Source organism: Salvelinus sp. IW2-2015, linkage group LG6.1 (genome assembly GCF_002910315.2).
Source record: "Salvelinus sp. IW2-2015 linkage group LG6.1, ASM291031v2, whole genome shotgun sequence".
NCBI lineage: Eukaryota > Metazoa > Chordata > Actinopteri > Salmoniformes > Salmonidae > Salvelinus > Salvelinus sp. IW2-2015.
The window spans coordinates 13,426,204-13,487,287 of NC_036845.1; the positions used below are offsets into that span (position 1 = coordinate 13,426,204).

Genomic DNA, 61,084 nt, shown 5'->3' on the forward strand with positions numbered 1-61,084 from the left:
TTCTAAATACAAATGTTTTGCCTCCAATGCTACATTAGTCATTTGTAATTGACAAACTGATTCACTGAAATTAGAAGTATCGAAACAGCCTGAGGTACAGAAATAAAAATGTGATAGTGTAGTCCCGTCGTTAACTTCAATATAGATACTTAACATCAACAGCCCTATAACATTTTACAGGATCATACATGCTTATAAAATAGTTGTAAATCATTATACCCATGTTACTAATGCAGAATGAGTTGGATGCTGCATTTGTAGTATTCTGTAAAATGGCATTGTCACTAAGTGTTCAACTTCTCGCCTACCTTGAGAATTTCAAACAAGAATGGAAGCAACGATGTAAACATAAGAAAATGCCATGAGGATGACTAAGCTTAAAGAGCACAGAAGCAATATTTCAAAATCTACATAAATTACCAGTAGTTTCAACCAGCATACAACTACATACAAAATAAAAGCCCTAAAAAAAAGGTACACATTTGTAGGCGTTAGTCTTATTAATCTTAACAAAGGCAAGTGATGGATGAGTGATACAGTACCTGCAGTTGATCCTTTGATAAATGATGAGCGTCTGAGGAATGGCTGCTCTGTCATCGGAACTGACAATGTAGAAAGGTAGTACTGCAGTAATGCAGACAGATGCTATTGGAAGAATATTCCAGTGGGAATGTACTGCATAAATTCCATTCGATGAGCAAATAGAAATTCTAAATGGATGAAKTACAGTCTGTCCCTCCTAACAGACAGGTGGGGAGACCGTGTCCTTGTGAACGAGCTATAAATCCAAATCTCGTTCTACCACATGGGACCCTATTCAATATTAAATAAGGGTCTCCAATTTCTCTAATACATAGAACAGCTTCAGACAGTGTCGGCTGCCTCATCTGGGTGAAAGTTTACGTCTGTAACAAGTTGTTTCTAATATGTAAAAACAGCTTTTGCTGGTTAAGTCTCTCTTGCTTGGTTGATTTGAGTGTTTCAACACAGTTGATAATTGGACAATATAATCCAATAGTTTTGAACATTTATATCCACTGGCTGGCATCAGATGTAGATGAATCGATGTACACATTGATTCTAACAATGTAAATCGCAGTTAACCCAGAACTAAAATCTGGTGTCATTTGGTCGATAAATGTACTGGACTCCAGTACCATTTATGTTTAAGTAGTCTGGCCACGAGAGATTTGAAATCAATACTGTCACAATTACATCATCCTTAGATCAAGATAATACCAATTCTCACCTTTCATCCAACATTGTACATCCAATGAGTACATTGAAAAACAGACAATCCCTTTTCAATACATCTCTGTAATACCTACCATACATTTGTAACCCCCCAAAAACAGTCAGAAACGGAGTAAAACATTTGGATTGCCACCATGTTGTTGAAATACAAATGAGAATTTATTCAAACAGTGCAAAAAAAATAAAAATAAGATGTTCTTTCCATCCAGATTGCACTGTCACAGCCTCTCCTCTCCAAACGTGAAAGGAGAGAGAAAAATAAGGAAAAAAACAGGTCAAAAACCCAGGACAGCCCAAATCAGCTCAAAATAATTCACAAATTTGGTTAAATGGATAGTCATTTACATGCAACAGTTCCAGTCCCATGCAACTACAGTATCCCATGTTCATGTTGCTGATGACAATTTTGTCCCATAGAAATGAGAGAAAATGTACAATATAAAAATAATGGGTCAGTTACTTTGTAAAACAAATTCAAAGCCATCTTATTCCTAGAGGGATTGCAGCAAGAGCATAGGTTGAAAACACCAACAATCAAGTATTGAATCATTACCGTAATGTGTTAGCATTGCATGGATTGGTGGTGAAAAATAATGCACACGTAAAATTCAAAATAAAAACAAACAAATAAAAGCCAGTCTGCTTGACACATAACATACTAAAAGTTCCTCAACTAAACATTCCAAAAGAAAACTTCTGGAGAAAAAAAAAAATCTTACTATAAATATTCTCAAATCATATCGTCAGGTCAGCAATGAGGAAACTAGTTTGCTAATGAGAAACCTTTGAGTTTAGGAGGCTCTTTTGTGATCAACCTTGACAGCCAAACTGTCCATTCTGGTGAATACTGACTCCTCCATAAACCCAGGCTATTACAAGCTTATATTCCACTCATTTTAGCATCCGTCAATATAGATTATCTTTAAAAACATTGTAAAACTTTGGGTTTACAAAAATAACTTCCAACATATACAACCTCGCTGGCATTTGTTTTTTTATACAAAAATGTTTGCAGTCTATAAGTCAAATGTTCAAGATGTTGTCTGTAAGCCATCCAATTCTTTAAAAAAAAATTGAGTTGATGTAAGCTAATATTATTACATTGAGAGGAGAAAGCACACACACACACACACACACATTTCTTAGTTATCCATCATCTTTCCATTAAAGATGACCTCTTGTTTGTGCCTTATGAGCTGCAATTTTTTTGTTGCAAAAAGGTTTCATACAGCGTAAGCACACACACACACACACACACACACACAGAGAGAGAAATATTGTTTTGGATATAGCATAATGGTATTGTGGGGAATGGTTGGTTCCAATTCAAGATGCACATGCCACCTCGAAGTCATGGAGCATCCCTTGAAGGGTGACTATTTTGAGCCGCATGTTTGAACTACATCTCAAAAGACAAACATTACTTAAAGTCCCTCATACCCTTGGCAAATTGTATTTTTGGAAATAAACTCAAATCTTAGTACCCTTGAAAATTGTTCTCTTTTGTATTTTTGGTTAAGTAGGGCATGGAAACTTCCAGGAACATTGAACACAAATACAAGAGCGCCATCCATTGGGCAAGGCAGTGAATTGCATACAGATATTCTCACACCATTGTGCTTCAAGTGAAAAGACTGAACGGCTCTTTATCAAGTCAGGAAGATTGGTCTTCCTCATGAGTCTACATGGCTCATTGGTAATAACACGGCTTGGATGAGAAAGTGTTAATACATTGGTGATGAGAAAAACAATCAATTCCTAATCTGCAAATCATTGAGAGTAACATGAGACCAAGACGGTATCTAAAAAATGTGATATGTTCCAATCTCCAGAATTATTATTTATATATGTTTTTACATTTGATCTCTAAATCGCTTTGTTCTGAACTTCGAACAATGACTACACGTCTGGATGCAAAATTAAAATAATTAAAACAGGGGCTTTACACTGAGTAGGGTACAAACATACCAGAAGAGAAACTGCAGCAAAAACGAGTAGTGTACACCTGATGCACATTTTGTAAAACATACAAACAAGACTGTAATGCCACAAGGACAAGAGACTGAAAAAGGCAACTAGGAAATAGAGTTAAACCACAACACTGGCACCAAAAAGCTGTACCCATGGTAACTGAATCCTTAGAGAAGGGGTTCTAGCCCATGCATCTGCCCTCCCGCAAGTAGAGGTGGCAGTGTCTACAGTTCTGACATGACCTAAGGACAACATAACAGTCAGATACCTTCAAAACGGTAACAAAATGTCTACGGACATTAGGAAAGTGCTTGAATTTGTGCAGAAAGAGGTTAAGCGACAGGGGTCAGTCACTTGTTTGGAATCAACACAATGCCCTCAATAGGACTTGAAGGGGAGTTGGGTTAAACAATCCAACTTGTTTTGAATCGTATCAATGGAGTGTCCATGTCAGGAATTTGAGGTTTGCCATAAGCAGGAATTCACGAAAAGTTACATGAATATTTAGACCAAAGTAACACAGCCCTAAGACGAGATTCCAGGAAATACCTGTTACCTTTCTCAGCCACAAGAGAAGCAGAGACTAATTGACAGTTACAATGTAAGTGGACAATGTTACAATGGATAGTGTCTTTTTCAAGCAAAATGTGAACGTTTATCAGTTTAGCATATACTGATTACCTTGAGGTCGAGCTGAAATTGCGAGGGGAGTTTGTGTTTTGAATGCCGGTTTAGTAGTGTTGGATGACCCGAAATGTACCAGCATATTATTGAAATGCCTCATTTTCATGGTGGAYATAAAATGACAAAAACAAGTCAGGAACAGTAAGATTCTAGCAACCTTATTAAATAATGTATATTAGTCATTCGGAATATCTACCACAGTACTCTGCTATGTTTGTTCTATAATTGATACTGGGAGATATCTAAAAATGGTAGAAATGTTAAAATGTACTTGACTGACATCTGGACACAATATGGTTGGGACAAAATGGTGAATTTAGATTGGATGGTTACTTTGCCATAAAAAGCATCTTAAGGGTGGATAGGGCTATCTGTTTGCCTGTTTATATTTGAGATTAACTTGTATAGAGGGGGTCTGTTGCATTCTGGAACGTTAGCAGCGCCATTGCAGCCCACAGAACAGCAACTACTGTAACATAATACTGTGGTTTCAATTTGCATTACAAGAGCAAGGACCAAAGCAAAAGAAACCCAACTACTCATCAGGAAAGAGCTCCAATCATTCCCAAGTCATACATGAGCACCCGGTAACAGTAATGCCCTAGGCTAGTCCATCTGCATACATCTCTAACCCTCTGGTTGAATAGACTAACAAGACATCGAAGGGCTGATTCATATGTTAAAATACCACCAATTTACAGGGCCAAATATAGGTTGTCTCCACATATAGAGGAGTGATAATCAAGAAGTTTCAGGTTGTGCTTGTGCAGTGTTAGTTTGTGTGTGTAATGTGGATGTAAGAGTGCGTGTATCGCCTGCCGTATACATTCTCTCCACCAGGAGGAGACAGTTGCGAGGTGACAAGGGGACAAAGCGGAGGAGAGCCTGAAGTTCTCACTCTCTCTCACACACACACACACACACACAACACACAGCCTGCATAAGAGCCACAGCAAATGTAAGAGAAGTGCACAGTCCTATTGTCTGACGCCCGCCGCAGCAGCCGCCAGCCACCTTCTCTCCAGTCACTGTACCGATCCTGTCCAGGACGCTCTCCACACACAGTGTTGCCTTTAGAGAAGGAAGTGATGCGATGAGAGGGCCAGGCTCTGTATCGTCCTATAGCAGGAAACCTCATCCATCAGTTTCCTTGTGGTTGGTGGCCACACAGCCAGTTCTGGTCAGCCCGTCCGTTCGTTCAGAACCTGTGGATGGCCGGCTCCGTTTCCCTCCTCTTCAGCTCCTCTCGGTAGCAGCAGGAGCAGTAGTTGCCCGTCTCGGGGTGTCCGTAGTAGTTGCAGCTGGGCGTCCGGCAGCGGCTGGACTGGAGGCTGGACAGGCCTCCGGCGCTGCCCAGGGAGTAGTGCCTGACCGGGAGAGGCCCGCTGCGAGGAACATCCAGGCCGGAGCGCACGTCCCGGAATCCGTTAGTGTAGCCCCCGCCTACAGGCTCTGAGGTGGGGTAGTCTGGAGGGTCGTGCTCGGGGAGGTATGAGGGTGCGAAAGAGGGGATGAGGCGAAAGGGGCTGAGGGGTACCGGTGCCTGCGGGGGGTGGTACTGGGGGTGAGGGGGGCCCTGCGCCATGGGGCAGTGGCGGGGGAGGGTGGCGTAGGAAGGCAGACCGGGATAAGACGAGGCTGGGGAGCCGCCTGCAAGCTGGCGCCGCGTCTCCATGTAGCCGTGCATGTGTGGGTGCTGAGTAAGCGGGACGGGGGCCGGGGAGGGCGGCTGATCCATGAAGGTTGGCCGGGGGATGGGCACCACGCCAGAGTAGAGCGAGGGGCTGAACGAAGACGACTTGAGGTGGTTGAATGTGGGCGGTGAGTTCTCAGCCGGCTCTTCTTTCGCTTCATAAGTGCGGTAGCCCACCTCTGTGCCCATCGTTGCCTCCTTCTTTGGCTGCTGGATGCCGTTGGTGCTTCCTTTCCGCTCTGCCTCTCTCCGCTGCTGCTCCTGCTCTACCCGGAAGCGCTCCTCAGCGTCAGACAGGTAGCGCTGGATCATCTCCTCCTGGAAGGGCTGGCGGTTGCTGGTGGTGAGCAGGCCAGCAAAGATGAACTTTCTCTCTCCCTGCATGGCCGCCCGCAGGATGCCCAGGCTCGCCTTCACGTCGGCACTGTACTTATATGGGTCACACTCTCTGCTTCCGCCGCCCGTGCCATTCTGACGCTCGCTACCCGACGACGGCGAGCCCTTCCCAGAGTCCTCGGAGGCGTGGGCCGAAGGCGAGCTGTCCTTGCTGCCCTTCCGCCCCCTCAGCGAACTTTTCTTCTTCTCTGTGCCCTCCTGCTTGGCCCCGCCTCCTGCATTCTTCCCCGTCATCAGCCCGCCCACGTTCTTTTTCAGCTTGCTGCCCAGGCTCTTGCCGAAGCTGCCCAGCTTGTTTGCCACAGAGTCAGCCCTCTTCTTGTCTTTGTCTTTCTCCTTCTTGGGCTTTTCCTTTCCCCCCATACCCGTCGTCAATGTTGCCGAGCTGTTACTGGACGAGCTGGAGGAAGAGGAGCTGTTCTTAGTCGACACACCTCCACCTGCGCTGGCCGCCCCTGCTGTCGTTATTGCATCACCGTTGGAGCTGCTGCTGACCGACTCCTTGTCGGATTCTCCTGAGTCGGGAGGGGTGCGGGCGTCCTCTCCTGCAGAGGCGGTGGGGGACTCGGGCTGRGCCAAAGGTGCCTGCTGAAAGAACAGACACACCGATGATGAATTATAGAGAAATAAAAAAGAAACAGGGAGCGGGTGTGAGTGTGAGTGATGCAGAGAGCAACAGAGAGATTAAGAGCAGGAGTGAGAGGTGCAGATGACTCGGTTCAGGAAGCTTCTTTGCCATTTCTATAGATTCTATTGGAAAATATACATGCTATAATTGGAGAGGGTGGAACCTACAATGAAGATAATGATGACACTCTAGTTCACACAATGGACAGTTRTAAAAACGGTCCTCTCTGCCAAGCCAGCCCCATAACCGTGACAACCGAAGATCTAAAGGTAACACCAACGTCCTCGTTTTTATTGGAAAGTCAGAGAATACCTCAGCTCTTCAACAGCGATCCTATTGCTACTTCTCACTAGAGGTTAACGGTGAAATTGCCATGAGGTTGATATCCTTTCTAGCTCACAGCATTAGATTGGAATGCACGAAAAGGCCATTCAAACTATTTAGTGTGACGTCATTTTATGTGTGGTTTGTTTTCAACATGGGGTTTGTGAAGCAGAGGGAATGACTACCGACTAGAACAAAACAGAAAATTACAACCCAAATAATACCAGAAACCCACACAGTTATGTAACACAGTAAATAGCTTATCTACATATCTCTCATATAATCTTTTCATTTCAATTTAACCATCCATTACAACATTCTAAAACGTAACCAGGTAGGTAACATATGATCCAAGCTTCACATTCACGATCAATTTAGAGGGGGTGTTCAGGTATGCTATTGTTACAAAATGATCTGCAACCAGGGCTGAATCCAAACCGACAACTCAAATGGTCACTTAGTCTCCCATTGACATCAATGCATGACTGAGGGAAATGTGTTAAGAGTTAGGATTCTCCCTTAGTGAATGAAAACAAAATATACCTCACAGGGCAGGGGCAGCCAGGTGACAGTCATGTAGCTGTGTAGCAGCTGGAGTTTTGCCTCCAGGGACAGGGTCACACTGAGGGAGGAAGACAGACAGGTCAAAGTTCAAACGGAGGGTGAAATCGCCTCGTCATGACCCTAACAGTAACACCATGTTGGGTGAAACATTTAGAGAAAAGGTCTGCTTCCCAGAATATTACATGCATCATTTAGAGAAAGGAAAATAAGAACTAGGCTACATAAGTGATGTCTGGTAACATGCAGGTTATTCAAACTATGCTAATGGCGTGGCATCTGTTCAAGTCTTGAGCCCCAAACGGCTCAGCTGAAACTATGTAACCTTTCTTAATGCATAATTAATATACCGTGTCAGAAATGTAGCCAACATGAATGCATAATTGTGCAGAGCTGAAATACTAACGCCCCCATACAAATGTTTCTATAATCCATTTTCAGACAAACTTCAGAAAGTATTCATACCCTTTGACTTATTCCACATTTTGTTGTGTTTCAGCCTGAATTCAAAATTGATTAAATCTCACCCATTTACACACAATACCTCATAATGGTATACCACACATTTTTTGAAATGTTTTCTAATTTATTGAAAATGAAATACAGAAATAAGTGTTCACACCCGGGTCAATACATGTTAGAATTACCCTTGGCAGCGATTACATCCATGAGTCTTTCTGGGTAGGTCTCTAAGAGCCTTGCACACCTGGATTGTACAATACTAGATTATTGTATTCTTCTAACTCTGTCAAATTGGCTGTTGATCATTGATAGACAGCCCTTTTCAAGTCTTGCCATATATATTCAAGCCTATTTAAGTCAAAACTGTAACCAGGCCACTCAGGAACATTCAATGTCATCTTGGTAAGTAACTCCAGTGTATATTTGGCCTTGTGTTTTAGGTTATTGTCCTGCTAAAAGGTGAATTTGTCTCCCAATGTCTGTTGGAAAGCAAACTGAAGCAGGTTTCACTCTAGGATTTTGCCTGTGCTTAGCTCGATTCCATTTATTTATATCCAAAAAACTCAATAGTCCTTGCCGATGACAAGCACACCCATAACAGGATGCAGCCACCACCATGCTTGAAAATATGAAGTGGTACTCAGTGATGTGTTGTGTTGGATTCGCCCCAAACATAGCGCTTCGAATTCAGGACAAAGTTAATTTCGTCGCAGTTTTACTTTAGTGCCTTACTGCAAACAGGATGCATGTTTTGGAATATTTTATTCTATATATGTATTCTGTACAGGCATCCTTCTTTTCACTCCGCCATTTAGTATAGGGGAGTAGTGCTGAGAAATGTTATGAAATGTAATTATTATTATTTATTTTTTTAAATAACTAATTGACCAATGTTGGTTCAATTATTTGAAATCCATTTTTTATCCCCCTGTGAGCTCAACGCACACATTGCAGTTTCTCTAGAGATAAATCGGATCCAGCATGAACTGAGCAATGTAGTAGTGAGCTGTAGTTTCCAGCTGACAAATATTTTGGTGCTTAAAATGTGGTAATTAACACACCTGTGTGTCCTTTGACACTATATAAACGAGTCACCCCGCAGTGTTTTGTCATTATACCCTGATGAAGACAGCTTGTCTGTCGAAATGTTGGATTTTAGGTTATTCAATTATTGCATTCCTAGAGTGTGGGGCTCTCCTTTCATTTTTCAAGTGTTCTATTCCGCTAGCCAGTACCTCGCCTAAATAGGTGTGAGTTTCTTTCGCCTCTAAATTGATTACAATGACCATAAACCATTGCACATCTACTTGTCGGTCTGTGTTTCTTTTACGCCTGCTACAGAAGAGACAAGAATGCTTGATCGTGAGGGGACATAGAAAGCAGCAGTTGCTTTGCTAGTCATCTATACCTGAAAATACAGTAAACAGCAGTCATAAAAGCATGCCTTATTTACTTTGAAGAACTACAAATATATATTAAAAAAAATAGGATTTTTGTCTGACAGTTTAGGCAGCAGCTCTACAGAGATGAAGACTTGGAATGAAATAAAGCCATAAAACAAATGTAATATACACAACTGAAATATTCTAAAGTAATGTGAATAAATTATGGTTAATAAATTATAAGCAGTAATGGACAGTCACTACCATCATGAGACTTTTTCTCATTGTTTTATTCTGTGTTACAGCATTCAACCCAAATAATCTAAACTGAAAAACGTGATTATTTTTTACTAATCAAACCAAAACGACCTCAAAAACACCAATCGCTCAGCACTATTGTGGAATTCTATCACTATTGTCCGAAGTTCTATCACAGCCATTAAACTTTAACTGTTTTAAAGTCACCATTGAAATCCCTGAGTGGTTTCCTTCTTCTCCGGCAACGGAGTTAGGAAGGCCGCGTGTATCTTAGTCACTGGGTGTATTGATACACCATCCGAAGTGTAATTAATAACGTCACCATGCTCAAAGGGGTATTCAATGTCTGCTTATTTTTTATTTTATTTTATTTTAAATGTTTCTACCATTTGGTGCTTTTCTTTGCGAGGCATTGGAAAACCTCCCTGATCTTTGTGGTTGAGTCTGTGTTTGAAATTTACTGCTCGACTTAGAGACCTTTCAGATAATTGTATGTGTGGGGTACTGAGATGAGGTAGTCATTCAAAAATCATGTTAAACACTATTATTGCAACTTATGTGACTTTTGCACATTTTTACTCCTGGATTTATTTAGGCTTGCCATAACAAAGGGATTGAATACTTACTGGCTCAAGACATTTCAGCTTTTCATTTTTTATTAATTAGTAAAAATGTCTAAAAAAATAATTCCACTTTGACATTATGGGGTATTGTGTGTAGGCCAGAGACAAAACCTCAACTTAATCCATTTTAAATTCAGGCTGTAACTACAAAATGTGTGGGGGGGGGGGAAATCAAGGAGAGTGAATACTTTCTGAAGACACTGTATTAATTCCATTTAAGTTATTCTTGTACACCATTCCAGTTGAAACAGCAAATCTTAATCCAATGGAATAAATATCCAGCTATTTTTATTTCAGGCTATTTCTGTATTCCCCTTGTTCCAATCATAGAAGGCATTTAGTCCTAATCTCACTCTCACTGACAAGCATTTCTCTAATCTGGTGCAGGGGTCAATCCCTACCCACGGATACTAGGTCATATGAGGACATAGTGACTGTGTGTGTTTTTGGAGGGGGTAATACAGACCCAATTTGAAGTGTAATGATTCGGGTCATACCTTGCCAACATGACATTATCTGTGTCATCCTTGCCCCATTCCCAGTCCTTCCCAGGGTCCACTGCAAAGTGTACAGGCAGCATTTTGTGTTCCGAGTCAGTGAGAGGGATCACAACTGTGGGGGAGAGGGAGCAAAAATGATCAAAGTAAAATTAAAGGCATTCTTTCATTCAGCAATTGTCATTCAACTGATGCAAAGTAGTAATTAAAGAGGGCTGTAATGCCCAATTTCACCTCGGTTTTCCTATGCCTCATTAAGAAAATGGAACTGAAAAGACAAGATTCGTGTCTTGGAGGCGTACTTTGATGTTGGTCATGGGGTGAGTTCATAAACACTGGCAATCTACTCCAATTAGTACTCTGGTTTGAGAGTCCCAGAATGAAGAATAATTAATGAATTTACAAATGACATACACCCAGTTGACATGTTTCTGTAAAAACTGGCTAAAAATGTTTTTATTGTTGCCAGTATGACAGTTAGTCACTAACCCTTCTAGATAAGAGAACAGTCTAACCAGCTCTTCTAGGGTGAGTAAAATGGTCAGAGGAAGGTGTTCTCTCATTTGTGTCTGGAAATAGCTAGCAAGCTAGCCAACTTTAGCGTCAGTGTTTGACTGATGTGAGGTCAGAATGCTACTCTTCAGTCGGAACGTCAAGTCAGTGTTATTTTACGAACAAACACTGTGTCAGTCAAGGGAATTACTTGAATTCAAAACCGAACCTTCAAATATTACAAAGGAATCAGAGATGTCACAGGTAGCCCTAATCTCAGACTTTTTCATTTTAGAAAAACATTGACGTCCAAAAATAATATATTTTTTACACGTTAGTCAATTTTGGGACTATTATTGATGTGCAGTTCCTCTAATTTCCACTTTGGTGAGGTGTAGTCTATTCAAGTGGCCCACTTCACTATGAGACATGTTGGCGTGTTGTAGTAGGCTGATGATGGATGCGTAACATTACCTTGCTCTTTGGCGCGCCCTTCTGCTCCATGGAGACGAGGGCAGAGAAGTGGGCCTGGTCGTACGCCAGACTAAGGGCGAGCGATGGCACTTGGCAGCTGGCACCTCCAGGGGCAGATAGATCCCTCCGAATGGATGGGGGCAAAAGCTGGTAAGGGAAGGAGAATAAATTTAGCATAAAACATCACAATCCATTACAACACTAAAGTTCATAAAGCACAGTTTAGGATGTAAGGCAGCCAATTGGTAATATCAAAATGTGTCTTCCTACCCTCTCCTCCAGAGTCCCTGAGCATGGTGTCTGCCACCACTACTATGGGCCTCCTCAGGACATGGGCAGGACGAACACGTGGAACTCCTCCAGACTCTCGTACACAGGCTCCTCTGATGACTCCGTCCTGCACATAGGAAACAAGGGTCAGATCAGAAACACACAGGAAGTGACATAGGTAGCCACTATCTAACATTTTCCTCTTACTATCTTAGTCTTTGTTCCAAACAGAAGCATGAAGGGCCTGTAACTCATGTGGTGCCTCACTCTTAATATAATAGTATACACACTTAACATAAATAATGCGTGTGAGGTGTCCGAGCAGGTCTTACCCATTGCTGCCATTGGTGCTGTAGTGTATCCTAGTTCACTGGAGGCCAGTTTTAGCAGCTCATTCCACTCTTCTGCACTCCTCCTCTGTGTACACCAGACCAGACTGTGGACACATGAACAATCACACATCGAATGCTAGTACTGGTTAATTGTTAACAAACTGAATGGATTGGACTGTAAACAATCCTTGGACTAAGTTTCACATGGATCCATCCTAGGATTCCCCACCTCTTTATTCTGCATGGTCTGCTGCCACCTCCACCTGCGTCTCAGCGACTCCCTCTCCTGGCCGTGGTCCATCAGCGCATATAGAGACTTCCGCAGCATCAGGTCGCGGTCATGAAAGCCCACACTACCTGCAAGGCCGTAACAGGCACATAGTATACACAACCATCCCAAAGAAAGGAAAAGCAGTGGTTACATCCAAACCTTACTCAAGGCAAAAGGCAAGTTGCTTGATGTGGGAGTTCTGTTCTTAATTAGCCTAAGCTGCCATTATGGGCCTTAGCTTCAGGAATATCACAAATAACGGCCCATTCTAAGGATGGATTACAAGGCATTTTGCATACAATGTTTAACTCAATTGGGTCCTAATTAATTGCTCTGGGCTAAGCCTCTCCAGYAGGACACTGCCGCTTAGCTATAATGTGTACCACAATTATTCAAGTACTTACTTTCAGCTAACAATGAAGCTCTCATCATTGATTGACATAGCAGAGTATGACCTAACACGTTAGATTTGGATCTTGTTTGAAAGGCTATGACACTCACCCAATGACGCTGCATGCAACAGGCAGTTTCCGTCCCCACTCGTTGCCAATGGCAATAGACTCTGACAGTTAGGTCCCACCCGTGTCCACCAATTGAGTCGGCCTTAACGTAAACAGAACAGTCACTCGCGGTTTCACTCACACTAAAAACAATTCAGAAAGCACGTGTAGTACTGAGAAACTACGGTGTAGACGGTCATCTACACGACACAATKAACAAGATTGCCTCAGAAGTGAATAAAGTCATTTATTTGTAATTGGTGGCAGCAGTGGGACCCGTGCAGTTAAACTCACCGGCGTGCTCTAGGGCCACCATCATAGATTGCTCAATGAGGTCCCTCTCGATGAAGCCGCGGAAGTCGTCCCGGTACACAGTAAGGTCGGGCAGCTGGAATGTGCACAACGGAGTGTCCAGAAGGGGCTCACTACTACAGTTGCCAGTACTGGAGACGTGTGACCGTGCCAGGGACACGATGGTAGAGCTGGCATGGGAGATGCCTCTCGATAGACGCTTCTCTGTGGCTGCGGAGGGAGGTATCACAAAAAAAGAGAGGAGTTTAGGTTAATTATGGGAAGGGGTGGGAAAGAGAAATTGGACACGGGGAAAGTATACAACGAAAAAGAAAAAGTGAATTAACGAAACAAAAAAAGGAGAGGGTTCTAGTTTATCACAATGAGGAGAACAAGAGGACAACAACAGATAAGTGGTTGTGAGTAAGTGACATTATGCCCAAAATATTATTTTACACTTACCATTGGTCTCACCTTGCAGCACCTCCTCTTGACGGTGCAGAAGGGGCCGTCCCACCCTGGCCATCTCCTTCTCCGGGGCTGGGTACGTCCTCTCCTCAGCAAAAGAGTATGACAGGTTCCCAGCATGCACCTGTCGCAGCTGTTCAAAGTCACTGAGGGCGGCGGTGAGATCCCAATTCTTCCCTGCAAATGAAAAGGACAAGTCAAACCTGACCGAAAAAGCCAAAGCATTCTATGAAAGTCAGATCCACTCAACAGTCATTAGTTTAAATATTTACCATATGTCAACAGAACCATAGCGACTGTTATCTTATGTAAAGGCCACTGACACATTCCGTTGCTTGAGTAAATATTTGAATTTTGAGCACGTCTTGTCTCTCACTGCTGTATAGCTACTGCAGTGCATTACATTTTTAACCCATATTCTTATCTGCAACTTGTGCTGCTGCTAGGCAACAAGAGTTGAGTCTCTTCTGGATTTAACTTCCTCCTTTTACATGATAGCTTACCTAACCAACAGCTCTAACTGGGAGGTGCACTGCTCAATTTATACCTCTCACTAGCCGTTGGCAATAAAACCATCTATTTTACCCCAGAATGCCTTGCAACTCACCCTCTAGCAGGTCTCTGGCTAGTCCTGGTTCGGCTCCAGTGGAACGGACAAAGTCGGACAGGACTGCGTCCATATCCAAGGTCATGTGATCATGAATTTACAGGGTGGCGGGGGGCATCAGGGCAGAAAAAAAAACTGGGGACCCGCCCTCCCCAACAAGACCACTGGACCAAGGGGAAGGGGGAGAGGGGCTCTTCAACTTGCCTTACACGTCCAGCCAAACCTGAATAGAATCAAAAATAAGCAAAACGGATGAAAATGTAAACCTGATTTGGCATCAAACTATGATCCATTTGTACAGCATGCAGGTAATGTGGAATATAACGTTATAGGTCCAGGAAAAAGGATTCAAGTGTGTTAAATGTAATCTTATTAACAGCTAACACACACAAAAAAAGATAGAACATAATCCCACTGACCCTTTCATAGTACCCATGTGTAAGCCTGTTTTGGTAAAGGGCAACATCTCTGTGGAAAATAAGTTTCCTGTTGACCCCTATGCCTGGCCACATCTCACTCACCCATGACCACTGTTGTGGTAGGCTGCTCACAGAGCCGTTGAACAAATTAAAAAAGGTTTTCACATTTGCATTGAATCATAGCAACAAGATAACATGTTGGGAGGATGCAAATGGGTCTCTAGGTTGTTTTCTACCTACACAGCACACTCCTAACTACAGTGCACAAAGAAGTCTCATTTAGAGAGTCAGCACACAAAGGGTCTGGTGTACTCAAACAATGACTGGGGTTTAGAAAAAGTCCAAAACTACAGCAATCCATAGGCAATAGAAAGCACATGACTAAAAAGAGGCATAGCTGGATCAGGCAAAATGTCATGTTACTATGGTAACAATGACAGGTTTTCAGAGAAGCAAATAGCAATGTTGACCCCCATCGAGACTGGGGAACAATAGCTTTTCTACAGATGGGCTATTGAAAGGAGAGATGCAGAGGGCAATCGATACAAGTGCAAGGACGACTAGATATGTCCCTGACAGAAATAAGATAGGCTTCTAGTGTCAACATCTCAGTCCATAAGGCAGCCTAGTGTTTGGCTGTAACACTGTGCCAATATGTGACCTATAATACATCAAAATATAAAACAACATGTAAACGTTTGGTCCCATGTTTCATGAGCTGAAATAAAAATCCCAGAAATGTTCCATACAAAAACCKYATTTCTCAGATTTTGTGCACAAATTTGTTTACTTCCCTGTTTGTGAGCATTTCTCCTTAGCCAAGATAATCCATCCAGCTGACAGGTGTGGCATATGAAGATCATAATGCCAGATGTCTCAAGCTGAGGGAGTGTGCAATTGGCATGCTGACTGCAGGAATGTCCACAAGAGCTGTTGCCAGAGAATTTAAATGTTAATTTATCTACCATAAACTGCATCCAATGTCGTTGTAGAAAATTTGGCAGTACATCAAACCAGCCTAACGACCGCATGACCTCCACATTCGGCTTCTTCGCCTGCAGGATCGTCTGATCTGAGGGGGAGTGGAGGATGCTGAGGAGTATTTCTGTCTATAATAATTCCAAAATCATTTATTATTTTAATCGACTGATTTCCTTATATGAACTGTAACTGAGTAAAACCTTTGAAATTGTTGCATGTTGTGTTTATATTTTTGTTCAGTATAAATATCTGAATTGGGATTATGCTCTCTGAGCATACACTGCCTAAAGCAGTACTTCAACATCCATTGGTACCCTAGGATAAGGTTGGGCGATATGGCCAAAATAATATATCATGGTATTTTTTTTTTTTTTTTTAATTGACGGGATTTTATGCTTTAAAAAAAAATTAAGTTCTAAATTTGCTTTATGAGTAGTGCGTGACCCTAGGGTGGCAACACATACATTCTAAGTGATTTCAATGGGTCTTTTTTTCCCACCGKTATTTAACCAGGAAGGCCAGTTGAGAACAAGTTACACATACACAAACGTAGTCTCCATTCTGATTGTTTTGAACTGTTCAATTCAACTTCAACCCAAAAAGAAAATCCTAATTTTCATCAATTTCAGCGTTTGAGATCATTTCTACACTGTCATGTAGGGCTGTACGATATGGCAACCAATCTGGGCCAAATKTTTTAACCAAATGCTGCAATTTAGAGCAAAACACTTGGGTTAACTGTTGGAATCATGGAAATAGAATGTATATTCTAATTATATCGTTAGATTATAATAGTGGGCACTTTTAATACAGCGTTGTTTGACATAAAAACWAATGAAAATGCCAGGGAGGAGATATTGTGACAGGGTAAGCACTAAAACGCTGATAGGTGTTTCCTAGGGGTCCCTATAATCTTTGGCTACATTGAATGTTCTCTTAGCTACTTCATGTAGCTAACATATTCTTGCTTTGCGTTCACCTCTTCAATTTAGAAGATACTGTTGCACAAACAACATGCTGATATAGGTCTACACCATCACTGGTATTATCAGGCTGTATAGCTAATTAGTTACGCTTGCTCTTACTCAGTAAATKTATTAGCTAGCTAGCGATTAGCATTAGCGGCTAACAAGATTTAAGAACAACTTGCTAAGACAAACTAGCTGTCTGCAGATGTAAGAAACACAAGCTAATAGTGTAATTATAGAATGCTAGTACACTTATATTAATAAGCAAAGTGACAACTGCATCATTGTCATCAACATTGTTGCATATGCAGCATTGCCCATGCAGACTGGACGCAAGTGTCTCGTGGTCGAGGAAAAACAAATGCGCTCCTTGAGTGGTTAGATCTGTGTGGAAAGCGGCATAGAGTGGAGAGAGATGACTCAAGTAGCGAAGTAAACTATAAAAATGGACGTTAGACACTACGTATCCCATTTAACAAACCAAACATTCAAATACCKTTATARAAGGTAAAGTAAAAACCCAAACCGGTATGTGCATCAATACCGGTATATCGCAAAAAACGGTATACCGCCTTACCCTAGCGTACATCTTAGTCGGAGTCTAAATCCCCATTTCCCTTCTATCCTCCTATATGGTCAAATGTTCCACGTCTCATGTTACGGTTTTGAGGTACTGAAGTTCAAGCTGTGACTGGACTACCATCCTTGTTACCTGCAGTCATCTAGCCCCACCCATGCCTCAGCTCATCCACCCTCTGTTCTTGCCTCAGCTCTGACTCAGTGAACTCTTCACCACCGCACCTGATGAATCATGTTTTTAAAATTTTATTAACACCCATCCCTCTCTCTCGCTCTCCCTCTCTTCTTACAACAAAGGCACACCGGCAGGTAAGTGAAGAAAGTCAACAGGACAATAGGTCTTTCTAAACCAGAGTATTTCCAGTGCCCTCGTTCCAAAGTCGGCCACAAAAAAAAGCCTTCTTTGCAGGGTCTCCAACACACTTGCTGTGTAGAAATGCACTCTTGTTCACATATACACATCACATCAAGGCTATGTTCACATCTCTTCTACTAGTCTTTTCCCAAAGCCGCTGTAACACACAGCTAGGAGCTGTGGATAGGAGCCAGCCTACCCTTCTACAAAACTATACAGTGCCTTCTGAAAATACTTCCACATTTTGTTAYGTTACAGCCTTATTCTAAAATTGATTAAACACTTTTTGTTTTTACTCAATCTACACACAATACCCAGTAAGGACACACCAAAAACWGGTTTTTAGAAATGTTTGCTAATTTACAAAGAAAATACAAAACTGAAATATCAAATCTACATAAGTACTYAGAACCTTTACTAAGCACTTTTGACAGTGATTACAGCATCGAGTCTTCTTGCTACAACGCTACAAGCCTGGCACCCATGTATTTGGGGAGTTTCTCCCGTTCTTCTCTGCAGATCCTTTCAAGATATGTCAGATTCGATGGGGAGCGTTGCTGCACAGCTATTTTCAGCTCTCTCCAGAGATGTTAGATGGGATTCAAGTCCAGGCTCTGGCTGGGCTACTCAAGCCACTTCTGCGTTGTCTTGGCTGTGTGYTTAGGATTGTTGTCCTGTTGGAAGGTGAACCTTTGCCCCAGTCAGAGGTCCTGTGCGCTCTGGAGCAGGTGTTCATCAAGGATCTCTGTATGTTGCTCGGTTMATCTTTCCCTCTATCCTGACTAGTCTCCCAGTCTGGGCCACTGAAATACATCCCCACAGCATGATGCTGCCACCACCATGATCCACCTTAGGGATAGTGCCAGGTTTCCTCCAGACGTGATGCTTGGTATTCAGGCCAATCTTGGTTTCATCAAACCAGGGAATCTTATTTCTCATTGTCTTTAGGTGCCTATTGGCAAACTCGAAGCGGGTTGTCATGTGCCTTCTACTGCGGAGTGGCTTCCGTCTGGCCACGCTACCATAAAGGCCTGATTTGTGGAGTGCTGCAGAGATAGTTGTTCTTTTGGAAGGTCCTCCCATCTCCACAGAGGAACYCTGGAGCTCTGTCAGATTGACCAACAGGTTATTGGTCACCTCCCTGGCCAAGGCCCTTCTCCCCTGATTGCTCAGTTTGGCCGGGCGAGCAGCTCTAGGAAGAGTCTTGGTGGGTCTAAACTTCTTCCATTTAAGAATGATGGAGGCCACTGTGTCCTTGGGGACCGTCAATGCTGCAAACATTTTTTGGTACCCTTCCCCAGATATGTGCCTCGACACAATCCTGGCTCGGAGCTCTATGTACAATTCCTTCGACATCATGGCTTGGTTTTTGCTCTGACATGCACTGTCAACTTTGGGACCTTATATAGACAAGTGTGTGCCTTTCCAAATCATGTCCAATCAATAGAATTTACCACAGGTGGACTCCAATCAAGTTGTAGAAACATCTCATGGATGATCAATGGAAACAGGATGCACCGGAGCTCAATTTAGAGTCTCATAGCAAAGGGTCTGAATACTTATGTAAATAAGGTATTTCTAAAAACCTGTTTTCACTGTGTCATTATGGGGTATTGTGTGTAGATTGCTGAGGATTTTTTATTTGATTTAATCAATTTTAGAATAAGGCTGTAACGTAACCAAAACGTGGAAAAAGTCTAGGGTCTGAATACTTTCCGAAGGCACTGTACATCTGTTGGCAAGAGGCTGTGTGAGTATACTCAGCATTCAAAAGAGACAGGTGTTGAGTTGAGTGGACAAGTACCTCTGGCCCTGGAGGTAGGTCAGTGTTTACACTAGTGAGAGAAGCAGAAGCCAGCAACACAATATCTCCCTAGGCCCTGGCCTCCATACAAAGCCTCTTGTTGTGTTGACCTTACTGCATCTGATAAAGATAACTTTGACATGATTAGTTTGAGAAACACTATTACACCTACTGCTGGGAGTTGAGCGAACTAAGTCCAACAAATAATGATGTATCAACAGACAAGCTAGTGCCAATGCCTGCTGGTAATGTGTCGCTCTGTGAACAGAATGGACCCAACAGACCAGTGAAAGGACTTTGTTATTACCAGCCTCGAACATCAGCCATTCCTGTGGACGCACTCAGCTTCTGACGCATCAACCAGCAGGAGATCTTGACAATGAGGTGAGGGCCACAAAACTAGGGAAGGGTCCCACTAAATTATTAGTTGATGGCTGCTAGGGGTGATGAATCGACAAAGACAACAAATTAATGTCAATATTGTGTCTGCAAATATTGACAGCAATGTAAGAGAACCGGGGTTGAAACTAAGTCAGAATTTCCCGAAAATAGTTTTAATCCTGTTTAGGTTTTGTGAGAGAGACACCTAAGCAATCGCCTGACTAGCATAATGGCCCTGCTGCCAGCACAGAGCAGCCAGTGATGTGTGCAGGCCGGCCAGGCTTTTGTCTGAGAGGTTACATAATGGAAGCTGCTGCTAGCACGTGGGTGCTGAGCCTGGGAGAGGCCTGGATCACTGAAGCAGACATGGAGAGGTCACCACGGCCTGCTGCAGCCATTGTGTGGGCCCGTGGAAGATTCATGGAGGTAAACAAGGGATGGAGAGACAACCTCCATTACAGTATAGACTTCCAGCAGTGAAACAACTGCAGGCTAACCAAAGCAGAGACTTCCACRAGACTGAGAGAAGTCTAATTTAAGCATGTGAAGAACAGGCCTACTGCAAGTGAGTTGGGAGAAATTAGAGTTGAGTGTAAGCACAGTCAATGCGTGCTAATCTGACTTGACTAACAGGTTAGTAGAAAGCTAATGTCAGAAACCCAGAACCTCTGGCCAGCTACTCCATTTTAGGTTCTGGGTGGAGGACGGGGAGATCGTTGGACTAGTGTGAGAAGTGGATCCTGTTTGGTAGCTTCCCACTCCAACCTCTTTCGCTCTGCAAGCCTTGGGAAGTCAACGGGCCAAATACACCCTCCCATTCTGAAATTCAAAATAATGCATGGTCAGGTGTAGGTGAACCCCCTCAAAAATCATGATTCTTCCAAACAAACAGTGACACAAAACAAGCACAACAGAAGATTTGTTCCACACTATCCGTCACATCCCAGTCTCCTGACAGGCATTTTAAATGTTTTTTGTTGTTGTCACAAGACTAGTACAAACCTAAAAATCAAACACTGAATCAAATKAAAATAGAAATTAAGGATAGTGGTGCCGGACACATTTTGAATGATAAATTGGACCCAAAAGTGKCATGGCCTGAAATCATGACTCTAAATTATTAGTCACTGAAACAGCGGAGGCCTCCTTGGCAAGTAGTTTGGGGCCATGTTGGTTTAACACACAGCTACATAACCTGGGGTGTGAGCCAGCTAAAACAAGAGCTGCCACCCCAGCAGCTGAGAGCCACAGAAGAATACTAGTGATATCATTCCAAACAGGAATAGGTCTATAGAACCATTGCTTTAAAATTAAATCAGATATTATAGGAAGTGATCTAGCCTAAGATAAATGTTTAGCACAACAAGACCGAGAAAGACTAGGTTATCGCCTAGTTATTAAGGGCAGGACTACTCCAAATGCTTTGTCATGTCACATTGTGCAATCATGTAAGGTCACTCAATATGACCTACATTACTTAAGTAGGCTTACACCAAGACCTAGATGTGTTTTTTGCACTTGCTCCACTATAGGCCTAGCACTTAGAAAACCTTGCCTATCTAGGCCTACAAGACATCTTGCTCCACCAACTTCCATCAAGCCTGGACAAGAAATTAGGTTCAGCGGTACAGGCACTCTTTCATGATAAATCTGCATTGCCTGTGGTAGCGCACAGGGGGAGCGTCAAACAAACTGGTAGGCCCACTGCTAAGAAAGATGCACAGGTCTGGAATAACTGATATTTCAGAATTTTGGTGACCTCTGCCAACCCTTCACACAGTCGTATGCATAACTTGAAACAGTCTAACCAGGTCTTGTGTCTTGTAGTTGCCTAGGCTAGTTAGTGCTAGCCAACTTCTTTCACCAATTAGCAGGCTGGTGTGCAACTGTGGCAAATTTGGTTTGACATTGGATAGCCTATTTCTGGGGCTAGTAAAGCACCGTCAATAGATTGCGCAATGTAAATGGGACAATATTTTCATGTTGCACATCTTCATTAAAATGACTCTATCTGTATGTGCATTTTTACAATCTATGGTACGTTTGAGGTTAAGTCATTGAAATTGGGAGCTACTGACATTAAAATATTGTCCCAAGTAGGCCTACGTTGTGTAATTTACTGATATCCCTATGGGGCTAGTTGGGGACTATCGAATGTGAAACCAATTTGACCATGGACAATACGATGGGGTCGCGTACAGCTACGCATACCGAATTGAGGATCACTTGGGTGCTGCCAGCTGTGGACAGGATTGAAATAAACTTAACCCAAGGAAAACTGTTACAGTACCCTTTATTCCATTTTTTCCTTTAAAACTCACAAATCTCAGTTTTGGACAAGACTGACTATATGACCAAATGAGAATTAGCTTTTTAAGGGCAGTCATTCGTTAAAGTCAGCCCTCTATGCATCCTTACAAAATGAGAGTGATCTGCACTTCCAGTGAAGGGGGAGCAGGGTTGTTGGATGTCACTAGTGCCCAGCAGAAGGACTTGCCGTTTCCTGTTTGGCCCACTAAGTCATTCATCATGTGAAACATGAACCTCACTTTACAGTCGAGAGGGAGAGCAGCTAGAGCCTGAGGCCCAATAGGAAAACGGTAAGGCTAGCCACTGTACCTGAAGATACTCAGGCTTTACAATTATATTGTTCCATTGTTATCAACATATAGCCTTAAGTCAGCCTTTTCCAAAGATGGACAATTGGGTTGTTCTATTGCCATTTCATCCTCAGTCAGGACAAGATGATGGATGACCACATCTCTAAATRTGTCAGTTCTATTTTAGTTTAATCAACGTTTCCCTGTGATCTCAGTGAGTATGTAACACCTTCTCACCACCACAAAAATCACGAGTGATGATGTAGAAGGGCTGATAAGACAACCGAGGCTGTGYGAGTTGCGTCAGCGATRATAAATGTTGCCCAGTGGTAGGCCCATACCCCTGGGCTGGAGGATAGGTGGAGAGGGGTTAGGAAGTGGCACAGTAGTCCGAGGCACAGCAGCTCAGAGATGGCCAAAAACGCTGGAACAACAGCTTAAGCTATTTGGTTAGACTGATTTATGAACTTTATGAAGTGGCATACTAAACTGTCAACTATAGCCGGATAAGCTACTACTGTACTTGGAAAACCTGTATCGCATATAAGGCTAGCCTAATCACAGCTTTAAAAGAAAGAGCTAAATCTTATGAGCATGTAATAGCCCCAAGCCTTCCTTGTTATGTACTAATAGTCAGAAATAGGATCAAGAGATCATAAAGTGACTAAACAGAGTACAGACACTAATAGTCAGAAATAGGATCAAGAGATCATAAAGTGACTAAACAGAGTACAGACACTTCACAACTAGAGGAAGTCAAACAATGGTGTGATTACTGACTGAAGCTGAGCACACTAGCTCATTACAGAACTGCACCGCTACGTCTGAGGAGGCCGAGCTTGTCTGGCGCAGGAATTAAGTAAAATCAAGCCCATTTACCCAGTTCCTCCTGAGCTTCAGAATACTGYAACTACAGCTAAGCATACCGCACAGCAGCAACGGTCTTTGCTGTACAAGTCAGCATAACGCAGCTCAACTGAAGTAGCCTACTTCTTGCTTTGCATAGCTGCAGAAACATAAAAGGCAGGAGCCCTGGACAAAGAAGCACAGTCCAAGACTATAGGCTACACACTGCAAGGCAACGAATCGCAGGACATCATAAGAGACAGAGCTGTCCAACATTAGCCCAATGTCATGCTACGCTAAGCAACGTAACACCATGGGAGTCAACACAATGCAAATCATTGAGTGCCCATTAAACATGGCGAGGGAACAAAGCAATATCTGTGACCAGTCAGGAGCCGAGAAGACACTACAAGCCCATACTGTCGTTTCTGTTCCACATCTGGCCTTTACAAGAATCAATTTTATTTTTATTTTTTTTAATACTCCTGTTCTGCTAGCAAATTGGTGTATTACTAATGGTACCGTCAATGTTTTGTCCGTTTGGTTGAGTGAATGTGCTTAGTTCAGGTGGCGAGACTAATGTCTCCAATTTTCAATGCCTTCCAGCTCTTAGCCAAATCAATATTTAATTGGAGTTGGACCATTTTCTCTGGTCAAAGAACATTGTTTAAGCTGGTCATTGGAGAAAAWTCTATGAAATGCACAATTTGAGCTGGAGCATTTTCTGAGATGTCAGCCAATTGAACCATGAAAACTACTGATTTGAGTTTATTAGCGAAAAATTGGTTTTCCATAGCAAAACAAGCTTTAGTTTGGTGTCGTTGGCACATAGAATGACGGTTTGTATTGTGTTACCAAACTTTGCATCTGCTCTGTTCTCCCTTCTGCAAATCGAGATAGCAGACTAAGCAATATTAGCATACTTAAATTAATCTATTTGTAAGAACATAGCTAGAAGTTCACATCAACAACATCCCATCTGAAGGAGGCTATCAAACAAAGTTGCATCAAAGAATGAATGGCCTAAGGGGATCCCACGTGTTGTCTAAGCCTGCTGTAAGCATTCAGTAACGCTGGTTCCCAGTCTTCCCTCACTCCTTAAATACTCAAGCTTCTCATTCCATGTGATAGCTAACTGTCGACMATGTATGTTCTACTGTGAAAAAAAGGGAGACTTTACGTTTGTATGGTTTATTACCACAGCTAGAAACGCATACAGAAAGCCAGCCCCTTATCTGCAAGGTGCCAAAATTACAACAGACTTTTCACAGCCTAAAAATACCCCTCCATAATCATGAACCAAATGTATCACCTCCCCACTGTGCAAAGTTTTTAAACAGCAGACAACTGAAAGAAAACAGAGGCAGGGAAACAGACAAAAAGTTCCGGCGAGCAAACAAGACAGCTAAGCTATGTCTGCAAGTGTCATGGCTCGGAAGCTTGTCTACAAGAAACACAAAACATCCCTGACAGGCTCCTGCTTGCTCTCTCCGGTGTCTCTGCTGAACTTCAATGGGTAAATGGGTTATGCCACCAGTAAGGTGTGCAGTGTTCTCTGACAGTGTAGGACTAGCTACTGCAGGCTTTCAGTAGCAACTCGCATTGTAGGCTAACTCCAGTAGGGTACAGAAGGGTTAGGGGGCCTGGTAGTCTAATTTTTTGGGTTAGACAGAGGCCCGATTCCCTCGTTGACATGCACGGCGGCGTGGCAGTAACTGCCAAGTTCAAGCAGTTCAAATGGGCAGAGTAATAGCTTTCCAGAGAAACTGTTTATCAAAGTGTCTGAGAGCTGATGTCATGGCTAAGCCAAGCATTTTGTGGCCGAGGTCTCAACAAAGTTTCACTTACCCACAAACGGTCTTTCTCAAGTGAGGAAAAGCATGTCTCAACTCCTCCCCCCAGCTCACGATTGGTGGTGGGGGTCATGTGCATATGGCATGGAGTATTTCAGAACAGCCTGTTCTCTTCTCTCCTGCCACCATGCTCCATTGGGCACTTTATTACAGCTGCCCAGTGCCTGGCTTCAGAGGTAACCCTGCCCTGTGCCGAGGGCCTGTCGCTGTAGTCAGACCTAGTCATCAACAGTCAAGCAGTGCTAATTAACAGCCACTCATAGCAGATGGCTTCAGATGGGGATGTGGGATGCCGAGGCAGCAGCCAACAGTACTGACGCCCCCGACATATCCTCCGACCAGTGCTGTGTGCCATGCAGTGTAGTGCCATGCCACACTGTGCCATGCTGTGCTGACCCATGCCATATTGTGCCTTGCTGTGCCATGTAGCAACCTGCGAGGACACACGGGTAGTTCACAGAGAATGGTCGCAGAAAGGGAGTACCAGGACAATTTACGAGGGCATGTTTGATTCGTGTGTGTTGTAATGAGACTAGGCCTACACTTTGTGCCCATCTGCTTACATGTCAATGCTCTTCAATGCTGTGGATAAACAAAATAATAGAGCTTGATTCTGTCAACTGCAGAGTGCGAGCAGAGCGCTGCTATGCCAATGAAGGACTGCAGCACAGAGATATGCAGCAGAATTGTTTTAGTTGGACTCAGGGAACAATCTGCCCTGGTTTCAGTATTCCCGGAGAACTGCCAACCTAAACTCAGCACACCGTGGGCGGTAACTCCTCATACGGCACTAGCTGCTTTTTATTGATGTCTTGTCTTTGTGCAGAAATGCCAGCTTCTGCATCGTCCGAACACAGCTAGCCTATTTGGATGAAATTGTGCAATTAAGCAATAAGGCACGAGGGGGTGTGGTATATGGCCAATATACACAGCTACGGGCTGTTCTTATGCACGACACATCGCAGAGTGCCTGAACACAGCCCTTAGCCGTGGTTTATTAGCCATATACCACAAACCCCCGAGGTGCCTTACTGCTATAATAAACTGGTTACCAATGTATTGGGAGCAGTAAATATTTTATGKTTTGTCATACCCTTGGTATACGGTCTGATATACCACAGCTGTCAGCCAATCCACATTCAGGGCTCTAACCACCCAGTTTATAAAAGCAATTAAACCCTATGGGGTAGGGAAGTAAGAGGCATGAGACTGAATTCAAAAATGTTGACCAATATTTGCTTTCCCCAGTAGCTTAACATGCAAAGGCCATCAATGTCTTGTAGATGCCAATGAGACTTCACAAAAACAWGGTTTGTTGTGGGTATAGAACAATGAGCTAGGGCTTACATAACTCACATTTAAAAGGAGGGTGGGAGTTAGCTTTTGCATTACTCCTTCACGCATATCAGATATTTATTAGAAGCAAACCTGCATCTTTGGCTGCACTGCTCTGTGGAAACAACCACAGGACTAAGCAAGAACAGTACACATCCTGACCATATTACAAAACCTGTAAATTAAGTCAAAGAAAATCCTATAATAGATTTGTTATGCATATATCTTTTTAAGGAGGCAGCAACAGCCTTCTTGTACAAAAAAACACTGAATACAAAGGTCTTGATATTTGCAATTGTTCAAAGACCTACTACCATTATGATCCGAATGGGCAATATCGAAGTTGATATCTTGAATTTTAAGTCTCCCATTGACATTAGCCTAAATTAATTATGACTAATGCCGAGTTGCACCTGTGGATCTCAAGTCAGAATACTGTCAGTCCAAAATGAATGGTAAATTATCTGTTTTACTGTGATAGAATTAGCCATGCTCTACGAAAACACACATTAAATAACTTATTTTCAACATCGGGTAGGCCCATCCTATGTATGTGCAAGGTCCTACCGAACCTGTAAGCAGTCCGTGGCTAGGCTAACAGCAGTGGTTAAACAAGCATTAGCAGTGACAGGCCTGGGCACTAATGCTCATGTGAATCCCCACGTGGTGCTGGCTTAGCAGTCAAGGCAGTGCGGTGGCTTTACGTCACCCTGGGCGAGAGGCTCCTCTCCTGCGGGGATAGGATTACTGCTGTTCTGTCTTGGATCTAGAGTGGAGATAGTGGGAAGGACTGCTGTTGTGTTGTAGAGGCAGGGTGAGGAGCCAGCGGCCCTGTGACCTTACCATGGCTTCCTTCCGGGTAGAGGGCCCAGTCATGGGGGATTGTGAATCTTTTTTATGTGAGAGGGCAAAAGTATAGCCTCTGTACCCATTCACCCCTCTATTTGGCTAAACCCATCAACCTTTTGACCCGTTCGGCCCATCTGTAGAGTGATGCTGAGATAATATTGGGGATGCTTCAGAAAAGCTAAACTGGGAGCATGTGTCCCGTTGTTTTATATCAGAACTCAATGTTTTCAACATCCTTCAATCATACCACAGTGATGCCTCTGTGAAAAGAGTTGGCATAGCAAAGTTGAGTACAAAACCCCCACATAAAATGGTAAAATAACCAGTCAGAGTATCCCAAAGCATTGGGCACACGCACCCAGTCTCTGGTTGAACACAAAGGAGGTAGGTACTAGGTAGGGACGTGGGGAGAGGCCGGGGTGTGATTGCTGATGCATGGTTTTGAAGGCCTCGCCACCCTGACACAAACAGCCCTGGCTGCTGTGTCAAAAGGCTGGCAGGCATCCAGGCAGGCAGCGGAGGGTGGGGCTGAATAGGGTTTTATGAGTCGCAGTCTGGGTGCACAGGATCTCAGAGACAAGCTTCCTATTGATCGCCCCTCTGCTGAGGAATCATGGGGATGTTTTTTCTTCCAAAGCACATCTGGTACAGTCTTGTCTGGGCCATGCTGTGTGCTGGCAAACAAGGATGCAGGGGTGCATGGTGGTGGAATTCTAGATGTCTCACATGTCATGGTTATAAAGTCTTATGAAAATGTATGGAGTAGACTATATGTGCTGTGTAAAGCAGTAATTGTGACCACCAGAGCGAATCTGAAGAATAAATTGTCACCTAGTTAGAGAATTTCTTCACAAAGGCTAGCAGGATGTGTCCATTCATGTTAACGTTAACATTACATTTGAGTAATTTAGCAGACACTCTTATCCAGAGCGAATTAAAGTTAGTGCATTCATCTTAAGGTAGCTAGGTGAGATAACCACAAACAATATCGCAGTCATAGTAAGCAACCATGAGATAATAATCTCGGTTAACCCAGAACTAATGTCATGGCGGAATTGGTCAGCTGCTCAATTAAGTTCTCCCAAAATGAAGAAGTGCCCACATGTAGGCCACCTCTACCCTGTTATTTTCAGGAGTCCAGGTTAACTTTGGTAACCCAAGGTCTGACCTCCCTGATGACAGCAATGAAATGCCTATGTTGGCTGGAACATTAAACTGGCAACAACCAGGGTTGAAGGGGTGACTCCTGCATGCATGGGCCTACTAAAAGCCTAGATCTGCATTGCATTCCCTGTAGCATTTGGTCGTGGTAGGACAAATTACAATCCATGAACACAGAGGCAATAAGAGATGCAGAGTCGTGCAGTTGTCCCACTAACCTGGAGAAGCACTCAACTATTTACTTATTAATCTGACCTTGTTTGTGGGGGTAGAGGGATCCTATGGGGATAGTTTTAATCTACATGGGCCTGGCACTGAAGCTGACACTGGATCCTTGAAATACACTCTTACTGAACAGCTGTTTGGGGGAGCCCAGCAAAAGACCACTTTAAAATTGTATCTCCAGACTAGGCGTTGCTGCGGCAGCAGGGTTCCACACTGAAATATAATATTCAGTCTCTCCTAACACACAGAGACAGTCATGATGGCTAAAGCCAACCAACACAATGGTAGGCTAAATGCCTGTGTGAGAGAGAGATGAAGAGGGGGTTTAGCCTTAACTCATAACTTCACATAGGTAACACTTCAGAGCATTTATAAACTGTACAGTGACAAACCATTTAGACTAGAGCTTTGAGAGAGTGCTAGCTAAGGAGAGTGGAAAGGGGGAAAGGATCCTAAAGGACAAATGGATGGACTCTGGGTTTTTCTCTCCACAGAACTGTTCGAATAAGACATGAGTGCTCACAAGGGAACTGCACACAAATCTTTCATGTGTGGATGACTTCACTCTGTGTCACACATAGGCTAAAGGACACCAATAAACTAAACAAGCACACACTGAAAACTTCCTCGCTCAACTGGTGATAAAACATAGAAGTGAATTATGACGTCACCAGGTCAATATGATAATCCCTTGCCTTGATGGATTATGGTGATAATGCTCTCTGTCATCAGTGTCATGTTTCTCCCACCTGTGATTCAGCCAGCCATCCAGTTTGACAAAGTGTAGTGTTTATAAATCTCAGGGCAATTTAGAGGCAAAAAAACAAACCATTTGAATGTTGGTGGAGAAGCATGAAAAATTGCAAATTAAGCCATGAACCACAGATTTTCCATGTTTCATTGTCAAGCGTCAAAGGGCTCTATGCAAAACAATTAGTGATCACTGTCAAACAAATGCCTTCAGAACACAATTTTGTTTTATGTGATGCTGTTGTTTTTAATAGTTTTTTTTTGGTGTAACATATTTGACATTTACTGCTGGATTAAAACGGTCATTCACAGTGTCTTAGTTGTACTAGAGAATCTCAATATCACAGAGGGACACTATACAGTCTCCCCAAAAGATGGTCTCAGGTGTTCTGTGTGACACTGTATGATCAATGCGTTCCTTGAAAATGGAAGACTTGCGTAACGAAGCCTGACGATGCAAACTTGCACTCACACCCTAGCAGTCTGCTCACTGGGGAACACTCCTCTTGCCAGTTAGCCCTTCCATTTTGCCTTTCAAGCATCCCTCTGCATTGCCATTGAAATGAGTAGAGGTGGGAGGGCGAGATGCATTTCTTCCTCCCACTGCAATAATAGATCCCTCAGAATTTCACTGTGCTTGTGAGCTCCCTCTGAATTCTACTTGTACTACTATAAAAAGGCATTTTCTGCATTTGTCCCTTTTGTTTCCTTTCTCTCCCCAAGCGGTAGGCTCGATCGAAATGGTCACAACTTGAATGACAACCACAATCACATGGTCTTGAGTGAGAATGTTCTTGCCAAATCACAGATATCATAACAACTCCCAAAATGATGCTTCATCTGGCAATGATCATGGTATAATGCATAGCGTACTTGTAGTGGGTGCAAGATACGCGTGGGTGCAAGACACGCGTGGGTTCAGGTCCAAGTGCATACAAACAGCAGTCAGAAAACTGCAGGGAATGTAGAGTTGATAAGGTTTAGACTACCCTCATTTCTTCTAACAATGTGCCTTCTTTACATAATGAAACAGAGAGGCCCTGTAGGCCTAAGAAGGGAAGAGCATGTCTCTGTCCTACTTTTATGTTGCAGGATGGCTGCCTTTACCAGACTACAAGAAAACTAAATAAATTGTAAATAAAGAGCTGAATAATTCAAGTCAAAGTGTAATGCTACCCTTTCATTGTAGTGGTGTTGGCAATGGCGCAATGCATAGTTTACATAATGAGGAGAGGTCTTTACATAAACACATACACTGTGGAGCTGTCAAAGCCTATGTCACTGGTTTCAATCATCAGGGAAGAATATTAGTGACATAAGAGTGGCATTGAAATGTATTGTCAATGTTTTACAATTAACTAAGCAATAGCCTAAATACAGGCCATTATTAAACTCTCTGGGGCAAATAACTATAAAGCAGGAGTCCCTTGCATTGATATAACATTTAATATTCTCTGCATGTCTATGGGTTTACTTTAAAACGTTAATTATAGCAAGCAACAGGGCAACGATTTGCTGAATATTTGACCAACAATTGACTGACAGAGGCCGCCCGTTTGAAGTTGCTCATTCCTTAATTGGATTCATAGACCTAACATTAGATGGGGAGAGAATGATACAAGGCGAGTTGTATGAGGGTACAAGGAGAGGGTGTAATGGCTAACTAATCAGCTAACGTTAACTTACCGTTAGTTAGCCCAAGAATGTAACGTTACTAAAGGAGCCGACTGGTATGTGTAAGTCGTCTATGAATGGGCTAAGCGTTAGCTAGCTAAATTTGTTAACGAAACTAACGTTAGTTAACTAAGTATAGTACATCTTCGTCCTATCCTTCTCTGACTAACTAGGCAGATGGGCAAGAAAGAAAACTAGCCAGCTAGCTAACGTTAATGTTAGCAAAGTTATCCCTAACGTAGTTAACTAACGTTAGCTAGCAAGGCACAGTAACCGAAGCGACATTGTTAACGCGACTTGAATTTAATTGGAAGCTAACGTTATAGCTAGCTAGCCCGTTACTAACGCAAGTTACGTTAACAGGTCTAGCTAGCTAGTAGCTAAAAGAGTTATAAGGCTGGGCTGACTAGCTAACGTTAGCTAGGTAACTTAGTTAGCTAACGTTAGTTGGTAAATCGAACCCGCTCCGTTTMATGTTTTAGCCGTCTTGGAGTCTCCCACTTAAAACTTCCCATTTAATGAGTTAGCGAGCTAGTTCCTTCCAACTCATTAAAAAGGTTCATACAAAGCCAGCTACGGGTCGTCTTGTCCAAAATGTTGCCAGCTAGCTATAATGTTACAAGCTAAAGTCGTTAGCAAGCCAGCTAGCTAGCAGTTGAGTGTCCCTTGTCTGCTTACCTTGAGCGGCTTCGCAGATATTTCTTTCATCGTCCCATAATGGTCCTCCCTCTCGACAAATATTGTGAAAACCAAGTTTATTAGACCAGTTGTTCCTGACTTTGAGCTAATCCGGAGGTTGCAGTCTACAGTAAATCCAAAACAAGACTCAACGACAAAGTAGTTTCTTACTTACAACAACAACAATGTCAACCAAGGCGCTTCTGAGTCAGGCCAGCTGAGGTAGCCAAATTATGTCGCCTGCCAATAGCAAAACAGACTGATGTTGACTGACAATCCAAAACATCCAATGACCACACGATACTTTTTGACTGAAACGTCCCAGTGTAGCTAACGTCAAATGGAAAAGGGAGAGAGGGGGAACCTTCATACGCCGATTGGCTGCAGAGAAATGAGAGGCAGGCAGTCGATTCAAGGCTAGGGATGGGACGGGAACTGTTCCTTCGATGAGGTCATCTGGGTGATGTAGCTAATGTGCAAACTTGTGCCTTCAGAAAGTATTCATACCCCTTGACCTATTCCACATTTTGTTGTGTTACAGCATGCATTCAGTTGACTCTGGGCCAAGAGTGTGGTGGAGATTGAGGTTCACCAGAATAAGCATAATTAAGGGAACGTTTCTGTCAGCAAAGAGCCACAAAGCCAAAGTCTCACCCCCCTAAATTGCCTCCCATCGCTCAGCAATAAGATAACTGTATTCTACATACTAAACAGGACATATTTGGGAAAGGTATTTTGTAGCAGAAGGAAAAGTAATGTACATGATCAAAACTCTTCAAAACAGGGTTTTGGCTCAGATTTTCAATAGCCTAGTAAAGTTGTTTAAAATGTTAACATTTCATTTATCTTCAATATTTATAGAGTAATGTTGAAAACTAAAGATATGTGTGATTATAATACTTTATGACTATATATTTGTAAAAAAATATCTCCCTTTTTATGAACTCTAAATATACAAAAAAAGTATTCATTTTATGAATTGAACATACTAAAACCTACATTTAGATATATAAAATCAGTATTTTTTACAAAAAAACGAATTCAAAACGGATTAAATGTTTGTTTTTCTCACCTCACAATACCCCATAAATGACAAAGTGAAAACCTGTTTTTAGAAATGATTGAGATGTATTGAAAATGAAATACATTAATATCCCATTTAAATAAGTATTCACACCCCTTTTCTATGACACTCCAAATTGAGCTCAGGTGCATCCAATTTCCTTTGATCATCCTTGAGATATCACTTCAACTTGATTGGAGTCTACCTGTGGCCAATTAAATTGTTTGGACATGATTTAGAAAGAAACACCCCTGTCTATATAAGGTCTCACAGTTGACAGTGCATGTCAGAAGATTTTGAGACAAGACAAGTGTTTCCACCGGGTGCTGAGTCGAAATGGCCTGTAAGATGGTGGACAGGGAAAAAAGGAGGAAAGTTGAACATATTTTGAGTAAATATGGAGTGGGGGATTTCACGAGCCTTCTGGAAGATCTGATGAAGGAGAAGATGGTGGGCAGAGAAGGAAGAAAAAGAGAAAGGTGTAAAATGTTTTGAGTGAATATGGAATAGAGGATCACACAGAACTTTTGTAAGAGCTACAGAAGGAAATTGAGAGTGACGAGAGTGAGGATTAATTAAATGCGGTGGCCGGTGCAGTGGTGACCGCCGAAAAGGAACTGAGTGTAGAGGGAAGCGATGTTGTGAGGAAGGTTGCCATCAAGTGGAAAAAGAGGGATATGTGCTCCGGTAACTCAGAGATGGAACCTGACAAGAGTGAGGGTGAAGCACCTGTGGTGAGGACCGCCAAGTTCGTGCCTCATCCTGATGATGACAGGGAGGATTCTGTCCCAGTGGGAGTGAGATTTGTGGAGAGAATGGATCCTTGTATTCTAGCTGATCCATATGTGGTGTCAGGTTGGGTGGAGAAGAGGTTGGAGACTGTTGAGTTGGTGAAAGTAACTCGAAGTGGACTTTACTATGTTTCTTACGTCCAGAAGGAGCGGRCGCTCCGGACTACGGTACTAGGGACAGTAACTGTGACTTGCTTTGCTCTTCAGAGCAGGGTACCGTTGCAAGGACTGATAACGTGGGTACCATTACGTTTTGAGGAAGATCAGCTTTAATGGAAGATTCCTAGTGTCTGTGACGCCTGTCATTTGGTGTGACGCAGACCCGGTGGAGAGCATGGTGAAACGGAAGACGTTGTCTGACCTGCTGAGTTTTGAGGCAGAGTCTTTGCCTGACAAGGTGAAGTTAGGATGTGTTATCTCGTGAGAGCTTTTATTTCCGAAAATACTATAATGTTTTAGGTGCCAAGCTTATGGTCATGTTGCAGCAGTGTGTAGGAGGGAGATTCCAAGATGTAAGAAGTGTGCAGGAGGTAATGAGATGAAGGAATGTGTAGTATCAGTGGAGAAAGTAATATGTGTAAGCTGTGGGGGTGCCCATGGGGCTAGAGATCGGAGGTGTCCGGTGAGAGAAAGATAGGTTGCCAGGGTCAGAGTAGTATAGAAAGTGTGTGTATGCTGGAGCAGTGGTAGAGGAAGATGGGTACAAGGTGAGGGATCCTGAAATGATTCCTGTGAGTATGCAGAGACCAATAGAGAGGGCTGGGAATAATATGTGCTTCAGTAAGGTGGGTTTTTTAGCATTCATAGCATTGGTTGTCAACTGTACTGCATAACTGGAACGTAAGTCAAAGAAAATCGAGGTTGTGTGGTGGCAGCTGCAGAGAAGAACTTGGGATTGCGAGGTTTTACTGCAGAAGATTTGCAGGGGACGTTGAGTGGTAGTGTTCTGTTCTCCCAGGCTGTTGGCCTATAGTAGGATCAGATAGGGTTAAGTACTGGAATAGGGTGGTGGTGTTTTTAGTGAGGGCTAATAGTTGGCAGGGTAATTTCCATTTTCTCCCAATTTTGAATTACCGGAAGTTAATGTAGGCTGGCTGTGATTGGCCTCACACTCCAGTACAGTAGGTGGTGGTGTATGCACCTAAAAGTTGGATGCGACCTGCCAACCAATCCCAATGAAGAAGAAGAAGAAGAAGAAGAAGTGCACATCGGAGCAGTAACTATACCATGAAGTTCAAGGAACTGTCCGTAGATGTCCAACATAGGTCGCCACTGGCCTCATAACAATTCTGTCATTCAGGGCAGGTGAGTTAATAAAGCCACATACAAACATGGTCTCTTTTTTGCTTTCTTGAGTAAGGCAGCTCAAAAACGCAGGTGTTTCAGCCTAGCACAGTTCTTTCTGTGGTGGTGGGGCTGCCAGCAGAAAATGTGGAGCGTAGCAGTTGGTAATGTTCTCTAGTTGCGTTGTGATTGGATCAGTGTTCTGTCACTGACAACATGTCAACGCAAAATATGCGGGTAGAGCTTGAAAGTCAAGCCTCTTGGGTGCTGCCATAGAGTTACATTAGAATTACCCATCCAAGAAGGCTCAAGGTCATTCATTGGCCACAGATATAACATGATTTGACGTAATTTTATCTACCGTAGCTTTGATTGGACTGCTCATGTCAACGTCATATTTTTAAAATCTTAGATAGCAAGCTAGAAGTCGTCATCATGAATCATGTCGACAATCTACTGGCAAATCCTTTTCAATCGTTGTCATATGAAGAGAAATAATGAAGAGAACTTATAGATAAAACGTATCGGTGCTCATTGGCCATTGGACATAAACATTACACAACAAGTTGGAAATCACAAATTCAACCATGAGTGGTTTGGAAGGAATCAGTGGCTAACTGCAAGCATTGCAAAGCAATCACTAGCCTGTTATTCAGGGGAGTGGGTTTGTGGTCAAAGTATGGGTTTAAGGGTCTCTTTTCCAAGCTTAAAATGATAAACATTCAACATTGGCCATGCTGTCAATCCAGCATGACTTCTGCTGCGCTCAAAACAACTAGAAACTCTGAACTTGGAAATCTCAGCCTTCAGTGAGTTCAAGACAACTGGGAACTTGGAAGAATATGAGCTCAGACTGGGAAAATACGTTTTCTCCGAATTGCAAGTCGGGAAATCTGGCCTCTTGCTAGAGCTCTGACCTGAAGATCACTGACGTCATCATGATTCGACCTTGTTGTCTTGAAAGCACCATAAATCCAGAGAATGCAAGAATTTGATGACAAAGTTTGATGACAAAATTTGCCCATGAAAGACCGCCGCCCCACCTTCCTGTTCAAGTGAGCACAGCAGAACAAGGTGAGTCCAAACATGTATTGTGTGATGCTGCATAAATTATGTAATATGCCAGGGAGATATGTACAGTGGGGCAAAAAAGTGTTTAGTCAGCCACCAATTGTGCAAGTTCTCCCACTTAAAAAGATGAGAGAGGCCTGTAATTTTCATCATAGGTACACTTCAGCTATGACACAAAATGAGAAAAAAAATCCAGAAAATCACATTGTAGGATTTTTTATGAATTTATTTGCAAATTATGGTGGAAAATAAGTATTGGTCACCTACAAACAAGCAAGATTTCTGGCCTCACAGACCTGTAACTTCTTCTTTAAGAGGCTCCTCTGTCCTCCACTCGTTACCTGTATTAATGGCACCTGTTTGAACTTGTTATCAGTATAAAAGACACCTGTCCACAACCTCAAACAGTCACACTCCAAACTCCACTATGGCCAAGACCAAAGAGCTGTCAAAGACACCAGAAACAAAATTGTAGACCTGCACAAGGCTGGGAAGACTGAATCTGCAATTAGGCTAAGGCCAGCTGGTTTGAAGAAATCAACTGTGGGAGCAATTATTAGGAAATGGAAGACATACAAGACCACTGATAATCTCCCTCGATCTGGGGCTCCACGCAAGATCTCATCCCGTGGGGTCAAAATGATCACAAGAACGGTGAGCAAAAATCCCAGAACCACACGGGGGGACCTAGTGAATGACCTGCAGAGAGCTGGTCTAACACCATCCATACCATTAAGCATGGTGGTGGCAGCATCATGCTGCTGGGATGTTTTTCAGTGGCAGGGACTAGGGGACTGGTAAGGAAGGGTGCACTGAAAAACTTTTCCCTGTATATTTACAGCATTATACTGGCATCACAGTTGCCAGTTTAATACTGTAATTTTTCTTTACAGTTTACAGTACTATTTTCTTCACTGTAAAACATATTACAGCATCCCTGCTGTGAATTTACAAATACAGGCAAACCCTTGGTGAGAACCTGCTTCAGAGTGCAAACGACCTTAGGCTGGGGCAAAAATGTGCATTCCAACAGGACAATGACCCTAAGCATACAGCCAAAGCAACACTGGAATGGCTAAAGAACAGGAATGTGAAAGTCCTTGAGTGGCCCAGCCAAAGCCTAAACTTGGTTCCCATTGAAAATCTGTGGAAAGACTTGAAGATTGCTGTTCACCGCCACTCCCCATCTAATTTAACAGAGCTGTAGAAAATCTGCAAGGAAGAATGGGAGAAAATCCCAAAATCTAGATGTACAAATCTGATAGGCATACCCAAGACGACTCAAAGCTGTAGTCGCCACCAAATGTGCTTCTACTACAAACTATTGACTCAGGGGTGTGAATACTTAAATTAGAAAACATTTCTAAAAACATGTCTCCACTTTGTCATTATGTTGTATTGTGTGTAGATGGGTGAGAAAAAAAATCTATTTAATCTGTTTTGACATCAGGCTGTAACAAAATGTGGAATAAATCAAGGGGTATGAGTACTTTCATAAGACACTGTACCTGTACMTTTCATTATCTTGCATAAAGGTTGACTGATTCATATACACATACTGTAGATACATCACAGGAGGCTGCTGGGGTGAGAATGGCTCATAATGTCCAGAATGGAGTAAATTGAATGACATTAAACACCTGGAAACCATATGTTTGCCATTCCACCAATTCCGCTCCAGTAATTCCCACGAGCACACAAAAGTCATTACCACAAGTGCCACCAACCTCCTGTGATATACTTAAGCAATAAGGCACGAGGAGGTGTGTTATATGGCCAATATACCATGGCTAAGGGCTGTTCTTATGCACGACGCAAAGCAGCGTGCCTGGATAGCCCTTAGCCGTGGTATATTGGCCATATACCACAAACCCGAGGTGCCTTATTGCTATTATAAACTGGTTACCAATGTAATTAGAGCAGTAAATACATGTTTTGTCATACCTGTGGTATATGGTCTGATATACCACAGCTGTCAGCCAATCAGCATTCAGGGCTCGAACCACCCAGTTTATAAATATAAATGCAACAATCAATGACTTACACTTCATGTAAGGAAATCAGTCAAKTGAAACATTCATTAGGCCCAAGTCTATGAATTTCACAAGACTGCAAATAAAGATATGCATCTGTTGGTCAGATAMCTTTAAAAAAATAGGCCTCACAATGGGCCGCAGGATCTCGTCACGGTATATCTGTGCATTCAAATTGCCTTCGATAAAATGYAATTGTTTGTTGTCCGTAGCTTATGTCTGCCCATACCATAACCCTACCGCCACCATTGGGCACTCTGTTCACAACGTTGACATCAGCAAACCGCTCAACACCATACACGTGGTCTGCAGTTGAGGTCGGTTGGACATACTGCCAAGTTCTCTAAAGTAACATTTGATAGAGCTTATGGTAGAGAAATTATCATTCAAATATCTGTCAACAGCTCTGGTGGATATTCCTGCAGTCAGCATGCCAATTGTACGCTCCCTCAACTTCAGACATCTCTGACATTGTGTGACAAAACTGCATATTTCAGTGGCCCTTTGTCCCCAGCACAAGGTGCATCTGTAATGATCATGCTGTTTAATCAGCTTCTTGATATGCCACACCTGTCAGGTGGATGGATTATCTTGGCAAAGGATTAACGCTCACTAACAGGGATGTAAACATTTGTGCACAATATTTGAGAGAAATAAGCTTTTTGTGCAAATGGACACTTTCTGGGATCTTTTAATTCAGATCATGAAACATGGGACCAACACTTTTACATGTTGCATTTATATTTTTGTTCAGCGTTAACACACACACACACACACTCCCAAAATGCCACAAAAAACATTTAACATCCTAACATAAATGACCATGGCACACACGATCCACTTAAAATGTTTTATTCCCATGTAATGCATCAAAAAAAGCTGCTCAAATGCAGTTTCCTAAAAACATTACGAGTAAGTTCATCATTAAAACCAAGGATCCTATGGTTTTAACAATGAACTTTTGGGAAACAGGTCCCAGAACATAACCAAACCTTGAAACAGAATAGAGGGATCCATAAGAAAAACACATACCACTACTTTAAAACAGTTTTTTTTGCAAACAAAGTTTCACTGATCATAGTGTATTTGGTGTTTGTTGTTTCAGCAAAAAAAAAAAAAAAATTGGCAGCCTTGCCATTTTGCTGGAACAACTAATAATTTGGTCTCTAAAGCACGCTTGTCAGGTCAATTTGCAATTTAAACCGATTTACCATAGAGCSATCAGTGAAGTAAATGCTATTACAAAGCACAAATGTAATAAAAAAATAACCCTTTAAAGAGCAGATGACAACAGCCCTTGCTCGGAACTGGGGCTACACTGTGTGAGGGAATCAACGTCGTCTCCTGTCTGGACTCCTGCTGCGTCTACGTCCACCACCCCTGTGGGGAACAGAGGAAAGGTTTTAAATCAACAAAACCATTTAACACACAGGACTACAAATTTACACGCAAACCCACACGTAAAAAAATAATTCAAGTTAAGCCTCTGCACCCATTCTGTTCCCCTCTTTATATAGACCCAAACGAGTCACATCTTATACTTAAAATGTGAAATGGAGATATCCAAGTGAAGCCCTTAGTTCTGGGTTTTGCCCACTTGTTTAAAGTGTTCTCGCAGCTCCAAACCCCTACAAAGCAGAATACTGCTCACTCTATGACACTCACCTCCTCTTGCTCTTGGGTGGTCCTCTGACGAAGCCCCAGTCCACACTGATAGGCTGGCCCATCATGTCCTGGCCATTCAACCCTTCCATGGCTGCCTGGGCTTCTTTGTACGTCTCATACTCCACCAGCGCATAACCCTGTGAAAAGGATTGATGAGCAAATACACGAGTCAGTGATGAGTCAAATAATAGCCATAATATTACAACGATAGGGCTTCCCCTTCTTGTCGTAACGGTCGCAGGTCAATACGAGACCTCTGAACCCAGACTAAAAAGCACAGGATAACATACCGCAATACAGACATGGTAGGTGTCGCTGTATTCCTAATTATCCCATAACGTAAAATGGCAGATTGGTGTGATCGAAATGCAGCTAGTTCTTAATTAAACAGGCTTTTGCGTCGCCGTGCTAGGTAGCTAATGCTAAAGCAGCCCATTGGATTCCCTGAACGTGTCATGCTTTGACGTTGAGATGAGCAGCTGCAGGAAGTGTTGCCCTGCTATAGTCCAACCACACTACTTAGTAACCAGTTAATGATTGTACAGATATTGTTGGAATGCTAATTTCAGTGGTGGAAAAACACTCAATTGTCATACTTGGGTAAAAGTAAAAATACCTTATTAGAAAGTGACTCAAGTAAAAAAAAAAAAAAGTTATTGTTTTAAAATGTACAGTGGTGGGGAGAAAATGGTACTCAATTGTCATACATAGGGTCAAAGTAAATGCTATACATCAAATTCCTTACCAAGCAAACAAGCTGCACAATTATTTCGTTTTTTGCAGACAGTCAGGGGCACACTCCAACACTCAGACTTCATTTACAGATGCAGTATTTGTGTTTAGTGAGGTCGCCAGTAGGGATGACAACGCGTTATTATTGATAGCTGCGTGAATTGGACCATAAATATGTCCCACTTGAGCATTCAAAATGAAACAAATACTTTTTGGTGTCAGGAAAAATGGGAGTAAAAAGTACATATTTTCTTTAAGAATGTAGTGGAATAAAAGTTGTCAAAAATATAAATAGACAACCCCAAAAAATATTTTACACCACAGCATCATTTTTATGTCTGCTCAGCTGTAAAGTCACAAAAAGCCCATTGTCATTGGTCCATGTCCAGTGTATTGTTGCCACCTTGTGGCTTAAAAGAGCATTGCACAACAGATTACACAATTATGAAATGTACAATATTAGCCAGGCAAATGATTCCTGTCAACTGGCCAAACAACAAATCCGAATTTAAAATGTGCTGTGTAGATATGGGAATTCGGCCTAACCTTGAGGTAACCTGTTCTTCGGTCCAGGTTCAGATGTAGGTTCTTGATCTCTCCAAACTCCGCAAACTTGTCGTGGATGTCCTCCTCAGTGGCCTCTTCATGTACCCCAGTCACGAAAAGGATCCAACCCTCCACAGCTGAGGGAATCAAAAGACAAACATGTCCGTGTTAAATAACTGCCTCTATGGTGAACTAGGGCTACCACCTGCTATAACACAATATTTAAATTAAACTCATATTGGAATGAGCATTTGAAACTCGGACAATGTACAAAACCACTGTTTCAAATCAACACCCCATTCAGAAGTGACTGTCCACCCTAGGTTCATCATGGCACTTACATCTCTGAGGACCTGGCTCGTCTCCATCCGGCTCTACGGTATCATAGTCCTCTCTCACTCTGGACCTCGCTCCCTCCTCTAGCACAGCAGAGAACAAAGGGAAGAAATTGCATCATGCATCCCACCTAAAACATAATTGTACACTGTCCATACACTATTGGAGAAGTGAAAAATTGGAGAAGCAGAATACAGCCAGGTTAGGAGTCAGAACTGCAGTGCTAACTCACCTGAACCAAAACCTCGTCCCTTTCTCCTCTTTGCCTTCTCTTTTAACTTGTGGATGCTGTCTGGGGAATGAAGACATTACAGAAACACATTAGTGAACTGAAAGTGATAACTACTGACTTACCTAGAGTATAACTAATAAATAGCCTAACGCGTTAGTAAAAGACAGCTAGCTACAGTAACTCGACAGAAAAAATTATAATAGCTAACGTTAGTTGACAAGTTATTACCTTGACCTCACGGTTTACAAACAAATTAATTAGCTCGCTTGGTGTAGTAACGTTTGCTAAAGTAGATTGGTCACATAAATTGAAAGGGTGTTAGCTAACGTTATTAACAGTAGTTATGATACGTTAATCTTTGGATTGGTGTAGCTAGTAGTAAATTTGCTAAACTAGTCATCTAGCTAACTAACGTTAACTTTCTAACGTTCGTTAGCTCACACGCTAATCGCCATCAGTTTACAATAGTCGACACAAGAAAGGCTGATTATGTCATTTGCGAGTTATTAACATTGACCTCGCAGTTTCCAAACAAATGTATTGTCTACATAGCTACCTTGGTGTTAGTTACGTTAGCCAGATAGCTTGCTAACGCGTTAGCTCACAACCTAATCACCATATTTTAACAATGCCAAACGAAACCTTCTTTCAGTTCCTCGAAGTGGCAACTATACATATTCGCTAGCTAACACCTATTTTCTAAACGAAATAGGCACAATTCAAAAAGTTATTACCAACAATACATTAGCCAACTAGCATGTTTGAATGACTGCAAGGCCCAACAGGCAACACGCATCCACGATTTGCAGATACTATTCACTCAGTTAGCCGAAAATTCCCAAAATACGCACTTTTAGCAAATCCATAGTAAGCAAAAAAAACAACAACACAGAACTACTGTTTCATAAATTTTACCATCACCATCCTCATCCATAGCAAAGTCCTCGCCTCCCGCTTCATGAAGATCTAGTACGTCAGCCATGTTGTTAGCTCCTGTTTTTGCGCTGATGCGCGTGAACGTTGATGATATCCGGGAAGTATCCCTGCCGGTGTGTATTCATTAGTTGGATTCCGATTTCTAAACGTTTCGTTTGTTGCTAAACGTTTTGCAGCGGAATTCGACTAATGAATACACCCCTGTTATCAGAAACGATATAGAAAGAATATAACTTGAATCCAATATATATTTAGAAATGTGAAATACTGAAAACTGAATGAATACATTAATACATGGGTATGGGCATGTATTGGTCCCACTGAATTATTTGTGTCAGTTAGTTTATATTTATTAGTTGAATTTCATAGATGTAAATGTCAGGTAGCCTAGCAGTTAAGATCATTGGGCCAGCAGTAACCGAGCTGACAAGCTGAAAAATATGTCGATATGTCCTTGAGCAAGGCATTTAACCCTAATTGCTCCTGTAAATCGCTCTGGATAAGAATCCAATATATATTTAGAAATGTGAAATACTGAAAACTGAATGAATACATTAATACATGGGTATGGGCATGTATTGGTCCCACTGAATTATTTGTGTCAGTTAGTTTATATTTATTAGTTGAATTTCATAGATGTAAATGTCAGGTAGCCTAGCAGTTAAGATCATTGGGCCAGCAGTAACCGAGCTGACAAGCTGAAAAATATGTCGATATGTCCTTGAGMRAGGCATTTAACCCTAATTGCTCCTGTAAATCGCTCTGGATAAGAGCATCTGCTGAATGACTTAAATGTAAATGCTTTGACATGTAGGCCGGAGCAGGGACAGCACAGCACACATCACAACACCTTGGGAAAAGGTCAGCAAAAAAATTCTAAATAACCTAGAGAGAGAGATCTTCCTCAACAAAATAGGCTGTGCCTTTCTGTAAGAAAGTTGCTGAAACTACCAATCTCAGCACAATCTTTTCCCATCAGCCTACGCAGTGACTGCTGTCTTTTCTTTGCCTGCGCTGTGCAGAATGTGCTAAACATTGCATTCCCTTAAGTGAATCATAACCTTCATACAAAGAAAGATGCAGAGATTGAAAAATAATGAAAGAACTTGGAAATACAAAAATGACTTTATCCACGAGTTGGAGGAGGGTGATATTTATGACAAATTGTTCAGTCAACGTCTTGGGCACATGTGAACTATTTCACATTGGGATCTCTGGTCCAGCCAATCTAATTTCCTGAGATAATTGCATTGCTTGGAGAGATGCAAAATAATGAATGAAGTCATATTACATTTTTAATGATGGTTCTTTCTATTCATATTCAGTCGTGCAATGTGCAATTTATATACAGTATATCTTATGTATTTCCAATGTGTTACATTTTAAGATCATCTTTATATCAAAGAGGATCATTCTTGCTGTATGCATGAATGATAATATGTGTCATCATTACCTTAGATTACCCAGTAGAGAAAGATAATCCAACAGTACAGAGAAATCGGGACGTTGTCCACGTTAAACTATAGCATGCGACTATCGGAGCACATACCAATATCTCTGTTCTCAATCTATCAACTGAACAGGAAATGTTTTCTCTTTTGTTGACTCCAACTGACCTAAACCAAACCATAAAACAATGCAATTCCCATTAGTTTCACATTATAACCGAAATAGATGTCCTCAGGAATAGCAAGTTCATATACAAGCAATGTATCTACCATTCCCCTGATGTGATGGGTTTATCTGAGGCCCTCTGTTTCTGCCTGGAACTGTAACAGTGGTAATGTGCAGTGAGGCAATCGCTGATAGACAGATATTACTGTTCTAAGGGATGTCCGACCTGGAATGTCATGTTACTATCAGTGTTTTTCTAAGAAATGTGTGTTTAATGGCTGTGTAATAAAGACTAGCTATTCAGGAAGTTATTTGAATTGAAAATCCCCAAAACTTTTGACATAAATAGCATCCTCTTTTCAGATTATTGAGAATTAATTGACAAACAGATGCCTTTTTTCAATTATTGAATTGTAATTTCAGTTTACTGGTATCAGCCAGACTAGAATTTACTGCCTTCAATTCGAATGGACCTCAACCCTGGTTAACACGCACACTACCAARCTTCTCTCATTTGTGTTGCTGGAAGTTTCTGCCCCAAAATCAATGTTATTTTTCTATAAAAATKCTAGCTCCTCCAGTCATTTAGAAAACGAGTTGATAAAACCTCAAAACATTGGAAACAAATAAATGATGGGGGAAAACAAAATTATGCAACGTCCAACTGCCATATAGTTGAACCCAAATTAAAAGAGGAGGGTAACCTAAAATGCATACACAAATAATAAAATTAAAAAATGGGCATCTTTACATTTTTTTACAAAAAAATTTCGAGAAAGAACTAATCTATTAATGATTGCATTAAGCCTACACAATGAAGGGATGACAGGATAGGTTGGATTGAATGCCACTTTTTTTATTCAATCAGTATTATGTGTTTTAACTGTGGTGCAAGCACCTTATCTCGAACCCATTCAATACACACTTTTGGACTTTGTGTCATTATTGTGACAGGCAACACATCAAGGTTCATCAGCCAACACTACACATTTGCACATTCCACCTCAGTTCACTTCCTTACATGTAGTAGCCAATAAGATTTGGGCCAGGCCCCTTTTCTCCAGCAGGAGCTATAAAACCCCTTGGCCCCAGACACAAGGTACCTTAGGTCCAAGAACCCCCAGAAGTAAAGGTAAGTCTTCCATGGTTTTCTTTGTCTGATCCCAATGTCTCAGTATATTGGTTTAACACTTAAAGTTTAGCCTCATATTTATTGTGTGTATACAGAGTGTTGAGTGTGTATTTTTGTTAGTAGTAGCCTCAAGAGAGATACATCTAAGTACTGTAAAGTTTTCATTATGACTACATGGTTAAATATGATACCAATTTCTACTGAGATCTTAATGTGGTCAGTTTCATCACATTTACCTGGTTTCACCTAGGATAAGTGCAACTTCTGAAAGTGAATAGAATATCTTTGAGTGTCAATTGCCATGTAGTGTACAATGTTGCATCTGAAATTCCCTGTTGTCGCCCTAATCCTCTTGTCTCCTCTCTTGTAGATCCACCTTGCCCATCAGCAATCATGAAATTCTCTATCGTCGCTGCCCTTGTTGTTGTGCTGGCCATTGGTAAGAATTCATTACATAAATTGTTCCTCAACAAAGAAAAATCTTTGACTTTCTATCTTATCTGCATTTATACCTAATACTACTCATGAATAGTAATTGAGTAACGCATAACTGCTAAACAAGGTAATTCAGAGGATAAATATTTATTTGAAAATCAAGCCCTTTACTCCTCTGCTCATCTATAACCTCTTTAATCATAACTACATCCATCCTTGTTTTCTGACTGAATACAATACTGTGTGTGTAGTGAGTGTGTGTAACTAAGTGTGTTTTCTGTGTGTGTGTATGACAGGCTGTGAGTCCAGTTCCCTGGTGAAGCGTGACATCCCTGCTGAGATCGAGACTCTCACCAAGTACTTCCAGGACGCCATCGAGAAAGTGAAGTCTCATGAGCTGATCAGCCAGGCTCAGTACGTCACTGACCACCACACTCTTCCAATAGAATATAATATAATAGAATACTTCTCTTGAGGGGGGATTTTATTGCAGATCAACAAAATAACTACCATCAACTCTGTATGGAGTAGAATCTCTTCACGTTTAAGATATCAAGTCATTCTAAATAGATCACTCATTCAAATTGTTACTATTCATTTTATTTATTCGTAACATTGTACTTGACAGGGATATTACCTTTAAAACATGTCTGTTTTCACATCAGTACCATAGAGTCGGCTTTAAAGCTAGCTTGCTGCCTGAGCTTACAGCTGTTGGAAAACGTCTCTCTAAGTGTGTCTCTCTACCCATAGGGGTTACCTGGAGGAGGGTAAGACTCAAATCACGCCTCTGACCGACAAGGTCCAGGAGCATGCTGAGAAGATCCAGGAGCAGATGAAATCCTTTGTCAGTGACATCGAGAAGCAAGTGCGTCCCATGGCTGATAACCTGCAGGCCCAGTTCATGCCTCTGGTCGACAAGATGCAGGCCCAGTTCAAGCCTCTGGCTGATRACTTGCAGGCCCAGATGGAGCAGCTCTTCCAGACCGTGGTTGACCAAACCAAGGCTCTCCTCCCCCCCCAGTAAAGCTAACGTAACATCCCCATAGCTTGGGTTCACTTTTGGTTCAGCCCAGACCATAGAAAGGAAAAACCATCTCCCCTCTGTCTGTTTCACCTGTGTCAAGTCTACCTCACTCCTTCTCTTGACATCACCAATAAAGGGCTTGAAAGGTGACCATTTTGTCTGTGATTGTTTTCTCTATGGTTCACATGGGCACATTGCAGATTAAATGAATGCACTGTGTACTGCTGTGTAATTCATTTAAGGTTCAAGGTCAAATGATGGGGTTGAAATTAGATACATTTCTGGGTGGAATTTGATGGGAAGTGCTTATTGAAGTGCAAGTCAATATTTGTTTTTGATATACTGACCTTTGGGCCACTCTATCATATAGCCTATAAGCAGAGTTTGGTAGGTTACCTACTAAATATAATCCGTTACAGTTACTAGTTACCTGTCCAAAATTGTAATCAGTAATTTTGGATTACCCATACTCAGTAATGTAATCGTTTTACTTTCCCCWTAAGAGGCATTAGAAGACAAAAACTATCCATCAAACGCATTTGGTGTGTCATCATTTTGGTCTCTGATTCATGGTCAGACTCGCTCAGGTGGAATAAGCTAAATTTGCGCCTTTTTTCAAGGCTGAATTGAATGTCATTGAGAACAGTAAAAGGGTCAATGTATTTTTTTTTCTCGCAAGCAAGTAATCCAAGGAGTAATCATCTAGTTTTTCAAACGTATCTGTAATCTGATTACACAATTTTAGCTGGAACTACTTTTTTTGTAATCAGATAACATGTACATGATTACATGCAGTCAGTTTCTCCCCAACCCTGTCTATGAGCCAGAGTTGATATTCTTAAATAGTAATTTGTATTGGATGGAGTTTAGCATCAGCTACATTTAGATTGTTATATTAAGCTATATTAATGTCATTGACTGTGACCTAGGCCTACTACATTCTAATGTATAGAATGTCCAAAAGATGACAATGAAAATCTGATCTGATTGGCGAGATAAATGGTGAAATAGTTTTGCTTGTCCTTTGTCCTGATAGTACTGTAACGACCCTGGGTTTATAARCGCGGAAATCGACTCTGCCACACGAGCGTACTTTGCGGCACAGTCGATAGCGCGCCGGACTTCGGGCTAGAAGGTCGAGGGTTCAAGACCTGCTCYCTGCCGTTTCATTACATTGGTGTCAGAAGTGATGGGACCTTGCATCCACGACAGTGCGTGTGCCTGGCCGGTGAGCGCGTTCCTGTAATACTTAGAGTCGCGAGGACGCGCTCTTTGAAAGGAGGGAGTAGTGTAACGACCCTGGCTTTATAAGCGCGGAAATCGCCCCTGCCGCACGAGCATACTTTTGCGGCACAGTCGATAGCGCGCCGGACCTCGGGCTAGAAAGTCGAGGGTTCGAGACCTGCTCCCTGCTGTTTCATTACAATACCATAGTTCTGTTGAATTGCTTGCGCAATAGGGACATGCAGGGACTACAAAGTGCATAGAAAAAGAAAAGGTTACAAAAACTCAGAAAAAGGCTCTAATATACAGTCACGGTTACAGATTTAGTAGACTATAACTGATTTACACTGTGGACAGGGATTTGAGCTAAACCCCTCGATGTCGCGGAAACCATCATCTGTGATCTGATCCAAAGCACTCACGGCAGAAGTGGTGACCGCAGGGATTACGCCAAAGTCTCCAGTGTCGAATGAGACCGCAACGCTGACAGTCGCGCAGCACAGTTGTGCATCCGAGAAGCCTGACATGAGTGACTTCAGAGGAATAGCCTACCACGTAACTGAGGGGGGTCAAAATAATAATATATACAGTATATTTTGATAGTGCAATTCATAGGCTTTATCATCATCACGACATCACCATTACATTCTTAAACCCTAGTCATACAGAGCTCGACAGTTTGTAGTCCTAAAAACCGGAAATAATTTACCTCTGTTCGTTCAGCCATTACTATGGGCAAAATGAATGGGGAAAGAATGGAGTTTTGGAATAAACGGCGAAAATAAGGTCTGAGGTCAAAACAGTTTTATGAGATCTTATACGTTTTGTTCTATGAGGTGTCAGTCAGTTAACATGAACTTTATGAATTACAAAGTCTTTAAGTGCGTTATGGTTTTTTAAATTACATAAATGCTTAAAAATGAACAAACGGTGATGTTAGCTGATGAAGATTATCTCATAGAACAAAAATGTATAAGATCTCCTAAACCTGTGTTTACCACAGACCTTATTTTCGTGTTTATCCAAAAMCCCTACAAAAACTCAATTGATTTTCACATAGGCTTTGTTCAACGAACCATGGCAGAGATAGTGCCTACAAAAAACGTCATCACTATTGCTCTCTATATTACCACCACCACCATCTTCTTCTTCTTCTTCATCATCGTCGTCATCAAAAAAAGGCTGTTCCTTTCAACCAATCAGCGTGCCCGAATGGACATTTGGGACGCTGATCCCTCCCACTTCAGGTAGACTGGACACTAGACTAGAGTGTTGTCCGTGCATCCGCAATGTAAGTTTATGGCTTCAACTTCATCATCATTGATATAATAACCTAAATAAAAACGAATTGCAGTTTTAGATGGAAAGTTTGTTGATGTTTTGACAGACCTAAATTTACCTAATTTAAATTTGGTGTAGACCTACCTGTCTTTCGAATTTTGTCCTCTCAATTGGCAACAAGGGAAGATGGAAAACATCCCTCCAAAATCTCTGCAGTCCCTTCCATACTCTCATTGCTTTGAAAAGTCAATGGAAAAGGATGAACAGGTCTGAAACTGAATGAGACAAAGAGTTAAGGAATGAGGCAGTGGTGTTTGCTCAGCCTAGACTACAGCTTCCCAGATATTGTAACTTGAATATAGGCCTGCCTACCTACAGATATCTCCATTTTAAATAGCAAACAAAAAAGAATGTTGTATATCCTTTAAAAATAAGTATACGCATGTTGATATAGAACCTGCATATTAGGGCTTTTTGTCTCAAAGCAATGAGGTAGACCATGACTTGTTGTCAATTTTGACACATAACAACAAAATCACTAGTCTTCCACACAGCTATGGACCCTTAAGATGAAAGGCTGCATGCTTTATTGGTTTTAGAAAATGAAACTCACATAGAGGCACATTGTGTGTGCTGTAGCAACCCAAATAATCAAATAATCATTCATCAAGTCAATGTTGAGTCTGATTTGGGGGAAAAATGAATGTGTGTCCTTCCTCTACTCTCATTATTAGCATGACGGCGGTGCATCTAAGTGTAAACAATAAGTAGGCTTATAGCCCTCTTGAATACACTATGCTCAGTGATTTGATAGCACGATCTCATCTAGCTTCACTTTACTTTACTCTTGCCTATTCAGTTGCCAGGCTACAAGATGTACTCAAGGTGGCCTCCTTTAGCTAATGTTTAAAGGACTGAAGGATATTTTCAGGGAACCTCAGTCTCCTTCCTGCTGAACTAATCTCTAAACATCACTAGGCTGAAGGCTAAAGGCATTTGAAAGWGGTAATGCCAGTTCTAGGTGACCTTCTCCTTGTAATAGAATATTTAATGAAGACAACTTATTAAGTGCCCTTACTTGCAATCAAAGAAACACATGACAGAAAGTTTTTTTWTTTWWATCACATTTAAGTTTTATACCTCTGCTCATTTTGATACGGCAAGATGTCTTGTCAGTTCTGCAACGTTGCCTCCTTGAAGTAAGCATAAAATAAAAACATTTTTAAATATATGAACCATTTAAACCTGATTCCAATCTCGACTATGGGGTAACCARCTATGGGGTAAGCTGTTTKTATAACATATTTCCACCATATGTCTGTCAGACTTCTGTACTCATAACAAACGTATCAGTTAACATCAGATGTCAGTGTATGACAAATGATCTAGCGACCACTGTTACGAAGCAGCAGCAGCAGCAGTACAGATGTTTGTGAGACCATTAACTAATGACTTGCATGTCTCATGGCATGTCTTTTCATAAACTCACAGAACATTTTATAACTGCTCAATACATTTGGTAACGCAGGCTTCATATCAGAGGGTTATGAAGGCATATGAGGGACATGAGGCTTAACAGATGCTATTTCCATAGTGTTAAAGAAACAGTTGGTGGTGGTGCCTTGTTCTACAGCCTCTCAGACCCTGGGGTGGTAGTGGAAGGACAAGGCCAGGGTGATGTARATGGGCACACCAGCTGGATGGAGAGCCAGTGATAAGCCCCAGAGATAACTGGGTATCTGGGCACACTGTGTGCCACAAAGGTTGGCACATGCAGTTACTGCCATGTAGTTAGGCACAGAGAGAACCCCTAAGATAAACTGTGTCTTTGAGGTTCCCTTTGCATTTAAAAAAAAGTGTGTTATCTGTTTCAATAACGTGTGCATAAAGWTGGATTTGATTTGTACTTATGAGCTCCATTTAACTTTTTGATACTGGAAAAATAGGCATGAATAGCATAACAAAAGCAAATGGTCATGTTTGTGCATGATGTGATGATCAATCAATTTATTTAGCTATGTTCTGTCAATTGTTAATAACCATTAGAATCACAAAAAAAAATGTTTTCCCTTAACTGTTGATGTTGCCCACTGAATATGGGGAACATCAAGGTAGTATGTAGTATGTACATACTGTATTATTCCGAGGGGTTTTTCTCTGTTACTGTAGGCTGGTGAGTGATTTGKGAAAAGACTCCTTGCGGTGCCACATCAATTTCCAGAATGTCGAGGTTATTTGTAATCACGCAACTGACCAAATTACGCAATAGTTTAGTTCTGGGTTAACCAAGATAAATATTTTTGACATCTGAAGTCTGTCTGCGAGGTATGAAATATTGTGTGACATATCTAGCTGGCATGTGGCCATTATGTTASTGTTTGGAACTCCTATAACACATGTATTGATATTAACACATTATACACATGTAGTTAATGCCTAAAAACTAATTCAGCTATTTCAAAGTTATTGCCTATTCTATACTGGCATAGGCTCTAATCTAATGCATATTCTCCTCTGTATATTAAAGGCTATAYTGCATGTGCATTATATTTATAGGGGTTTCCATCATATGTACAGGTCCTGTATGGTTAGTTGAGTAACTCAATTGTTGCAGATATGACAGGAAACACATTTACAATCAATGTTCTGCAGTTTGATCCTGCATAACAAAATAAATAGATTGATATAATTTCACTACACAAGGAGTGTTGTGTGTGTGTGTGTGTGTGTGTGTGCTTTTGATAATATGCTCTGTGTGTCTATAGTCTTTAGGAAAAAAATATATTGTATGCCCATGTTGTCCATGCACTCTTCCTTAAATCAAGGAGAGCTAGTTAGACATGCAGATTTTTTTTTGATCTAACAAATCAGATTAGTATGAGCTGAAGGATGCTAGATAACCCAGGAGCATATAGTGTATAGACATATGACACTGGCTCAGAGACAAACCATAATTGACTTTGATTATGCAGATAAAAAAGAGCAGGTTAACATGATAAAATGTACCATTTAAAATCATGACATCTCAAGATAAAAAATCATACATACATCCATACGCACCCACATAATGACAGGACTACTTTCTGCCCATTAGCAAAATGGAAGGTACTCACCATGTTTCAATTTAGGCACCTAGAAGGGCTTGAACTGCGCGTGGAAAATGGCGAACCCTGACAGAAAAGAAACGGTGGCCTATTATGGGAACCTGAAAGCACTTAAGAATTTGACAAAAATTTGAGAAAAGAGAGGAAAATAAGAAAGCACTACATGGAAGCCACACTTACAGATGGTTTTGGGCTGTAAAAAGTGGGGCCAATCCAATATCTACAGTTCCAAATGCCTTGTCTTTAAGAAGAGTGCTGTATGCTTTGGTGTCTGAGGAGTAAGGACAGACCATCTCAATGGGCAGTGGGGAATACTGATGGATATGTTTTTGCTGGCATGGGTTATGTTTTTTACTCAAAGCTGACAGACAGACAACCCCCATGCACACAGGTGCTAGCCTATTCAAGGGAATTGTGTAAAAATGACGTCACTGAAAATCTGCTCTGAAAGCCTTTCAACATAAAAGTCCTTCCTTCCACTTTGAGCTGCTCTACAGTACATCATTTTTTCTTTCTTTCTTTCTCTTTCTTACTTTCTTTCTTTCATTCTTGTGTCCTTACAGAATAACGTAATGCAATACTATACAGTACACATGTAGCAGCAACATATATTCACACGTATATAGTCACCGTACAAAACAAAACGGAATATTTGTTTTCACAATAGTTGCCATTYTCTGTGAATTTCTTCAAAAACAAATTAAATATATTTTTCCCAATTGTCTGATGTTCCTGTTTTTATGTTCCTGTTTTTTTTCTGTCTSTCCAATGCTGAAATACCACTTTGTGAAATTACAGTACAATTTTGAAAAGTAGACACAGGCAGTCAGCAATATAGAAATAGAATGGATAGAGTGGGGTTGGAAGCTCTAACCCTGGTAAACTCAATGGTACACTCGAAATGGCTGCCTACTATTGTGATGCAATAATTCCCTTGGTAATTTGGAATGTTCTATCTACCAACTGATGCTCGATTGCCATAGTAATCTAGAATGTTCATTTAAATGATGCTAACTGATGTGGTTCATGCATTGGAATGTATTTGTTGTAATGTCAGTTGCGTTGACTCAACAAATCACCGCACAGATTGAAGGGTACACTTCCTGCTTTTACTTCCTGGCATGGATCTAGGTTGAAGATGACAAAGGTTAAGACAAGTTGGTTACAATATCCCTTTGCAACAATGGGGCCAGCTACTGTATGCTAGTGAACAACAGCTCTGGTAGCCTAGCGGTTAGAGCGTTGGGCCAGTAACCGAAAGGTCGCTGGTTTGGATTTCCCAAGCCGACATTGAGAAAAATCTGTTAATGTGCCCTTGAGCAAGGCATTTAACCCTAGTTTGGTCCAAGTGTGCCATACTACTATGGCTAAAACTTGTCCCCTAACCTTTTATCTTCAAACTAAGCATGGGTACACTCAAAATGGATGCCAGTCCACCCGTTATGCCATCATTGACTTGAATAGGGACGTCAGTTCTGTTCATTCTATTTCTACGGTTGGCAATGCATGTGCATACCCTCAGCAACAATGGAGTGCTGGCCTTGGTGATGGTTGCTAGGCAATGGAGGAAATACAATGGCCTCCTTGGAAACCAAAGACCCTTAAGTGGACTAAAAGGAATGAAATCACACAAAAAAATTATTGATGAGGAAAACAGTGATGCTGTGCACCTTAGAGTAGACATAGAACAACATATTTCTGTGCTGTAGCACATGGGGTAGACAGAAAAGAGTAGGTACCCCTGCAACATAAGTTGGACTTGAATTCTAGTTCCACACAAACCCTTATGGCTTTGGTTCCATGTTGGCTAGACTTATCAATCAATCAAACATACTAATCAATCTAATAATCATTACATGTCTGGCTGGCTCTTGCGTTCTGTCTCTCTTTGATTCATGTTAGATGTCTCTTGATTGACTAACATTTCTTAGTCTAGATGTGGTTACTACAATAACAACAATCACGTTACAAAAAGGGGCTACCAGTGTAAACGTCAGTTGTTTAAAGAAAATAAAAAAAGATGGAGTTGGTTATCACTGTTGTGTAATCGGTTATTTCCTCTATCAAGTCACATCAGATCTTTACATGATCAGGACATTCTGTTTAGGATGAGGACTGGATCAACCAATTGATCCACATACAAAACATTTAATGATCCTTGTGTATTTTAGACAGGCATTGACGATGTGTACATGTGAAGGGGCTGAGGCTAGAGTGCAGCAGGCTTTATACATATGGATGTTTGGTTTGGCTACAAAATGGAAGCAAATTAGAGAGCGGTCTTAAAAACAGCAGCAGTCCACTTGGGCTTGACAATAGKACTTCTGTTGTACAATATTGTTCTTTTTGTGTGGCTAGATGAAACAGGTGCACWTTGCAAGTGGTTGACAGCGGGAAAAGAATATTCCTAGCATGTATTTTTAGGAGCTAGTTTGTTGTGCCCTTATGAAAATATGAAGAGTTCTCTCATTTAAGGAAGGTGTACGCAACTGCAGAATAACCACATTATATGTCCGTTGTCAATAATATATTGAATTGCCTCAATTGCAATCAAACATCAATTATTATCACACAACAAAGCCTACAGGGTTTTTTCTTAGATCAAAAAGGAGGTTAGGTGGTGAGCTTGGCAGGAGGCGTGGCAATGGGTGTGGTCGCAGTTTTAAAGCWRAWTTCCTGYGATTTAACATATTCTGCCTTGGAGCTGAAAGTATTTTGCTGTTTTACATCAAATTTCCTGCATTTCTATGCATTTTGCCATGGCTAATGCTGCGTTTTTATGCTCAAACATAATAACAAAATCTATACTCCTGAATTCATAGTTTTGGGAATGTTCTATTCTCCCTGACTGTCTAGCTTTCATTTCGATGAGTTRGCTCTTAAAGACTATAGTATGCAAAAATATATACAGTGGCAAGAAAAAGTATGTGAACCCTTTGGAATTACCTGAATATCTGCATAAATTGGTCATACAATTTGATCTGATCTTCATCAAAGTCGCAACAATAGACAAACAGTTTGCTTAAACTAATAACACACAACAATTTTACATTTTCATGTCTTTATTGAACACACCCTGTAAACATTCACAGTGTAGGGTGGAAAAAGTACGTGAACCCTTGGATTTAATAACTGGTTGACCCTCTTTTGGCAGCAATAATCTCAACCAAACATTTTCTGTAGTTGCACAACAGTCAGGAGGAATTCTGGACCATTCCTCTATACAAAACAGTTTCAGTTCAGCAATATTCTTGGGATATCTGGTGTGAACTGCTCTCTTGAGGTCTTGCCACAGCATCTCAATCGGGTTGAGGTCAGGACTTTGACTGGGCCACTCCAGAAGGTGTATTTTCTTCTGTTGAAGCCATTCTGTTGTTGATTTACTTCTGTGTTTTGGGTCGTTGTCCTGTTGCATCATCCAACTTTTGTTGAGCTTCAATTGGCGKACAGACAGCCTTACATTCTCCTGCAAAATGTCTTGATACACTTGGGAATTGATGCAAGCTGTCCAGGCCCTTAGTCATCAAAGCAGCTCCAAACCATGATGCTCGCTCCACCATACTTTACAGTTGGGATGGGGTTGATGTTGGTGTGCTGTGCCTTTTTTTCTCCACACATAGTGTTGTGTGTTCCTTCCAAACAACTCAACTGTAGTTTCATCTCTCCACAGAATATTTTGCCAGTAGCGCTGTGGAACATCCAGGTGCTCTTTCGCGAAGTTCAGAAATGCAGTAATGKTTTTTTTTGGACAGCTGTGGCTTCGTCCGTGGTGTCCTCCCATGAACAACACTCTTGTTTAGTGTTTTACGTATCGTAGACTCATCAACAGAGATGTTAGTATGTTTTAGAGATTTATGTCAATCTTTAGATGACGCCCTAGGATTCTTCTTAACCTCATTGAGCATTCTGCGCTGTGCTCTTGCAGTCATCTTTGCAGGACGGCCACTCCTAGGGAGAGTAGAAACAGTGCGTAATTTTCTCCATTTAAATACATTTTGTCTTTATCGTGGACTGATGAACATCAAGGCTTTTAGAGATACTTTTGTAACCCTTTCCAGTTTTATGCAAGTAAAAAATTCTTAATATTAGGTTTTGTGAGTGTTTTGTGAGTGTTTTTTATAGGGCAGGGCAGCTCTAACCTACATCTCTACTCTTGTCTCATTGATTGGACTCCAGGTTAACTGACTGCTGACTCCAATTCACTTTTGGAGAAGTCATTAGCCTTGGGGTTCACTTACTTTTTCCAACCTACACTGTGAATGTTTAAATTAGGTATTCAATATAGACAAGAAAAATACAATAATTTGTGTGTAATTAGTTTAAGCACACTGTGCTTGTCTATTGTTGTGACTTTGATGAAGATCAGATCAMATTTTATGACCAATTTATGCAGATATCCAGGTAATTCCAAAGGGTTCACATACTTTTTCTTGCCACTGTACGTCCATGATCTTTTCCACAWMCTTTATATCTGGTTTTAGTCACTTAAGTTTACACTGAAAGCGTTTTTCATCCAGATGTTTTTCTTCTGAAAGCAGTGTTTGGACTTCGACGGCCCAAAAAATCACTCAGGCGGCCCGCCCAAGCATTTTCTAGGCAGAAAAATCCCTGTTCGGGGTGCAAAAAAATAACCTAACACCTAACATGATCAATTGTAGACGTCTGTAGGCATTAACAAGGTAAACACACTCAAATGAAGGAACACACTGACCTTCTAAGACCAAACCATAAACTCAACTCAAAGATTCAAAGAACCATGATGTCGTATTTCTCTGAAAATGCTCCTCCTCTCAAATTACATTTCATCTCTCTCCCATCTCTGTGCAATCTGTTGTGGAAAAACTGAAGCACCCACTCCAAAACAACACTGTTATTTGCTCCTCCTGGGGCCGACCACTGAAGTGTTCTACTCAGTTAGAGCTCCTAATGCAGATTCCATTTCAGTAGCTATTAGGCATCCTCCCTATCTACTAGACCTGTCTATTGGATATACATTCTACTGCCCTCCTCCACCCCCCCCCCCCCCCATCCCTCCATCCCACCCCTGGGAAGCCCTGCAAACTGCTTATTCAACAATCGCTAACCATAAATATATGTAATGACATTTTGGAGGCAAAGAGGCCTGTGTGGTTTTTAATTCATATTTAATGGCTGTCAGGCTAAATAGCCGGCGCACTATCCTAAATTGGAGCTGCTCTGCCACTCCCCTCCACTTAGGACTGATAGCTGTCTGCTCTGATGCTCCTCGTGGCGCTCTCTCTTCCATCCTTGTTCTCTAGTCGAAACAGAGTAGTACACTCTTAGAAAAAAGGATTCCAAAAGGGTTCTTCAGCTGTCCCCATAGGAGAACCCTTTTTGGTTCCAAGTAGAACCCTTTTCAGTTCCAGGTAGAACTCCTTTGGGTTCCATGTAGAACCCTCTGTGTATGGGTTCTACATGGAACTCAAGAGGGTTCTACCTGGAACCAAAATGGTTCTACCTGGAAACAAAAAGGGTTCTTCATAGGAKTMTCCTGTGGGGACAGCCGAAGAACCCTTTTAGGTTCAAGATAGCACCTTTTTTCTGTAGCATGATCCCTTACTTAGGTTGTGTTAAAAACAGCCATCTGAGTAGATCAGATCAGCCTAAGAAGCGATGATGGCAAAAATGACCACTGTAACAGTTCAAATGAGTAGGACTGATTCTATACTACTGATAGAACAGTTGAATAAATGTGACCATCCTCAGACAATTGTAGCTCATAACATCATAGAAAAGATACACAAATAATTCAATGTGCAGACAGTCTGTGGACAGAAAAACAGACAAAAATCTCTCTAGGCAAGTCAGTTAAGAACAAATTCTATTTACAATGACGGCCTACCCCGGGTTAATTGTGTGCCGCCCTATGGACCAGATATTTGATCTAATCTGACGACATTGACAAATAGAGGTAGGCCCTACATTAGTCCTCTGAGGACAGCCAATGACCGATCAGTGCAACAATACACACTGTGATTTAAAATGGTATCCTAATGCCAAGATGAGCATTAAGTCATCCCAAACAAAGAGTAGGGGTGGGTTAAAAAAACATCCTCATTATCACTACTACAAACATTGATGCCCGCCCAGCTTCTTCTTTCTTTTTTTAGATTTGGGCCCAGGCGCTGAAATGTAAATAAATCCTATCAGCTGCAAGGAGCTGGAGGCTCGGTTACCACTACTAACAGTCAAGAGCCCTTTCATGCTGCCAGGAGGGCCATCCTGTAACGCTAGCACACCTAGAAGGCCCACAAATACACTCTCTTCTCCTCTCTCTCTCATCGCTCTCCTCTCTCTCTCTCTCTCTTCTCTCTCTCTCTCTCCCTCTCTCTCTCTCTCTCTCTCTCTCTCTCTCTCTTTCTCTCTCTCTCTCTCTCTCTCTCTCTCGCTCTCGCTCATCTCGCTCGCTCTCCGCTCTACCCCCCGTCTCTTGCTTTCTCACTTTACATTTCTCTCGCTCTCCTCTTTCATCCCTTTTCTTTTTTTTCTTCAATTCAGTTCTTTTTTGTATTAATCTTCAACTCACCCCCTGCACATGCCCCTTCTACTATCTAATTATCCTCCTCTTCTTCACTCTCTCTTTATACTCTCCACTCTTTCACAGTTACTTACATGCCTGAGAATAACACATTAGACCAAAGACAACCGTAAGAAATTTAGTATTGTGTAGTACACGTGCATGTAGAAAGAAGGGGTTGGGGTTGTGCTCTGTCCCTTATCATACACTATCCTCTTGTTATCTTATCTCCAGTAGTTAGACAAACAGGTTGAAGCTGATCATTGATGAGCGATGATACTATCTCTGTCCCTGATCAATGCTGGGCTCAGCCTCTATCGATCTGTCTGCAAGGCGGGATAGAGCTTTTCTAGTTCTGACCCACACAGGCCAAGTGGGTCACTTGGGTCGCGACCACTGTTTGGACAGATCCTAGGAGAGGTTAATAACCACGGCAGAACAACAAACACACAACAGGGAAGAGTTATGTCAATGTTCATTCAATATGTTTCTTCATTATTTCTTCAGTGGATGGAGAAATATAATTTTATTTTACATTGACATACAAACTGAAGAGCTTTGAGAAAACATCAAGACTGTGTGATAATACTTCACATTTTATAAGAAATTGGGCAAAAAATGAGTTTATTTGATTTCATTTATGTGGAGCAGTCAGTCCTCAGCTTCAGACAGTAGCAGTGTTCTAAGTACTCATAGATGAGTGGTAGCGCTTCCCTTTTTTGGCCCAATTCCAAACCACACCCTAGCCCCTAGCCCCTATCCCAGACCCTTGGTAATTCCCTCCTGTCAGATCCATGACAGGGAATCAACATGGGGCCCTAAGGGTATGGGGCTGGAGATTGCTTTGGTATTGGGCCTTTATCTCTGACATCTCCTGTCTCAGGATCAGTTGGTAGCACACTCAACAGTCATACACTCGCTGTTCCCATTACCGAGTCCAAGTGCCTTTTTTCTGTATCGTTTTTTTCTATGATTGGCTTTATTTTTCACTGTGGCAGATCTCCATCTGATGTTTGGAGTTGACTTAGCTCCTGAATCAGAGCATCAATCAACGGTAATGACTGCCAGGCTTCTGGTGGGCCAACCCTCACACCCATATGGACCCGGCCCATCCATCCTGGCCAATTGGCAGCTTTATAGCCCCATATAGGACGCTCTCTGTCAGCCGGTGGGCTGGGCTTGGGCCTGTGTGGAAGTAGGACTCTAACAATGAAACGCATTTGACATGTGATTGAGGCATTGAGCCCCAGGGTTTGGCACTCTATTCAACGCCTCACTGCCAGAGCCAATTTACAGTATTCACAGCCTGCCACTCACTCTACTGTGGGTTATCTGCTGTCTGCTTCTTTTTCTACTGGAGTGTGATCCCATAGATTGAACCATTCATAATGAATCAATGATAATGCAAAAGCGAGTTTGAACAGATGCGAGTTTTGATGCTTTACAATATACATCATGCTGAAATGATTCATCAATATTCTCCATTCTGATGTTGATCAGAAGTCTCATTGTATCGTGATAGGGTTAATGGAAGTGCACGAGTGCATGGGATGTGTTAGCAAGACTTCCTCTTGATGTTCTCTGACTCAATGATTGATCTAACATGATTGGATAGGTGAGAGCAAGGCTCCCATTGCATTGCTTTCATCCAATCCAGACATGTCAGATCAGTGACGCAGCTCATTCCAAGTCACGCACCAAGCATCCTTGTGGAACTGGCAGGAACAGACTTAAGTCACCTGGGATGGACGCCCACTGAGGCTTCACATTCCTTTCTCCTGGTCTTGACAAACGTCTTGCTAAAGACATTGTTGGAAACTTAGAGTATCCAACACACAGAATATCAAAAACTTGCAGTGAAAGACTGAGTACAGAACGAAATCTGTTGTTCCAGTTACATGGTTCATATCCAGGCTATGAAAATCTTTACCTCAAAAATAAATCATGAAATGAATCAATATATGATTTAATCAATGTTATCCACAGGTTAGTAATTACTTATCCCATTGATAAATTCAACTACTCTGCCACTGAATAATCGGTAGGGTACATGCTTGTAATTTTCCCTCAATATGTTTCTCTGAAATATGGACCTTTCCTAGAACTATTTATGAGTGTTGTGTACTTTGCTGTAGTGCCCTGCT

At 41.8% G+C, this 61,084-nt stretch overlaps 3 protein-coding genes and 1 long non-coding RNA gene across 5 annotated transcripts; 1 reads left to right on the forward strand and 3 right to left on the reverse strand.

Annotated features, from left to right (window-relative positions):
• Positions 1-1,389: 1,389 nt before the first annotated feature.
• On the reverse strand, positions 1,390-32,125 carry LOC111965129 (OTU domain-containing protein 7B-like). The gene is given in 16 exon segments (XM_070444009.1): positions 1,390-6,586; positions 7,494-7,572; positions 10,734-10,851; positions 11,699-11,770; positions 11,773-11,848; positions 11,971-12,038; positions 12,041-12,096; positions 12,302-12,335; positions 12,338-12,378; positions 12,380-12,405; positions 12,531-12,658; positions 13,074-13,175; positions 13,367-13,594; positions 13,826-14,008; positions 14,439-14,661; positions 31,897-32,125. Coding segments are annotated over 15 exon segments (2,775 nt in total). The 5' UTR covers positions 14,524-14,661; positions 31,897-32,125; the 3' UTR covers positions 1,390-5,107.
• Positions 32,126-38,974: 6,849 nt separating this feature from the next.
• On the reverse strand, positions 38,975-42,676 carry rbm8a (RNA binding motif protein 8A). 2 transcript variants are annotated; one of them, XM_023989139.2, is made up of 6 exons: positions 42,571-42,676; positions 41,650-41,709; positions 41,423-41,500; positions 41,082-41,218; positions 39,804-39,940; positions 38,975-39,518 (listed from the first exon to the last, which is right to left on the reverse strand). In XM_023989139.2, the coding sequence occupies exons 1-6, from the start codon at positions 42,629-42,631 to the stop codon at positions 39,470-39,472; spliced, it is 522 nt and encodes a 173-aa protein (XP_023844907.1). In that variant the 5' UTR covers positions 42,632-42,676; the 3' UTR covers positions 38,975-39,469. The 2 variants fall into 2 exon arrangements, with proteins under 2 accessions (XP_023844907.1, XP_023844906.1); XM_023989138.2 differs by having other exon boundaries at positions 42,565-42,674.
• A 2,615-nt stretch (positions 42,677-45,291) lies between these two features.
• LOC111965132 (type-4 ice-structuring protein LS-12) lies at positions 45,292-46,943 on the forward strand. Its single transcript, XM_023989140.2, has 4 exons — positions 45,292-45,331; positions 45,702-45,770; positions 46,063-46,180; positions 46,520-46,943. Exons 2-4 carry the CDS (start codon positions 45,725-45,727, stop codon positions 46,791-46,793), a joined length of 438 nt encoding a protein of 145 aa, XP_023844908.1. The 5' UTR covers positions 45,292-45,331; positions 45,702-45,724; the 3' UTR covers positions 46,794-46,943.
• A 3,495-nt stretch (positions 46,944-50,438) lies between these two features.
• LOC111964728 (uncharacterized) lies at positions 50,439-52,691 on the reverse strand. The gene is made up of 3 exons (XR_002877423.1): positions 52,583-52,691; positions 52,412-52,468; positions 50,439-50,491 (listed from the first exon to the last, which is right to left on the reverse strand). It is a non-coding gene; the product is annotated as an uncharacterized lncRNA (long non-coding RNA).
• Positions 52,692-61,084: the final 8,393 nt, after the last annotated feature.

Coding starts and splice junctions, on each gene's coding strand:
- rbm8a (XM_023989138.2), bottom strand. CDS start 42,631: ATGGCTGACGTACTAGATCTTCATGAAGCGGGAGGCGAGGACTTTGCT. Junction 41,710..42,564: donor TATGGATGAGGATGGTGATG/GTAAAATTTATG, acceptor TTCATTCCCCAG/ACAGCATCCACAAGTTAAAA. Junction 39,941..41,081: donor GAAGAACAGGTTACCTCAAG/GTTAGGCCGAAT, acceptor TCCTTTTCACAG/GGTTATGCGCTGGTGGAGTA.